Consider the following 61,051-nt stretch of genomic DNA (forward strand, 5'->3'; position numbering starts at 1 on the left):
CCCCAAATCACCCTCTGTGTTTGTATGCTTGGTAGAAATTTAATCTAAATCCCTTAGATTGTATAGTGACACACTAAGGGCATTCTTAGTACCATCAGAATTTCTCATGGTGTGACTATTCTGAGGAGGCTGTAGGTATGCAAAAGTCATGTAAAGAAAGAAATAGGCACACTTAAAATTCCTAATATTTTAGAGAGGGGATGAAATGCTGTTCTCTCTTCCAGAGCTTTCCCAGAGTCCATTTTCAGAGAAGGAATGGTGCCTCAAGAGGATGAGAGTAGAAAGAGTTCAGTCCTTCAGCTTGGGATGGAGCAGATTATCCGGAATGGTATGTTAAACTATGTTTACTCATAAGAGTGAGAACTATAGATCTACAGATATGCAGGAAAAAAGTGAGAAGTGGAAGTGCTCAAAAATGGGAATACGTGTCACTTTGCGGTATAGTTTAGTGGGTTATGGGTTCAAGGGTTGGACTTGGAGGTCTTTTTCAAAACTAATAGTTCTAATTTTCCTCCATTGAAAATCTGTATGGAAAAACCCGCTTGAAAGAAATCAGACTATATTAATTTGCTTAGCTGTGCCTTTGATGCACATAGGTTTGGAGTTTGTTTGTATATACTTAACGGAGATGCAAAATATCTCCTTCACCATATGCCTTCTCAAGAATAAGGTGAAGGGTGTGATGGAGCTGAGGATACTGAGAACCCACTGGCACAGGAGCAGTGTGTCCCAGCAATAGGACTCCCATGAAGGCACAGCAGACTTACAGCTGCCCACAAAGAAAAAGTGCAGGCCTGCTTCCCTGACAGGGATTAGAGAAATCTTCCCTAATTTTCTAGCCCACACAGAGGTTTTCAGCCCACAAGTGTTCCCACCGACAGCCCTAAAGGCACCACAGACTGACAGAGAGAAATTACAATTCTGTAGTCTTTTGCCTTGTGATTTCTCTTTCCTTTTTCTTGCTGACTTGTTCTGACTGGGAAGATTTTTTCCCCATAGTTTTGAAAGGTGATATTTCTTCTTAAAGGATCATGAGAGCAAAGGGTCAAATCCTTGCCTTGTTTTTGTTTTCTCCTTTGCATGTTGGATACATTCACTGGCTCATGTTCCAGAGTTGTGATTGGCATCAAATCTGGCAGTGACAATTGTCTCTACTGATCTCTAGACTTCATTAAATTAGATAGTTAACATTCAGAAAAAGGCTTTGCTAGTTTCTGCCAAAGTGAATTTCCTTGATTTCCTCCTTAGGCTTTTTCCTCCCCTGCCTGGCCCTGTTGTGGTTTTCTGAGCTGACACAACACAGTAATGGCTTTTTGTGAGTTTCTTGCAGGTCACCTTCCAGCTCGGGGCTGGGGCAGAAGATTGAGGTAGGCAGGACTCAGGAGCATGCCCCAGCCCTGAGGGGCTGCACAGCCAGCTGAAGTAGCCCCTTGTCTTGCAAAGGGGTCAGGATGTACTACTAGCCTTTATTTTCAGTTTGACTCCTGCACCTGAAGTAAGAGAGGTTGTTTGCATCCTGCACTCCCTGGAAACCCTGCAGGTAACCACAGAGCATGCGTGGTTACTAATGCCTACCGTTAGTAGGGAGTGAGAGGCAAGGCTCATTTGCTCTGTGCAGACAGAAATTTACTGCTTTTGTGATAAAACGACTTTGTAAGAACCCATGATGGTAATTTTTCTTTAGCATTCCATTAAGTTTTCACTGATTTTAAGACTATCGTAATGCAACACTGAGGTCCTGGTAGGCAGTGGGTTTCCTTTGATGCAGACATGTGCTCTATTCATTCTGCTAACTCTCTAGAGCTGGTGATGATGTGGAGGCTTTCACTCTTGTCACCTCAAAGCAAGTTCATGCAGCTGACCCTCAGAAAAATAGTTTTAACCCTTTATAATTGTGTATGTCTCAGAAATCATGGAGAAGTAAGCACACAACTTCATTAAGAACCCAAGGTGTTATGCTACTCCTACTGAAGCATGTGGAAAGCCCATCAAAAGAAAACCACTCCTGACCTGGCATTCAAAACTCCTCCAGCAGAAAGGTTGCATGCACAGCATAAAGATTAGATATCAGTTCTGGGTCTCAGCCTAGTGTGAAGCAGAATAACAAGTAGTAAAATCACTTTTTGAAATATGTGCAAGGTTCATGGCATGCAATACTCTAACTAAAAAAATTCCGGTTTTGCTGATATGCTTTTTTGGATATTGATAATAAGTGATGAAAGTGCTTGCACACAGGGTAACAGCAGATATGGATCTTCCAGTCAGAAAATCTTCACATCCACCAAGATCTGCATCAATTTTCAAAGCTGTAGTTGTTCATGCTTATAATGGGGAGATTTTAAAGATTATTGATCAGTGTTTGATGCTAATTAGCATTTCTAAAAAGGTGTTTTTTCCTTACTAGCTGTCCTTTCTTGAACAGATCCACATGAAACCTTCCCACTCAGTAAGGTAAGCATCGAGACAGTACTTATCCTTCATCCCCATGGTTCACTGCATGAACTCTGCCATCCTGACCACTGTTTTTTGGCAGGCTTTTGTGGATTGTTTTTACTCCCTCTTTGCTCACAAACTATAAGTGCACAGCAGAGGCATACGCACACATTAACCGGGTAATGTAAGAATGGCCTCCAAATTATAGGTACTCTGTCTGGGTTGCCAAAATGTGGGTTGGTCTTTATATGCAGTTGGGCACCTAGGGTATGGCTGTGGTTTTTACAGAGTTTTGCTAGTAGCCTGTAATATGTTAGACAAAGATTACCTCTAGTGCAGTTGTGCTGGAGGGTCAAAATGTGTGTGAAACAGGAACTGAGAAACTGAATCAAGCTTTGTGATTATTTTAGTCTAATTTCATATGGAAATAAGGTTTCAGGCATCCCACTTATTTGGGTGTATGTGCATGTGTGTCTTCCTGCTCCCTGGGTGCTTCCTGAACCCACTGGCCCGGTCTGATAGTGAAGATGGATTATCTCTTGGTTAATTAATGAATGTAATTAATGGACATGGTGGGAGAGAAAGGAGGAACAGTACTGGTGCCTTCTCTTAGAAGAGAGACTTCAAAGTGAATGCAGTTCTTGCTAGAGGTGGGATAAGCCACCCTGGAGCATGGTGCCTTGGGAAACCACCCATCTGAGCTCCTGCTCATTCCACTGTTCCCATCCTCACATTCAGTGGCTGTGAACACCCGTGGTGGTGGCTGGAGACTGGTTCTCATGCAGATTTGTTGATCTTATTACTATTGCCACAGGTTTCATGGGTGCATCTTCAATACTACTGCACATATACAACAAGGACAGATGTTATTTACTAAGTGTTTTGAGATCTGTATGTTTGATGCTTTTATTCTAGGACAGGGAAAAGGCACACTGAAACCAATTTGATTTCAAAAGAGAATGGTCTGGGTGATGCTGGTATTGAATTTAGTGACAGCAAGGCTGTGGTAAACATCTTCCTTCAAAAATATTGAACTCTGTTCTCAGGCTGGAAAGCAATGATGAGTGATGCTGTAGCAACATAATTCATTATATTCAACATAATTCATATATTCATTATAACTGCTGAATTGTCGGTGCCAATGCAAGGTGAAGTTTCTAATTATAAAGACTTATTCTGGTGACTTTGGACTGTATTTCTTTGAACGTAAAATACGTGTGATATTTTTCTTTCTGTCAAAGAAATTGAAGGTGTCTCTTTACCTAAAAAGAAAAGAAAAAGTCCCCAGGAGAGTATCAGAGGATCAATTTTTCAGCATGGGATTATACAGTTTGGCTGTATAGGCTTAAGGCTTTTAATTTGCTTACACATAGATAGACTTACTTGAGCTCTATACATCACCAGATCAATGCAAATCTATTTAATAGAAACTTGGGTCAATATTAAAAGAATTCCATTAACCAGCAATAAGGACCCTGAAATAATATGATTACTATAGGCTTCCAAGCACACATAAAGAATCAAGGATTTTCTTCATACTAAGCTGAAACAATACTATTGTGGAAATCCCTCCTCTGCTCCCTGCCTCCTGAAAAGTAAGAATGAAAAAGGATAGAAGAGGCTGTACAGATTTTTTAATGTCATTAATATTGTCTCTTTAGGTCAGCACCTCCGAGACATGCTAATAGTGAATGCTTCTGCAGCTTGTGGTAGAGAAAGTGTAGATGGGCAGAAAAGGTTTGGGCAATTACTCCGGGGGAAGAAGAGCGAAATCAATGGATTCTGAAGGACACAAAGCAAATGTGATATTTCCAGAAGATAAAGTTGATTTTTTTTTTTTTTTTTTTTTTTTGAATCTTTATTTTAGCCATGGTAAGTAAGGAAAAGAATAAATGTTCTCTTCCTATTGTTTTGAACAGCAAGTCCCATATTGCGGTCCTACTGAATTAACTTTTGAAGGATAAGTTTCCTATGACTGCAGGCCACAAATATGAAATCTGCAATGCAGAATATAATTCTGAGGCTCATAGTTTGGTAGTAGGAAATCAAGATTGGCCTGGAAAAAGTTACCACTTCGCCTGAATGGAGGCTACTGTCGGAAACCCCCACTGGTTTATTTTGTGTGACAGATTTCTCTTATAAGCAGCAAAGAGACTTAAAGAGGCCAAAAGGACATCTTCTAGTTAGATTAAGCCTGGGGATTTGCAAGCAAATTGCAAGCAGTGTGCATTAGCAGTCTAAACCAGAGACTTGGACGCCTAATTCTCCTTAACCAATCTTGGGCATCCCCTCTGCTGGGAAGAGCAAAATGAGAACTGGCAAAAAACAGATACTGGGAGGAAATGGATACAGTATCCTGGCCATCTGCATTGAACTGGCCACAAAATGGTGGTGTCTGACTGTCCAAGGTTTCTAGTAGAAACTCAAAATTAGAGGCCATGTAGAAAAAAATATAAAGTTTACAAGGTGCAGAATCAGGTAAAGAATTGTGCTTTAGGTCAGCATTCTGCAAGCATTTGTTGTAGCTTCTTTGTAATGAGTTAAAAAAGGATTTTGGGATGGCATTTGGGGAAGTACTGGAGGTAGATGTGCAGGTCTGAAAAGTGTAAAATCATGAGACTGGTTTGCAGAGATAGTCACCTCGTTCCAAAGGTGCTGAGCCAGCTGGGCAAGAGGGATTTGGAAGGTCTGGGATCCATGCTCAAAATTTGTATTTGAGATAGGGCATCCATGAGTTAGGGAAGGATCAGGAGTGGAAACAGGGTAATTTGCACCTGGACCTTCTAGAGAAGGTTTTAAACCCTTCCATGCCAAGGCACAGAAGGCCACAGCCTCCACTTTCCCCTGTTTCCCAGGATCTCTGCCTCCCCCTGAGTATTTTACAGCTAGTAAACTTTCTCCTCAACTTCAAGTGCAAAGAGTTTTTCTCTCCCTCTTTTTTTTTTTTTTTAAGGAGAGTGTATAGAAGTTAGATGCTGCCACCCAGGACACTATTGTTTTAAAATGCAGTCTATGAAACACAGTGCTGCCTCCCCAGGCTGTGCAAGAATGCCAAGGATAGTTCTAAATACCAAGATATTAACCGTTTCCAGCAAAGTCAACACCATTCTCCATCAGGTTGCAGGTGTAGGCAAATGGTTCAGCAGAAGCTGAATCCTTCCTCCTGCTTGGCTTACTTGCTTGAAGGAACTTTATAGGGCAATAGCAGCCAAAAATCTCCTTTTTCCTAATATAAGGTTCTGCTTCCAGTAGGGCAACTTACTGGTAATTTTGTAGTTTTCCCTTTTCCAGCAAGCCCTGTCTAATATAGGCAAGACTTAGATAGATAGACTTCCCCAGGCTAATTTAGGCATTTTGTCTTCTTGCACTTTAATTTTCAGTCTATATTTTGCTACTTGGTCTGCATTTCTTTAAAGAGAAACCTACTACTTTAGCTTTGTCCCCAACCACTGCTTGCTCAGAGCATCTTGGACTTGACATTTAGAGATAAAATAACCTCCTTCATGTTAACCCTTTCATTTTTTAAAAAGTATTTGTGTTTTAAAGCATTTTCATCTGCTTTCTTCTCCTTACCTGCTATTTTGCAAAGTAAACTCCATAGAATGAAAATATTTAGTAAGTAGGTATTTTTCTTTTCTGTTTTTCAAACTAGCTGAACTTTGCTGTTCCAGAGAGACTTGGATGAGCCATATTTTATGTGGATTTAGGGAATAGGCTGTGTGAGGAGCAAAGTTGTGTTCCTAAGTAAAAATACTTTTCAATAGAAGTTTTAAGGATTGTGTATGTAACCTGTGAACAGCAGCTCATTCTTTTGAATTATAATATGGGATATTATGTCCTGAATGACATGACAGTCTTTGGGTTTCATGGCAAGTTATCGTCAGGCTGTGAGAAAGCATATTCTGGAGGTTTTTCACACTCCCCTAGCCCCACTGGTGCTGGGACTCAGGGTCTCCTCATGAGAAGTGCTAATGCAAAATGCATTGGCACTTGCTGGCGAGAGAGTTGGGCCTCTTGGTACGTGGGTCACTTGTCCCTTTTCAGCCCATGGGATACAGGTCAAACCTCTCATTACAGGAGGAGAGAAGGGCAATAATCTTGTGATTTAATGCTGCACAGCAATAGTATTGTTTTAAGCTATTTCTCTGTTGATTCCCCCATTTTCCACTTGTCAGAGTAGATACCTCTGTGGTCTCAAGATGGAAATTGCTGAATAAAGAAAAGCTGGAAAGCTGGTCTCTGTGCAGCAGTAAAATCTTAGTATTGGAAATTGATGTCTATCAATAAGGTTAATTATTAAAATTTGAAAAGCATTTGGGCAGCAAGGACTGTCTAATATATTCAGGTCCTGGTGTTAGCTCACACTGAGAATGAAGGCTTTTCTCTTTCCCTTTAACATGTTACAAACAGTTAATTTAGCTGATTTAGCTATTCCTTTCATCCACAACTCCTAAGCTGTGCACCTTCAGCAGTCTTTTCACTGTGAGGGTCTGATATTTGTGTGCTTGTTTTTATAAATAAGGCTGCTTGCATTCAGATTCCTCAACATGGATCTAGAAAGCTCAGTGCATATCTTCATGTACCTGTCCTTATTCTCCCCAACCTGTGTTCTCCTACTAAGCCATAGCCTCCCAAACTCTGCTCTTGATGGCCTGTACTGCAGTAGTATCCTCAAACACCTTCCAAGACAGGGCAGATGTAAATAATTAATTATAATTTAGAGCCTAAGCTCTAAATGCAAGAGGGTAACATTTTTCCAAAGTGTGTAAGATAACACCTGCTGAATAATGCTTCTTTCACACAGTCTAATTCTTTACTGCTGTTCTCCAAGCATTAGCCTAAACAAGCCGGAGACATAAAGGCATTTTTGAAACTTTGCTGCCCAGCAAAGTCTCTGTCATTTTTCTCTGTTGCAGAAATCAGAGCATTTGGAAACTTTTGCCTTCCAAATCGTAGCACTGCCTGTTTTATCTGAAGTAACCTTTAATGGAGCGCCCATTGATTCCTTAAGGACACTTCCTTATGTCAGCTATGTCTCATTGTTTGGGAATTTGTTCTGATAAACACTGCAAATGTTACTGTGTTAAATTTTATTCCTTTACTTGTAATTGTGTCCCTTTGGACCACCTACACCCTTTCCATGGAGCTCTGGAGGGCTGTGGAAGATGAACACCATTTTGTGAACACATTATTCCAGATGTACTCTGTACCCTCACAGGGTGAGAGCAGTGCAATACAGTTCTTTGGACATTTTCCTCCGGCTTTAAGTTTTCAGGCAGCTCTGGAAAGATAATTACCATTTTGACATCACCTATCTGGGAATGTTGATTACTTAAACACTGTTCTTGTTGACTTTACTCCCTTTAGCTGTTTTTGATCTAGACATGCTTTGCTTTTTGTTTGTGTGCTTGTCTCAGAGACAGGGTGTGTTTCTTTAGAATATGTATTTTCTCATTTATTAAAACCTCATATTGTGGCAAGAGACATATCTGGTAAAAAATCCAAAATATTTAAGAAAACAGGGTTGATAATGCATGGAAGTGATTCTTTATGGTATTAGGTATTCTGGGTTAATGGTTCTGGATTCTTCTTACCTGAGAAAATCAGAATTATCACCCTAAAATAGAATTTATAACCATGCATGAGATTATTTTGTAAAAGGAAATATTGTTTGGATTTCAAAGAAATGTCATGCAAGAATAGCAGAGTGAGAAAAGTAGCACAGCAAGTTGAAAGCCATGGTTTAAGATGCAGCTAGAGGGGTACAACTGCCTGCATGAGGCTTGTGTGGGGACACCTCTGCAGTGGGTTGAGAGGTAAAAGATTCTCTTGTTGCTATTGGAGCTGGCAATTTTTGCCATACTTGGTTGGGTTTTTCCCCCCACTGAAAATAGATTACTGTTTCCCTCAAGTACTTTGTTAACACTGGAATAATAAACAGTATGTCTTTTATGTGACAGAGTACCTGTCTTAGCCATACAGACAATAAAGGGGCTAAGATGTGCTTGAGCTGAACATAAACACTGGAAAGGATAATGTTTTTCGCTAAGTGCTTAGTGCTTCTGGCTGAGCAGAGTGGATACCATGAGCCACTTGCAGAGATGTTCAGGGCCAACGCGTCTTTCATAAGCAGCTAAATTAAGCCTATAAATCTTGCATGAATGAAAGATATGCTCATGTTCACAGATGCAACAGGTGAAAGTCTATTAAAAAATAACAATGCATGTTTTAAATAGCCTGAGAAATTCAGTCTCCTCTATTCATTTTTCACTGCATTTATAATTGTTCTCTTCGGCTTATCTGATGGGGAAGATCTGCTTGATTGCTGATGTCCCAATGCAGCTTCATCCTTACAGTCATTTGTCCACTATTATCAGCAGATGTAGCAGAGCTCTTGGTCCTCTGTGGGGCTGGTGTCTCCCAGGAACCTCAGGCAGCCCTCTGATACTCTTTTTCGTTTACAAACTGGCTTCGATAATGAGTTACCTGCTTGTGGAAAGCAGTGATTCTCTAGTAGGAAGATACCTCTACCTCTAACAATATCTTTGCATCAATTTAATCACAATGTTCAGTTCTCCCCCACCCATAATATTCTGCTAGATTTTCTGCATAAATTTTGGAATGAACTGAAGAGACGCCATAAGGGCAAAGCCTGCTCATGAGCATACTGATTTAAATCTAGGTCAATTTAATTGAAGCTAATCTTGTTCCAGACATGTCAAGAGCAGAACTGTGTTTTACTGATTTTTGGAGTCTGGAGTAAAAGAGCAATAGACTGCCTTTCTGTGGGCAAACTAATATGTACTGATAAAGTCTGCTAAAAAAAGGTAAACATTTATGGGGGTGGTTGATTTCTTATCACAATACGGATACTGTAAGTTTATACTGGAAGGGTAAACCATTATGAGAATGGTTGAGAGCAGTAGTTGTTGGCTAATAAAGGGAGTCAAGTGAAAACTTCTGTAGGAAAACAAGAGCACTGACAGCATATAAGAAAGTGGCTGCATTTTTTGGCCACAGACAAAGCAGGGTCCAATGGATACACAGCCAGAATGAGCTGGTAGATCCCCATTTTCTTGAGAGGAACCATGACCACTGCATTTGAGCCAAATGTTCAGTGTTAGATCCTGTTGGAACAGAGCAAATGGGTAGATGTGTTTACCCAGCTGTGCCAGCATCCCCGCATTCTTCTCCTGGGGAATCGTTGTGTGAGGGCAGGTGCTTGGAACTGTTTCTTCAGCTCTGACCCAGAACAGGTGCAACCTCTGTCATGACTCTCCTGCTCTAGGGAGGCTGGTGATGATGTATTTCATGTGAGTCCAAACCTCAGTGCTGAGGTGGACTGGGAAAGAAAAACAAAACTCTTCCACTAAAAAATTCTTTTTCAGTGATAATCAGAGCAAGTTTTTTTCTTCTACCTTTCCCCAGTGCCAGCAATCTCTGTGCATAATCTCAGGTCTTCCTTTCTTAAATTTTTGTTACCCAGCCAATTTTTCACTCTAACTTTTTTCACCTTTTGTAAAATTTCTCCCTTTTTGATTGCTGTCTCTTCTGCCTGGCAAGGCCTCCTCATCGTGCCTCTGCAGACGGACACAGACGTCACTGCACCACATACAGGTTGATGTGTCAGCTGGTCCTCTCCAAGGCATGTGTGGTGAGTGCAGTGGGTTCAACACTCTAAATAACTTTGTAGGTAAGAAGTTCAGGCTCCCAAGTTAAAAACTCCTTGAAGGGAGACTTCGGCATTTGCAAAGTGCTCCTGTTCTCTCACTGCACAGGCCAGCAACATCTCCTGCCCTTTTGCTGTTTCCATCAAAGCCATCACATTGTGAGCCTGTGTGCTGGTTGGTGGGTTGTGATTCCCTTGCAGTACCCACAGTTCTGTGCACACTTGGGCTCCTCCTGTGGCCATGATTTCTTCTCTGTTTGATGACACTTACCTGCCTTCACAGAGTTGCTGGATTTCTGTGTGGCTTATACTCACTCAGCTCCTCAAACCAGGTCCTGGGATATCTCACCAGCCCCGTATCAGCAAGATAATATAGTGGGAAAATGGTTTCCTACCTCACTGCTAATTCCATCACCCTTCTAATTCCCTGTGGAGACAGTTAATATTAAATACTTGCCAGATTTTAAAGTGAGCTATTTTAGGGGGAAGGACCTCAACAGGTTGGAGAGATCGGCAGAGAAGAATAGTCCGAAATTCAACAAAGGCAAATGCATGGTCCTGCACCCGGGGAAAAGTAACCCCATGTACCAGCACAGGCTGGGGCTTAATCTTCTGGAAAGCAGCTCTGTGGAGAAGGGCTTGGTGGTCCCAGTTGACAACAAGATGTCCCTGAGCCAGCAGAGCCCTTGTGGCCAAGAAGAACAGTGGTATCCTAGCGTGCATGAGGAAGAGCATTGCCAGCAGGTCGAGGGAGGTGATCCTGCCCCTCACCCTCCTGGTGAAGCCACATCTGGAGTGCTGTGTCCAGTTCTGGGCTCCTGGGTACAACAGAGATGTGGGGCTCCTGGAGCAGGTCCAAGGGAGGGCAACAAGGATCACTGGGGGACTGGAGCATCTCTCTTATGACGAAAAGCTGAGCAAGTTTGGCTCGTTCAGCCTCGAGAAAAGATGACTGAGAGGTGCTCTCATAAATATCTATCAATATCTGAAGGAAGGGTGTCAAGAGGATGTTTCCAGGCTTTTCTCAGTGGTGTCAAACACTAGGACAAGAGGCAATGGACAGAAACAGATGCACAGGAAGTTCCACCTGATGAGGAAGAACTTCTTTACTGTGCAGTGACCATGCACTGTCACAGGTTGCCCAGAGAGGCTGTGGAGTCTCCTTCGCTGGAGATATTCAACAACCACCTAGACACAATCCTGTGCTATGTGCTCTAGGATGGCCCTGCTTGAGCAGGGAGGTTGGACCACATGACCCACTGTGGTCCCTTCCAACCTTATCTATTTTGTGATTGTGTGAGCCTTCATTTTCATTTTTATTTTTATTTTTTGCCACCTACTTTTCCAACATTAAGGTTTTCTAAGAAAAGCTCATGACTGTAAGATTAAGTAGCAGATATGCCCTTGTGTCTCCTTTCCACCACAGAAGGAGGCAAGGAGCCACAGGCCAGGCACAAAAAAAGTCTTTCTCCTCCTCTCCACCCTCCCTCCCTCCCTCCCCACACTTCTCTTGATCTGCTGGTGGCTCCTAAAAGGATTAATTAGAAAGATGTGAGCAGGGGTTGGAACGTCAAAAAACAATCGTCACTTTCATATCTGACCCCTATCACCAGCTGCAGAATTAACAAATTGAATGTCGTCAGCAAACAGGAGTTGCAGATGATATGAAGTTCATTACTAGCAGCACAGGGCTTGTTTTCAAAGCCCAGTTTAAACAACTCTTGCTGATTAAATTCCTTGCTGGGGCTCCTGCCAGACACATTTAGAAAATACGGATGTCTAACAACTCTGTCTTTCTCTGCCTGTCTTTTCTTTTTTTTCTGCCTTTTTTTTTCTTTTTTTTCTTTTTTTTTTTTTCTTTTCTTAACATGTGCCAATTATTTGTCTCCTATCTGCAGGTACTGGCAAGTATCAGCGCTCTGGTCCCACTGTCTACAGCCTTATCCATTTGGCGCCTGCTCCAGCCCTCTCACATTACCAGCAGTGGGGTCTGTTTTCAGCTGTGAAAAGCTGTGAGCATGACTCCATTCTTCCCCTCCTCCCACTGCAGACTCTCTCCCCCCTTTCCTTCTTTCCCTCTCATCCTTCTGCTCCTAGGGCTCCCTTCAAGATCTGTGAAGCAAAAAAAATCAAACCTTGGTAACCTGCTAGACAGTGGCACTGGGGATTTATGACCTCCTTTGAATTGTGTGGCTGTGGCTCCCCTGCATGAAGCACCCAGAGCAGCTAAAAGCCCACTGAGGCAGGTCGCATGACGGATCGTCTTCTGGGTGAGCTGGAATGGGATGGGGAGGTACAAGCTGTAAGCAAGCAGATGAGAGAGCCATGCGGATGCAATTCAGAACTACTGTCTAAGCTTGTCTCTAGTTCAGGAGCTTGAACATTCCCCATACTGTTCTTCCCCTTCCTAAAACATCTTTTTGCCCTCTTTTATTTGATCATTTCATGTTTGTCTTGCTCATGTGATCATAATTTTTCTCCACCATTTCTCTAGGAAGTGAGGATGGAGGGATGGAGGAAGGGGGGATGGATGTCTGCTCCTTCTCACAGTAACTCCAGCACTTGGCAGGTTGGGTGGCTACCCATCTAGAAGAAGCTAGATCTCAGAGGTAGGTTGTTCCTGCAAGTTTGTGAAAGCAGGCAATCCCAAAGAGCAGAGACATCATCAGGGGTCTTCTCTGGAGAAGATGGCCAGCCCTCACTATAGAGAGGAAATATGAAGGTCCCAGCCCTGGGAAAACCTTGTCTAGGCACACACAGAATGAGGTACCCAGGAACCTGATTATGAGGCATGCATTTGTAACAAAACAGGCGGTGTTTGCTCTACTGATGCTCTCTTTTAAGCTGAATATCACAGCTAAAAATGTTGAGCCAAATTGGTAGAATTTTCAAAGATGCCCAGGAGATGGCATGGAAAATGACTGTCCTTTGGGGGCCACGTAGAACTAGGACCCTGCTGCTAAAGTATCTTCTTTTTGGCAAACCTGCTCAGAAGAAAAATACCATGGATTAACCAAGAAAAGTACTATTTAGCTATCCTTTTGACAGTGAAATTGTGGTATGAAGGATAAGAATACAACATAAACTTCAAATAATTTTGTAACATAATTAGGTCTTTTCAGTATCATTATTTTTCCCATGTGGGAGGTATTTTCTTTTCCCACCATGGCATTTTGGTCCCTGAAGGGATTGCAGAAGTTTATAAACACAGTCACAGAGATCTGCACATACTGCTAGGTGGCATTTTGGGTTAGGGGGTGCTTCATACAAGAAATAGACAAGTATGAAGTTTTTAAATAATTTTTTTGTTCTTTACCGGCCATCTCCCTCATGGTAGTATTGACAGTTACAGGATATAAAACTACATCTTTATCTACCCATTTTTTCTCATTTCCTCTCTCTGACCACCTTTGAGATAATGTTGCTATAGAAAATGACTGATTCAAAGCGGCATGTCTAATTTGCACATTCCTCATTCCTAGGCCTCTTGCATTTCCTACACTACGTTCTACTGTTTCTGGTTTTGAAAAAGAAAAAGCAGCTTCCAAAATGAATTAATCGGGTTTGGCTTGTCTTTTCCTTTTTGTCTCCCCTTTTTTAATGTAATTGAATGCACTGAATTGTAAGAAAAATTACACTTCACCAATGTTTTTCACTTCCAATGCTCCTGCTGATATTATTTTTTTGCTTCTTCCTGTAAAAACCAGGGCATTTTCTACATAGCTGTCAGTGACCAGGTCTCATTTTGGCCTTGAAAACCATTACATACCTGCAAAGTATTCATCCAAAGTCCACATTTGAAGTTGACTGCTGTACACAGTTTGAATTCCTCAATGTATGCTTGCACTGATTACTACTCAGCAACTGGGCACGCAAGTGCACAAAGCATCTCTAGCAAGCAGGAAGTTATTTTTGGAGGAGTTTGCCAGAGCATGAGTTTGCTGCACTGCTGAGCAACCAGCACGGAATATCTGTCCTACACGAGGAAAAATCCACTACTAATGCCGTGTTCTTGCCAAATAATTGCAGTATGAGCCTATGGAAAGTCTTGTTCTCAAATCCAGCTAAGCCTACAGGACAGTATACATCTGCAATACTGGCTGTCATTCTCGGCTGATTGGTGGACACTGACCCAATATTTTATGCCAGCATTCATTCAATTCCAGCAAAAGGAGAGGGCTAGCTAGGTGCAGGAAGCCCGGGATTAGAGAAGTCCCTGATGAAGTTCAGCTGGTAGAGTAGGGGTTGCAGAAACTTCCAGCAAGGGTTACCCCTATATTGCGCAGATAGTCCCCTCAGCTCAGCCAAGCTGAATCTACAAGATCCAATGTCTTTCTAGTACCAAGTGACTGGTTTTCATTCTTTCATCCATCCCATCATTGTTTGGACGAAGCCTTTTTGTCGTGCCAACTCTAGTCTGTGGTGGTTTCCCTGCACAAATCCTTGTTCTCTTGGGAGACCCCATTTCAGTTGCTTTGAAAAGAGGCTCGGACAGATTTTCAAGCTACCTCACTCATGTTGGGGAGCAGCCCAAGTCTTTGGCTTGCTCTTGCTTTCCTGAAGCAGCTCACACACTCCTCCTGATACCCAGAACCTCCATGGATTAATTGATCTCCAGTCCATCAGAGGCTCTTTCAGCTATTGGTGAGGAAGAGATATTGCAATCACTCAGTGCCAAAGCAAGTTTTGGGCACCTTGAGGTCTCTGTTAAAGCACTTGCTTTGATGTGGCTTTTCTAGCTGCTTCTGGTTTGTTTGCATCTTGCTATTGAACACCTTGCTTGGTATCTCTATCACACCTTTTGCATCAAATACAATAGTGCTTAGGGTGCTTGTAAGCTATTTTCTTTGGAGAGGGGAAAGATGATGCAATTTAATTTGTGTTGGCCAAGCCCTACTGCCCTGAGGGAAAGAGGGATCAGTTGCTGTGAGATTCTTGTTCATGGTGTGAAGCCCCTATGTGATAGTGGCTGGACAATATTCTTTCTTGAGGTATTACCTGAAATCATAGCTAATCATAGCTAATCATATTTTTCTTGCCCTCTTGTCTTCCTTTGCTTTTGTTCCTTTCTGTTTCTCTGACATTTATTGCTTCCAACAAAACCCCAGCAATGTTGCTTCAGCCCTGAACCTCTGCTGTTGTCCGTTGCCACCAGAGCCCATGGAAGACATTTCCAGTCTCCCAGCAATCCAGCACAGTGAAGAACTAACTTCTGTCACTTTTCCGAATGCAGGCTGGGGGTTGCGCCCCACAGCCATGCTCAGATTTGTGCTCCAAGGTGTTATGCTGGAGGATAAGTCAGTACAAGTGATCTGGGTAGTCATGACACCTTGCCCCATTGGTGTTGGCAGTACTTTTCCAGTCCCGCAACAGAGCTCTAGCTGGGACGTCTGGGGCAAGGATTTCACATCTCATTTGGAGCTCATGTTAAAGGACCTCACATTAAAGAATAAGTTAATGAAAATCCTGCTCCTCCCCATTCCTCTAATCTGGTAAAGTCATAAAAAAATCTACTTGCAAGGAAGTGCGTTAAGCAGCCTTTGTGGGCTGTGACACAGAGCACAGTAAACCCCATGGCTGGGGCCCTGCAAGGACAGATCTTTATTGGGAGGGACACCACAGAAGTACCATCTTCTGTGTCCATACACAATACTGTAATAGGGTTAGCTCACAGTAAAAGTGTAATAATGCTATGTAATATAAATATTTGCCATTTTCTCTAAGGACTTCTCCCACAGGCGGTTTTCTTGCATCATTCAGTAATCTAAATTAAAATTACTCTGCCCATTATCCAGTTTTTACCAATTTCTGCCTGTATGCTTGTTCCCAAAGATGTTTGTTGTGGGATGCCACTTCACCAGAGGACAGGTTAGGAATATATTATGTAACAATAGTGGTGATGCCTTTGTCTGTTGGGTGAGAAAGGGAACAATGTGTAACCTGCTTGGAGTTCTTCTTCTTCTCTCTTTAAGTCTTCCACTATGCATTTTCTTACCAGACTACCATGTCTCCCACATTCCTCATCACTTGCTCTTGGAGATTACTGAGGAGACAAATATCCAAGTTTCCTTCATTTATCCCACAAACAGCACTTCTACTTGAAAGAGGAATATCGAGGTGGTTTTATTGACCAGTTTGCGTGTGCACCTTCTAAAGGGTCTGTGCTGGGGCTGTGCCTAATTATTGTAGAAACTTTCATAGCAGGTGGTGTTTATAATTGCAGAAAAACAGAGAGCACCACAGTGCCTAGGTCACCACCTGCCACTTCCATCCCTCCTATCTCTCCTCTCTCACCCTGAGCACACGAGCGTATTGCTGGATTATTTGTGCCCCTTTAATGAGTGCCCCTTTAACTCTCCGCAAAGCTTGCTGCAGTCAGCAAGAGATTTCAACGGTTTTCTTTTGGGACCAGTCCTGCTGTGACCTGAGTTTTGACCTAACTCAGCTAACTTAGCTGTAGAGGGTAAGAGTCTGTTTTTCCGAGAAGGTTACTGGGGCCATCCTTGCTTTATGTCAAAGGTGGAAATGCTCCTTGTGATGTCCATGTGTTGAAATCCCAAACTCCTGTGGATCCCAGGCTGAGCCTTCTCTTTTGAAGGCTTAACCCAGACCAAAGCCATCCACACTACCATGCACAGAAATCAGTACGTGCTTCCTTCCATGCTCAGTACCACTATCCTTGATACTAGGCCTTGCTGTAGGTAGTTCCCCTTTACAGCTGCTTCCCCACATTTTCTCATTTTCTCTGATATTTACCAACCAGAGAAGGTCCTTCTGGACCAAAAATACTCTTCTCCCTTTGGTTACCCATACTGACCAGTGCTACAGAGAACACGCTTTGCTGTAGTGTTAACTGCAGGACAAGGAAAGGCTGGTTTGTGCCATCAGCCTTGTGTAAGGCACTCAAGCTCAAATGTAACTGATTAAAATGTGACAAGGCTTTTTTTTTTTTTTTTAACCTTGTTTTCGCCCATCTGCTGTCTCAGTCCTGGACAGTCTGTGTGCTCACCTCTGTGACTTGCAGGGATTTCAGTTCTGACCCTTCAATTGCAGTCATATGAACACCAGTCATCTGGGTGATTAAATGGAGTGTGTGATCCTCCGTTATCACGTACTATAAAATCCAGAAGTGGCAGATCACCTGGGCCCATGGCAGGGCCCAGAAACATTGCCTGGCAATGCTGTTGCTCTGTTGCAGGCTCTCAATTATTATACGGTTTGATTTCTCCATCTCACAGTCTATTGCCTAACACTGACCTGGTGAGAGGCAGCTGCAAATGGCTATTTGCATCAAAAGCTCCCTGGTCACTCCAGATTAGAGCGACCACATCTTTTCCCAGCTAATGAATTGCTCCCATCTGTGAAATTACAGCTACTCACTTTTGTTTTGTTTAAATCAAAACTGCAGGGCTCATGTGGCAGGCTGTCTGCTGCCTCCAGGTATCCAGCTCTCAAGCCATGATGCCCAGTGAAAGGCGAGAGGGATCACTGCGGCTGTTGTTTTGTCACGGGCTGTTTGTCTGGACTTTGACAAGGAGCATACACAGAGCAGCTCTGGCCTTGCATGAACCATCCGAGCAGAGAGGGGAATGGCTTTAGGAACCTGCTGGAGACCTGGGTCTTGCTGGCCCATGATGAGTCAAGGGAGATGCTTTCTGTGTAATGCTCTCCGTGAGTCTGACCTATTGATTGTCAGGAGTCTCAATAAATTTAGATCACTGGTTTGTGTCTGCACTCCCTAAGCAGGGGTAGGACAATGATTAGCTGCAAAGATCAATAGGGAGGAGTCTTTTAATCGACCATGTAAAATGTATCCTTCATCACTGATGGTGTGTTAATTGGGATTTAATTCTTGAGGGGCATTCTCCTGTCCCTCCCAGTTTTCTCTCTCCTCTTGAAGCCCTTGTTGAGAAATCCAGGGTAGCTTGAAAGTTAGAAAGATGGAGAATCAAGGTTTTATTATTTTTTAATTGTTATTTCCACTGTATTCTGTCCATCTCCATCCTGAAATGTCCATCTGCAACTTTCTGAAAAAGTCCTCTTTCAGTGGCATTCACCAACACGAGTATATTTAGCATTCTGTTGAATGTTGATGTATTTCTCAGCCAAAGACTCGGTGCCTGACTACTTGCTGGCAGCCATCAGAGACACACAGGTCTCTGAGATGCTGCCAGATGCCCAGGGAGACAACAACCCATTGTCCCAGAAGCCTGGGACATGGAGGGCACATGTATCCTGCAAAGAGCCTTCCAGCCATCCCCACAGTTTATCTGCCGACTCTTGAGGATGCATCTCTCCTTCACACTCTTAATTTTCACCTGCGGCTCAGATTTTGGACAAGGAAGGGGCACCAAACTCTTAGCCTGCCCATGTGGCTTGGCCTCAGAGAGGTTTAGGGACAAGGCACCTTGATCAGTATGATAGCCTAAAGGACTAGTGTCTTTCCTTACTTCCTCAAGGAGTGCAGTGCTTTCCTCAAAACACAGAGGTCTGAAAAGAAGAGAGCTAACTTTCTTTTTCATAAGCATGTAAGATGCATGGTTTGCTGGTATTTCTTTTTACATTGATTTTTTTTTTTTGTGAATAGGTTAATTTCTTTTTAGGTAGATTTTTAGAGCAGTGGCTTATCCCAGCAATTAAACATCTAGTCCAGAGTAAATCTTGTTGATTCTGTGCAATAGGAAGAACAAAACCAAATGTGAGAAGAGAAGAATATGGTATGAACTTTACCGTAGGTCCTACTATGCTGTAATAGCTATTTTACTATTTTGACCACTCCAGGAAAGTCTATTGCTGTGTCAGCCTGCTCCTCATGAACAAATTCAGGAGTAGTGCCTGTCCTCACAGGTCTCACGCCCATAGCGAAAAGTCTTTCAATTCTTTAGTTTCCTTTGGTACTTTCCAGTTCAGCCTTGATGAAGCAAATCCTGTCACAGGCTGGAAGATGGAATCAGCAGCATCCCAGCTAAAAGCACTGGCATTTTTTCTTATTATAAATTCTTTAATCTCTTTTAACAGATGACCTCTCTAGGGCTATTGTATTACCTTACTGCTAGACTTCTGACAGGTCTTCTATTTAACTAAACCAATAAATATGTATATTTGCAACATATATTTCAGTTATCCAGAATAACTGTACAGGGTATTTGTTACTCAGTAACTAGCTTACAATTAATATTGAAAATTATTGCAAGCTATGTGATTGTATGGAGATACAAAATTCTTTGATACAACATCCATAAAATTTCTTTTTTTTAGTTAAGTTGAATAATTAGTAAATATTCATACACAGGTCCTGAATTCCTTCATGCTGCAAAATATTTTGGGGAATGGATGAGTAAAGCAAAGCAGCGAAAGGAGTCTGTCACCCCAAACACAGTCATCTTCCATGTCTTCAAGGAGGGCCTGTGGTGGGAACCAAACTCAGCTCTGTGCCCCATCCCCATGGTTAAGCCACCTTTCTTAGCAGCGTGTCCCTCCTTTTTCCTCTCCCCAGGCTTGTGAAACAGTGGGTTGCAGTTTGACAATGCAGGGGACGGTGAGAGGAAAGACTGCACCAGTGGTCCCACTAGCAGTGCCAAATCTGTGTGAGGGACCAGAAGCTTAGGGTGAAACCTAAGTGTCTGCTGATTTCTGTCACAGAGCAGCTCTGTGTGAAGGCTTCTTGTTGTTGTCATTGTGTCCTCTCATTTGAAGGGAGGCCTGGTGGTGAGTTCCTCAGACCTGTCTTTTTGCTGCACAGCTATTGCATGTCAGCCGCCAGAGAGAAGTTTCTCTTCAATACCCTTTTCCTAAGGGAAGGGCTTGGGAGAGAGCAGTTGAGTTTTTTCTAGTGCTTTCTTCTGTGATGGGATTAAGCGGGACCTGCTCCTTTAAAAAGTGTCCCCTTCCCCATCATCCTCCCTCCTTCCAATTACAGCACTAATTTCAGTAATGGAGCATTAATGGAGTAATGGACTGCTGAAGCTGGCCTGAAGGAACTGTAGTGCTCAGCACAAATTGAGTAAATAAACCATATATTAGATTTCTAAACAATACTTTTAGTCTAGTCCCCAGGGAAAGAGAGTTGTCAAGACTTACTTAAGTCAACCCAGCAAACCGTATGCAAAAGATCCACCCATTCATACCCTGGAAAATGGCACCAGTGGCCTGAAGCATCAGCGAATCTCTCACATAAATCTCTCCTATCCTGACAAAGAGCTTTGTGTTGTTTCCTTCTCCCAATTTCTCTTCTTTGATTTATTTACCAATAAGCAGCTTTGTGCCTGTTTTCATTTGTGTCCTGCTAGAGAGCTGTCCATGTATGTTGATAGAGAATGACTTGCAATTTTAAGGAGAGTTATCACAGAGCCGTACAAAGTGATGGATGAGAGTAGTGCCCTAAACCATTTTCAGTCTGGGAAAGTCCTGATCATTTTTTTCTTCCAAAAGCAGCAGCCCTCTGTCAACATTTTTATTACTTTATTTTAAAAATAGGCTTTACACTACCTTAACTAAATAAATAGGAATGAGTAATGAAGTAATGACTATCTGGATTTACCCCACTAGCACAAGGGTGACTAATTGTAATTTAGTTACCCTTGAATGTGTAGGTTGCAGTTGAGGTTTTCCTAGGCAGTGTGCAAGCAAGGTGAGAGCCAAACGCAGAAGGTGGAGACTTTGAAGCAAGACAAAGGCCCAGAGTAGCAAAATGACCTTCCCATGTCACTCCCCAGGTCAGTGGGAGAATCAGGGTTAAATACGGGACTCAGATAAACACCATGTCTTCAGAAAAATTTTTGCATCTTGAAGGAATAATCATGAAAAGCCATAATGCCTACAGGGCAGTATCTTGTGGGTGTTCAACATCCCACAAGATGATTATTTACTTTCTGTGAGCTTCAGTGTGATCTAAGAGCAGTCTTTTGAGCTTTTGTGGCAGAAACGAGGAGGGTTTTTTCTGCTTTTATTTCCTCTCAACCCTCAGGCAGTCAAGAGAGAGTGAAGAGTTTAGCTCTAGTTTATAAGTTTATTCAGCTTTTTCTTTGCTAAGAATAGGATAAACAATGGAAGCTTAAGCTTGAATTTAAAGAGAGAAGACTGGTTTAGTCCTGTAATCAGACTGGAGATGGGGTCCGAACTGCAGCATTTTATCAGGGGCAGTTTTATGCAGACATCATTAATCTGTTTCAGATGTCTGACACTTAGAGCTTGGGTATGTTAAAATCACTCCCTCACTTAAACTCCGGATATAGCACGTGAAAGAATCAAAATCCACTGATGTACACCACACCAAGATGATGTAGTGTCTCTCAGGGTATAACTCGGTGTCACTTGTGTTCTTTATTTTTTTATTGGGGGTAGTTTTGATCTGATAGGTATAAGAAAAAGCATGCACCCTGTGCTGGTAATAATAATCTAGCAAATTTAGGCATAAAATCCTGAATTATGCTTTTACAACTGACCAGGATAGGTAATTTGGGCATGCTCTGAGTATGCAGAGGAGCAGCATTTTTTTTTTTTCTGTGTGGGAGGATTAACATGTTGCTGTATGAGTAATTTGTTAGGCACAAAACCAAGTAGGTCTCCAGGAGTGATGAGTTTATCACTGAATGCTCACACCCAGGAATATGGATTGAAGAGCTTGGAAGTTGTCTGTTCAACATTTGAAATGGTATGCAAGTCTCATGTTTTAAGAAATAAGCTTAATAATGTTTCCATTGAACTCCTGAGCTTACTGTTTTCACAACATTAATGCTCTTGAATCCAATCAGACTGCTGAGCTCCTCCCTCAGTACCATCCTCTTTCAAGAGGAACAGCTCTAGCTTATCTAGCTTGACAAAATACTGAATCTGCAAACTTCAGATCCTTCTTTTACGAAGCCTGCATGTCTCTCCTTCCTCAGCATGAATTCCTGGAGAATGGTGTTAGTGCACAGCCCTTCATCCCTCCTTGATACATTTATTACTCCTCCCCTGAAATTCCTCCTATCTTTTTTCCTTGGCACTCCAAAGTTTGAGAACTCCATTTCCTTCTCCTAACTCTATCACTTCCACAACTGAGTCCAGCTACTTCTCTGCCACTCTTCATCACATCCCACCTCTTTCCACCCTAACCTGCAAGCCTTACTCTTGTGAGTCCCTGCCATGGATGCCACTTGATCCTGCCTTGGTTTTCTTCATTTCAACTCTTACCTCACATAATACACTGTTTGCAAACACTGTTTGAAGTTTTCTTCTACCAAAATTTCAAGCTGCTTCTTGAAAGCTTTCAGGCCTTAAAGCTGCACTGTACATGCAGAAGTACAACTTACACAACATACTTCTTCTCTGTAATGTTCTCAGGAGGAGCAAGGACCACCTTGATGGGAGTTTTCAGCAAACATGTGCTTAGCCTCAGACATCTGTCATGGAAACCTTGTCCTGAAGTTTTGCAAGACAGATGAAAATAAAATTTTGTGATGAAAAAAAGTCAGGGATCTTAAATAGCAGACTGTTACTTGGTGGTTAGTTCTTTGGCAATCGGAATGCACAGGGCTGCCAGCTTTTTGGCCTTGTGCATGGAAATCAGAGTATATGTATAACAGCTTGATTAAATGAATATGAATGAACTTTTTCAATGAAAGGGATTCCAGAAAAACTATCCTACTTACACCTATAAATCCTGAGCTATTAGATTGCTCCTCCATTTTCAAAACCTTTGTGATGTGGCTACACACACTAGTGAGATGACAAAACGATGACTGGAGATCCCAGCTTTTCTAGTCTATTTCCTATGGTCAGGAAGGGAAAGTAGCGGGGTTGTTAAGAAGAAACAGTTGTAGAGGATTTTTTTTTGACATGGCAATTTGTTAGGTGGACCTGATCTAGAGCTGTCTGACATAACTGGGATCTGAGAAAATACAGCCTTGTATTCCTTCCCTGTCAAGCACTGTTTGCCTTCAGATGGTGATTTGGAAGGTGTCTCTGTTATGTTTTCATTTTGCTTTGTGATATGGGACCTTTAGCAATTGCCAGGAAAAATATAGTTGTATCTTAAGGGTGACTGATGGGGTTTTTTGGTGTTTTCCTTGGTTTGTTTTGGTTTTTTCCAGAGAATTCCTAGGTATTTTGTGAAACTCCCTGGGTGCTATGGGACTTTTCCTTTCCACCACTCCATTGCTAAATATTTTTACAGACTTAATTCCTTTTAACTTATCTGAATTCTATTTCATATAATCCTTGTTTTCCTATTCAAAGCTGTGTTGTCATGTCATCTGCACTGAAATACTCCTGTTGTCAAAGACAAAAACAACTGCAATATCAAATAATTTTTTCTTCCTTCTGCTGAGAGTTTCTCTCTAGTGGAAAATGTAGGAAACATCTAAAAAATTTTTATGCAAGGTGAGTGGGGGTTTTTTTTGTGCTCTAGCATGTCTGGAAGAGAAGACCAGGAGTAAGATACTCAATATGCCTGATCTGGTGCAAATGCTGTCTTGCATTAGGGGAATAATCTTTCAGACACCTCTTGGGAGCTGTTCAGCTTGATCTCTTGGGTGGTTTGTATCATTCCTGTGAGGGAAGTTTGGATGGAAAAAAAAGATGTTGCTTATAGATATCTGTGTGTATTCATCTTCACCCTTCTTCTACTCCCAAAACTGAAAATTTGGCTAGAAATAGATATTCCCTTGGAAGAAATCAATTGGAACACAAGAAACCTCCCACAAAAATTTCCAGTGAAACTTGAACAGGTTTGTAGTAAACCTAGCTTTACCACTGTGACTAGAAGAGTGCCTGAAGTTGTCTGCCTCTGAGCCTTACTCTGGCCTTAGATTTCTGTTGGGTTTATTTCACTTGTCCTGGCAGTAATTCAGGGTGCACGGGATATTTGTTTTTCCAAATAACATATCCAACATACCCAAGTAGATGGCCCATGTAAAAGGAGGAGGAAGAAAAGAGAGGGTATGGTTTCTAATCTGGGCCAGTATCTTCTCTGCCACCCTGGCCTGAGTGGTGGGCCCTATCAGGGGAACACCTTCCAAAGAGACACCCTGCATTAGTGCTGGCTGCCAACCTGAGAAAATGGTGCTGGCCAGCTCTGCCTGGTGCTCCCCCTGTTCCTCTGGTCCCTGCCAACAGGGCTGTTAAGACCAGGAAAAGCCATTGGGTGGGTGACAAGTGCCAAAGAATTTGCTGAATGTGTTGGGCTTGATAGCAGCTGCCCCTTGCCAATTGCATTCCTCTGCTGCAGGACGGATGACAGAATACATCCCAGACCTTCCTCCCAGCAGGAGATAAGCTCTGGAGCCCTCCACAGAGTGGAGCTGCGTGTGTCCTTTTCCCCACATGGTGTGAAATTGGTTTTTCTGGCCTAGTGGCTGTAGGCAGCTGGTAGAATTTTTCTTTTTATTTTTCATTATTGAAGAAATTTCGATAAGTTTGCATTTAGGCTTGGTTACCTGGTAGGTAGCAGAGACTTCTGGGGTTTAACTGGGTCTGGCTCCATCACTGAGGTATGGAACAGAAAACTGGGTTGTGGCAAAGGGAAAGGAGGGCATTAAGGCACACAGTTCCACAAAAGGTGCAGTGCAGTTTTCCCCCACCCCAGATGGCTGCGTGGCACTGGGCCATGGTAGGTGCAAGCCCAGGAGGAGAAAGACGATGCTCAAGAATGTGCCGTTACCTATTTCCTCAGGTTTTCCCTCCTTGGCAGAGCTGCATGAGGACCGCAGACTTGGCAGGCGTAATGCAGAGCTGTCTTCCCCTGCAGCTCTCCAGGAACCTTCTCTGGCACTTTGCCCAGCTCTGGGCTCCAGGTGTTGTGGTGGGGGGAAGAGCTCTCCCAAAGAAACTTTGGGTGTATCTGTGCACTCCTGTGGAGTGCAATGCAAAGGTCCCCAAGTGACCCTTTACCACACTGGGAGATGAAAATAATTCATCCTCCTCTTACAAGCCCTGATTAGTCAGGCACGGCATTGCACCTGCAGAAACATCATTGCTTCCAGGACTGGAATGAAAGTCCCTGCACTATGTGGAGCCTCCAAATAGGTGGACACCTCTGCCTTGTGGTGCAGAGACTCTCTGACTATGCACAAATTGGGCAGGCTTGAGACCCAAAGTAAAGGCAGAGCAAGATCCTGCTGTTGTAACAACAGATTCTCGAGTTTCACAGAGATTTTGGGCATTTTGAAATTTTTTTTTGAAAATATCCCTAAACGTCTGCATGGAATAAGTTTCCAAAATAAAACAAGAAGGAACTTGAAAATCTTCCTCAGCTGCTGTTGTGCTTCCTTATGCAAAACCCATTTAAGCCCAAATCCCAAAAGAGAAACGGTACATGGAGTCTCATGGTATAGTCTTTGTGTATGGCTACCTCAGCCCCAAAAATAGTTTTTAAAATCATTGGACATCAGGAAATAAACTGTTCAGAGATGTTTAATTGTCACAGGTTTCATGGCAGTAAATATCTGGTTAGAGGATAGACAACCTATTCATGCCCCAGCTGAGGAAAATGGAGAAGTCAACCCATCATAATAAACACCAGAGTTTTCAAAAGTGCACACATCCCTGGCATTAAGAACCATTTCAGTCAATACTTTCTGTATATTAAACACCAAAAAAATTAACTGCAAGATGCAAACTTTCAAAAGTCAGTTCTCTTTTGTCCTAGTGTTTGCAGGGCTACAATTTCTGAAGGCACTGGCTCCCAGAAAACCCCATGCACTTTGATCCATCAGTAATGTCTATGAATTTCCATCTCCTTTTTGGAATCTGTAATGAATGAGGCTGTGTCTTTGCATTGAAAAAGGACAAGAAGGTCCCTCTTCCATTACGTTGCCTTTTCTTGTCCCTCCTGGGTGAAATGTAAGCCCCTGATTAAGAGCGCTCTTCAGTCACAGTGCATTTGCCTAAAATCCCTTCCGAAAATGACGCCTTTCATTCAGTATTGTTATTGAGTTTCTGCTATGATATATAAAGTATTTTCCATCCTTCTGCTCAGGCAACAGGGAGAAATTAACAGTTGGTGGAAGTTGTTTATTGTCAATGCTGTTTTCTGTGGCTTGGGACAGGGGAAGGAGCCAACAACACCAAAGATCTCAGAGGTAATGCTATGGGAAGACAGTACAAGCTCTCACTTTTCTTGACCTTTCTCACTTTCTTTCCCCATTTCTTCTCCAGCTGCACTATCTAGCACATCTAACCTCTCCCTCTTCCATCAGTATTGCTTCTGGCTCTTGCCTTGCTTTTGAAAGTGCTTTGGGGACCTCTATTTTGCCCTGTGTATCTGTTGTGCTCTAATGTTGAATTGCTAACGCTCCCATGCACTGCCACAGATGCAGGGAGACCTCACATGTTTCAGAACAGGACCGTACTCCCACCACACTTCTAACCAGAAGAGACAGGTGAGTTAGGTACTTTTAAATCTCATTTGCCAAGATTTTTCTTTCCCCATTGAGGATCCAGCCCAGAATTGATCTTTGAAGGAATTACACTGTTTTATGAAGCTGTCTTTTGTGGGTATCTGTGGACCATGATGGTGGACAAAAAGGGTTTTCTTGATTTATCACCCTTCTGCATCACACAGGTAGAAATGTCTGTGATTTTTTTTGTCATATATATCTTTTTATAGAGGTCCATGTGTTGATCACATGTTGAATATAATTTAGACGTTTGGATCTTTGCAGTCTGGAAGAAAAAGGCCAACACTTAGCTGGAAAAGCCAGGCACTTGGGAAGCAGGAATGGAAAGGCTTATAGGGAGGGGAGAGGAGGTAACTGAGGCAAGAGGGAGCCCTTGGAGAGTGGTCCTCAAACCGCGCCGTGTATTTGTCTTTGATGCTGGCAGAGCTGTACAGGCTCTACAGGAAGCTCTGCACTGCTGGAGGACTGCTTTCAGCTGAGACACTGGACCCAGGTCCTATTTTTCCTGGCTCTGGTGACTGTCCAGGAGGAAGTGAGAGATCCTATGACACTTTTTGGAAGAGAAGGACCTGATCCCAGTGCTGTGGATAAAGTTTCCTGTCTGGCAATAAAATACGTTCAGCTCTGCGGATGGTATTAACAGGTGCCAACATCAGGCTCTGCAAGCTGTTTGTTAAAGCTGCAATAGTCCTCAGCTGGTCTAAGTCAGGAGAGCTACTTAGATGGTGTCACTACAGGAATTTTTCCCTCTTCCTTTGCTTGGAAATTATTTCTTTCCTTTTTGGTTCTAAGGTAAATTTGGCAGAATAGAAAAAAATTAATTATATCATTGAAACCTGCTTTTTTACGAGTCATGATATGAATCTAGTTTGGTGCAAAATAAAGGTTATATACAAGCAGTTGAACATAGGCTGTCTAGGGACATACATTTCTAGAAAGGTAACGTAGAACACCTAGAGCTAAGAAAGTTTCTGGTGCACAAAGAAAAAAAGTCTTCCAGACTGACAGAAATAAATACTTTGAGAATCCAGTTACCAATGGCCATCCTTGAAAGAGGTATCGTGATAAAGGGGCGGGAAGGGGGGTCTGTGTCTGGGCAAGTTTATTTGTTGATTAGCATTTAAAGCATTTTGATACCTCAGGTGAAGGTCAGCCCATTGTTGTGTTTTTCCTTTTTGCAATTAGCTATAGGCGTTTTGTATGGAGCACAAAACATGAATAGCATCTCTTGAAATTAATACTGAGGTGGGTGGAAAGGAAGAACAAGAGAAACAAGCAGAAACTTATTTAACAGGCTGGTTGCTGAACGGTAGCAACGTGGCTTGACTCAAAGCATTACTGCTTTTAGCACATGATTTATTGCTAATGCCCCTTCCCATGACTGGCCTTCAGCCTTTGATGTCAGTCAGCTCTGAATTAATTACTTCATAATGCAAAGAGAAAGTGCAGCAGGTTTGGTTTATTCCCAGTTGCTTCCTGAAGTTGTTATGTTAACTTGCCTCGTCAGTGTTTGCTCGCTCTCTTACCCTCCCGCAAAGCACCTTCTCATTTGTAAATCCAAAAAGCTGGCAGGGGTGTGTGCACCCGTTGTGTTGCCTTGTAATAAATGCAGCCTTTTAGCCAGGGCAAGCGAGACTGATGTAGGAATGCAGGAGATCATATCTTGGGGGGAAAATCAATATTAAGATGTACAATTGCTCCCATGGTATTGAAAGAATTAGTTGATCTACATGCCAAATGACAGCCCCCTTGATAACAGGGATTATGTGTCCTGTCTTTCCAGGCTGTGCTCCGTTGGGGCTGCTCTCTGGGTCCCTCAGGCAGACACAATCTAATTAGTACAACAAAGACCAGGTCGATTTAAAAAAAAGAAAGGCAGGGGCGAGGGGGGGGAGATGTCAGCGAGAAGCAGTCTCTGGAAAAAGTTGCAGAGGAGGAGCGGAAAATTGGGAATACAAGTTAACCGTCAGTTTGGCTCCACAGATGCTGGAAATTCAGACCCATCGGAGTATTACCAGACAAACCCCGAATTAGCAAGCGCTTACTGCCTTCAAAAGCACTCATTTAATCATGCCCTCGGAAAGGAGGGAGCTTAGAAAACGAGGCAGTGTTGGGCTGAGCGGAAAGGTGGCGGCTTGGACCCACAGCTGCTTATCCACTGCAGACTCACAGACACCTGCTGCAAAAGCGGCTTGTGAAAAAAATGCTTAATTACAGAAAAACCCAACAACCCAGGAACAAACAAAGAATCTAACACTTTTCCCCTTTACTAAATTATGCTTATGTGTAGACGGTTTTTTGCTTTTTGGCTAAGGCTTGGGCAATTAATCTGTACTGCCCATGCTAAACACGAGGTGAATCATTTTCCAGACGACAAGGTGAGGTTTAAAGTGGCCTCTCTGAGTGGAGAACTGGTCTCCATCTGCCACAGTCACAGCAAGGCAGATGCACCCCACTGCCAACTGTGCACAGGCAAGTGATTCTGAGACTCTGTAAGTTTCAGAGTTGTTTTAAACTTAGTGAGTAAGTGTCAGCAATCCACTCTGAACCCAGTATGCAGCCACCTTAGTTGGAATAAGTGCTGGGTTTTCCCTCCTGGGTGCAACTGTGATATTGGCTTTTTCAGGCGCTGTATCTGTTCTATTAGTGCATCCTATCAGCCCCTCAGCACAAAGATTCCCTGGCAGCTTTTGGTGGGAACCAACTGGATGGATGTGGAGTGAGTATGTCCTCAGTGGGTGTGAATTGACCTGGATTCAGAATAAATCCCCTCCTAAATGGTGATGGCATAGAAGAGAGATACTCATGCCTGACACTGGGCTTGCACATGACATTTTTTTGGTAACTTTTTGACAACAGGTGTTAGTACCTTAATATTTTCAGTCTTGGTTTGCTTTTAGACACACAGAGAGAGTCTTGATCTCTTCATAGAGTTCATGCAAGACAGACACCACAGCCCTGGCCTTTTGCAGTTCATTCCGAATCTTGTCTTACGGGTGGATCCTTGATTTATCCTGTCTTTTATGACCGTGCTCCTGAAGTTTAATTTAATTCATTACCAACACACCTGAAGTGCTTTGGTGGTTTGATCTAGGATTTTGACGCAGTTCTCCCTCCAAGGCAAATATTGCAATTGCTCAGCCATGCAAATGGGTGCAGGCGTCTTCAGGCTGTATAATCTGATATACTTAGGGGACTGGATGGCTGCAGGAAGGCTTGCTCACATCTGGAAGTTGCTTTTTTCCTAAGGATCATGAGCACAAGGAGTTCAGGCATTCTTGCACAGCTCCCCACTGACCCTTGAGTTCATGTCATCAGACCCAATCTTGTTGTCTTGGCAAATACTCACACAAATAAGAGCACTCTAACAATGGGATCTTTCTTTTCTTAGCCTCCTTCTCCCTCTGCTCTTGTCCCTTGCTGCCTCCCTCTCCTGCACTGGAGATAGAAAATTTGGAGGCAGCAAGGATGAGATCATTGCTTTGCAAGGAGTGACAAGAAAACTGGCTGCATGATTTGGGGCTCTGCATAGCCTTTTCCCAGGGAGCAGATCTGATATTATTTCCCTATCCACAACTGCACAGAGACATCAGCACTTTGGAGACGGTGCTTGCCAGCTGCTTGGGGTAAGACTGTAGATAAGGCCCAGAGATGAGGAGCCATCAGAACACGAATGTCTAGCACAGACTTTGCATTCCTGGCTTTGCTGTATTTACTTACTTAAATCACCCAAGCTTATAAACCATAGTTAGCAAGGCATAGAGTCATTACCCATTCCAGGGAAAGGAGCAGCCTGAGTCATGTGGGGGATGCTGTGTGGGTCCACATTGCACTTTGCTTGAGCTAAGAATATATAAGATACATGAATTTATAAACAGCTTTTAGACTTACACTACTCTTTAGTAAAAAGTTATACTGAAGCACTGGAACTGGGGGCTCCAGATTCCTATGGATTCCTGCATCAGTGCTGCTTCAAAGCCTCACTTCAGGCTTTGAAGCCTTGCTCCACACATACATTTGCTAGGATGTTCCCCTTCCAACACAGTACTTTTGTATTCACCTGGACCATCGGATAAAAGCCCACATCACCACACCTGAGCTCTTGCCAGCTGGCAGGCTGACCGGGCTGCATGCTCATGGATGGCAGAGCAGCTCCAAAACAGCCAGGTGTCTCTTGTATTCATGTTATAGCTCATCCTTTAGCAGAGGTGCTGAGTATGTGCCCCCCTTGTTCCTCCAGTCACAGTTCTCACCAGAACTGCAGGAATTTCCTGCACTGACCGTCTGGACTCAGACATGTTTTTGCAAGTGTGTGCTCTTTGTTTTCACAGAAATAGAATAAAAAACAAACGAGAAGAAGGAAATTCAATAAAAATTACATTTGGTAGACCCAGAAAAAAAATCGATTTTTTTAAAGAAAGACTACCATTTAAAAGCCCAGATGCAGACATTCCTTACTATCCCACTCCCACTGAAAGTTAGAATTGAAATCACCTAGGACTCAGTTCCTCATGTGTGTGTAGTTTGTTTTCCTTTATTAAAATCAACAACAAGAAGTCTGTCAGGGATTCTCTCAAACATCTTGTACAATAATCTACACCAACTTTTTCACGATACACTTTCTAGTACTCTGCTAACGTTTTGGTTTCTAAGACATTGGAAGGTCTTGGGACCACTTTTTGTTTGATATTTTGCCTGTCATGGACAACACCTGCTTAGCTGGAAATTCAGTGTACTCTTGCCAAATAACAAGAACTCATGCTTTGTTATGGGGTGCTACGGCATTTATATCTCTTGGAGAGGCACCATCTTTTGCATAATCATCAGAGCAAAATGTGGGCTGCTACACATTCTAGTAAGCGCTTGTATCAGCTGAGGGCAAAACATTTCACTTCACCCATTTCTCTTTCTATAAAATCTTGCACTTTGATGTGTGATGCTTTTTTCTGAAGGATTTTGCATCAATACACTGTAAGCTGCTTCTTTGCATGTTGCAAGTTTAATTCCTTGCTCTGGCAGACTGTAATTGTTGATACAAGCTGTAGTAAATTACCATGTTATTTAACAATTACTTACAATGCATTCCCTGATCATTTGGTGCCTTGGGATATTGTGCCTAATTTCAGGTTTAACAAAAACATATTGTGGTCATTATGTCATTATGCTATGAGAGTATAAAGAGCAAAATAGAGCAAATCAGATAAAGTTGAGTGAGACTTAGCTGTCTGCATGGGAATGTTAGGAACAGTGTCTCTCACCCTTGCAGGCCACAAAGATAATTTCACGACTACTAAGTAGCAGTTGGTTTAAAAAAAATCTATTAGGCAGTGTCTCCACTCTCAGGGGAAATGTCTATCAGCAAAACTGATTAGAGATAAGGGTAAGCAGATGTCAAAACAGAAGACCACCAAAGAACTGAGGTCCTGAAGGGAATGGGGAGAGATCCAGCAAGTATTAAATGTAGGGTGGATTGCTGTGCCATGACTGGGGGGCAATCCTGCCCTCCTTTCACCTCCAGGGAGAGTTTTGCTGGAAAAATATTGCATTCTTTATGTTATATGGGAGAAGTCTGAGTTTCACAATCGTTTTTCTGGGTGAATTTGTATGTGTGCATGTGGTTTGTTGTTTTGGCTTTTTTTCTTCCCGCAAATTGCTTTTTTAACCTTATGAGTGAATGAAAATTAGAAATGTTAGGGAGAACAAAGAACTGTGAGAGGATGTTCTGCAGAATTTCTTGCTTTTTCTGTATCCATGGAGGAGCCAAATTTAAATGATCTCTTTCTGTAGAAAGTACTTCTCCATAATACTTAGTTTTGTCACAGTTTTCACCTGAATTAACTCTCCAGTTATGGGGCTACATAAGGTTTAAAGAAAAGCCAGTAAAAAAGGTCTTATTGAAACTTCCATTGTGGGAGCAGATATGTGAATTTCAGTTGTTACTGAAAAAAAGGTGTAAGAAAATGTAGGCTTTTAGGAAGGAATTAATGAGAACATATCATTTTATAGGTTAAAAATAATTTTATATGTCAAATTATTTTCATGCATTGACATGAAATTTTTGATAGTATTTCACATCCACCCTACTTGTCCTTAACTTCATACACGTAAAATGTCAGGATTTGTGCTGGCCTTGCTTCCCTTGTCCTTCTCTGCCAGCCAGAGAGGACACAAATCACTGCTCTGCACTCTTTTTTCAGAGATATGCCCACATGCATTGAATGGGGCTTCAGGCAACCTTTGCTAGGTAATGGAAAAAACATTTCTACATCACCATGCAAGGCCTGTGGGAGAGTTTTTCATAGAGTCACAGAATGGTTTGGGTTGGAAGGGACCTTGCAGATCACTTAGATCCAACCCCCGCTACCATGGGCAGGGACACCTTCTTCTAGACCAGGTGGCTCAGAGCCCCATCCAACCCGGCCTTTTACCACTCAGCTTTGCTTCTCCATCAAAGAGATGAGACTTTTGTGTCAGCCTTCTCATTTCTAAGGCACTCAGGAATGCTCCTCTCAGTGAAGCTCTCAGCAAGACAGGCCCCCAGCCAAAAGCTGTCATTGCTTAGGGCTGGGTCCAGTCTTACTTGTATATATTTGAACATACTGAGCTTTTTATTTTCCTGTTATTAGAGCAGCTCATTTTCTGCTTGGGTCTCCCAGCTACCTGTGGGGTATTGTACTTGACACCTCCAAGGCCTCCAGCATGGGCGAGGCAGGCAGTGTCAGGGCTGGAGGAGAGCCTGTCAGATGCCAGGCTGCCCTTGATGCAGACACTGAACTGACTGCATGCTCTTGCTGAGATGGGACAAACTCTGTGCGTGCACAGGATCTGCTGGGATGCAAGCAGGGAGAAGGATGCATGTGGGGAAAAATGGAAGCAGGGGAGCCCTAGATTAAGAAGATGCTACATGATAAGCTAGTTGTGGGACTGATACTTCAGGGAGATTTGTCCCTGTACCATTTGTAAATGACTTGTAGCTGCATCATTGTCCCCAGGCAGGAGGGGTTTTGCAGACTTGGCCTCCGTGCCTGGTTCCCTCCACTCCTCTTTGTGCCCAGCACTGAAGCACGACTTTGTTATCTGATATGTGGGATGTTGGAGGAACTGGGACTTGTCTGGCAGTCCTGCTCCCCTCCCATGTGAACCTCTGCCTGCTTCCCATTAGCCGCTGCCTGCAGTGGGTGTGTTATCCTTACCCACCTGGCCTGGCACATGTCTGCCATCCTGTTCCTTCTGAAGAACACCAGGAAGATGAGCAACAGGCTGGGTAAGTCCCCACCAGCAGAGGTAACCATATATATGCAGCCTTTTCCCTTTAGCCTTATCATGAAAGGAGCTGGGAAAAGTTAGGCAAATCCCAGGTAGATGATCTGTGCACTTTGACAGCAGCTTCAAACCTTCCACAGGACTATCTGCCTTCTTTTGCTGAAAGAAAGGCTAAATATTATTTATCCTGAAGCACATTTTTTCTCCTCTGCCAGTGCTTGCAACAAGTCAGGGCGAATTACAGAGGCTGCCCTTCCCAGGTCATTCTGTACCTCACTTCTGCAGTAGCCATGCCTGCATGGCACTTGTTTGATGTCTCAGGTATTTTTTGAACTGCTAACTTGGGTTTGTTCGACTTCTTGTTGTCTAAGATCTGGACCTGGGTTTCAGCATGCCTCTACCAGCCAGACTCCTCCTACCTTCCCATCTCCATGCTTCCAGAGCCATGCTGCCACAAGGGGAGATGTAACCTGTCTCCACAACCACTAGTAAGAAACTGGTTTTCAGAACACAAGTTATCCCTATCCCTCTGTGTCTGATACATAGGTGGGGAGAAGCTGTCCCATCCCCAAGTTGGTTCTTGGGTATTTCTGGCCTTTTGGAGGAAGGTTCTTGGGTATTTCTGGCCCTTTGGAGGAAAAATGCCAACAAAAATAGTAGGGAAAAAATGTGCAAGCTAGAATTGGTTTTTTTCATTTGTTGATATTTTTCTACACAAAAATTCAGAGTTTCATCCCTGCTGCTGTTAGTACTAAAAGAGAAACTGATGAAAACCAAAGTAGATTTGCTTCATCGGATACCATAATACATCATTCAAAAGGTGAGTTGCAAACAGTGGTTCTAATCTTATAACATTAACCTCTGCCACTCCTCCCCCCAAAATCCCAGCCACCTGGAAAAAAAATCTGTCTTCTTGTCAAATAAGTGATTTTTTAATTCATTGATATATCCGGCAGTGAAATGGATTTCCTTTTTTACAAGGTATGACAATTTTTGCTATGAAATATTTCCATTACAGGAGAGTTTGATTGATTTGAGAAGGGTCCTAGGTAGCAACAGGCTGGTCAAGAATAAAGTTGCCTGAACATTTATGTAGAATGCTGTTTCTAAGTGGGCTAATGCTGTTCCTAATAAGATTGTGTAATGTTTGTAAAACAAGTGCAATATTATATCACTTTTATATCCCTCAATTTGGCAAATACTCATGTTTTCCACTCTTCCTTCTGGGAGGAGTCGTCTATATGACCTGAAAAACTTTTGTCTTTCTTAATGACTCAAGTTGAAAGCAAACAGTACTGGCGTGTGCCAAATATTGATCTGATCCTGGAAGAGGCCGGCCAGCTGTGGGCTGCTCTCAGTGGAAGCTGTACATGGTTCAAACTGCCCTTTGATCAGGCATCATCGCTTCCTGTCTTATTTGTGAGCCAAAAATCAGAGATCTGCCCTCTGTGGGGAAAGTTGAACTGTGCCACTCTGCTCCTCTTTCCTGTGCTTTGTCCTGAACTCTTCCCTATGTACCTGGTCCTTCAGCAATTGCTGGATAACAAATGGGTTGCTTATTCTGACTTTTTTGTACAAGTGGAGAAAAATGCATTACTGAAGTGAGTGTCTCTGACAGATGCTGTACAGGATGCTTCACCCAGAGATATGACCTCTGTGCTGAGTTGTGAGGTATCCTTTCTTTTGAGCAATGCCCACTCTGGTGGAGCGCAGGCTCGGTGCAGCAGGATTGCTGGACAAGTCACCACAAAGACATGGCCTCAAAGACTCTCGGTGGAGAGTGCTGCTCACTTAGAAACATGAGAGGGTTTTCTTCTGTCTAGTGCTAGCACTAGGGAGCCAGGCATTCTCTCTCTGGTTTTGTCTAGAATGAATTGCTATGGCTTCTCCATCACCTGCACAGTTGCCATAGTATTTTCAACTTGTCTCTAGAGGCAAGTCCCATGCAGAGCTGTTGCAGATCTTCAAGTCCAGTCCAAAATGTGGAATGGCAGTGGCATTTCTTGAGACACCCCATCATGTGTCCATGACACCCACATCAGTTTCCCCATTTTGCCAAGGGAGACAGACCCACTCTGAGCAGGATTGATGCCTGGTCCCCAAACCAAACTCCCCTTCCCTGCCTGCTTGGCCTGGCTCAACAGGGCCTGGGAGACCCCAAACCAACCACCTCGTGGTGCCAGTGGGACTCATCACCTCTGTGTTTTGGATGAACAGCCCTGTGTGCATGTAGCTCATGAGCAATGGGTGTGGTCATGTGGGCACAGCTGCGATGGCTCTGCCTCAGGCTCCTTGCTGCCATGACCACAGGCTGGGACCAGCACCAGTATGGAATCACTGTTCTTAATTAGAGCTATTTTAGTGGAGACTGCATCTTCCATGGGAGAAATTATCAGGATTTGGGAAATGCCAGACAGAATCAACTGGAAAAACATGAATCTTTTTGTTGGCATTCCCACACCACGATTTTAATGTTTAAGTTTTTTCCCCTCACTCACAAAAAAAGACAGTTGATGCAAAAAAAGCACAGCTTTAGCCCAAAATGGTCTGTTCTCTGTTGCAGTGGCTAAGTCCACTTCACACCTCCCAAGCTGCCCTAAAAGTGGTCTCTCTCTACAACACTGTGCTAAAAAGTTCTCCCTTTGTCTAGATTCTGCTGGTCACTGGCTCTCTCCCCCTCCCATCCCTTTTCCCATTGGCCCCTGTTACGTCACTCAGCCTTGCCTCTGCCCCCTAGCCCTCAGACTATTGCTTTTGGATGCTCTGCCCGCCTTTGGGAGCTCTCGGGACAAAACCGGCGCAGGCGTTCGATTTTGGGTTCTTCATGCCTCTGTTCCCTTCGGGCTGTTGCCATTAAACGCCTCGGAATTGCAGGCAGAGAGCCCCTCTCGCCTCTCTGTCTCCGGTTCGTGCACAGCCTGTGGGTGTGAGCGGCTGCTCGCCACCACCTGCGAAGCTGAGATCGTGAGCACGCGTGGGTGCTACGAGAGCGCTGCCTGAGCGTGTCCACGAGGGACCTGTGGGATAAACGTGGCATCGATCCGCCGAAGCCCTCTTTCCATAGTTCGGGATTCGCTGTTATTTTTAAGAGAAACTGGCTTTCCTCCAAGCTCATACGCCAGAGGCTGAATGAGCTAAATTTAAATACCAAAGCATTTCAAATGGGTATTTTACATTAACAGCAATCTCATTTATTTTAGTCTAGTGTTTTCACATAGTTTTTCAAAGTTAAGCTAAAGCCACTGTATAAGAATGAGTGTTTCATTAATTTTTATAAGAGTTATAAGAAGCATATGTTTTAAAGCTTCCTTTTGTAACACAGCGAAGTATACTGTAGACATATTTATTTACATAATGGCTGCATTAGAAGAAATTTTCATATGGAAAAATGCAGCCAGACCAAGTAATGGTTACCACAAAGTTAAAAAAAAAAAAATGATATGGGGTGGCAAGAAGCAGAAATAATTAAAAAGTGAAAGGAGTGGATGTGATGTTTTTTTTTTTGAGTACTCAAAGTGAGCACATTTCCACCCCTATCACAAAGCCAATGGAAGCACAGCATTCTACAGGAAACTTTCATGAGAAATCACAAAAAAATGTTCTGTGAAAGAATTGAAATATTTCACCTAGAAAACCAGGTCTTCATCTTAAAAAGGTGAGAAATGTTGGTTTTAACTTTATTATTCTGGTCTATTTGCTGTTCTTTTGTGTTCAGTTTTGGTTCAGGTTTCATTTTGTTACATGTAGCATGCACTGTGTATATAACATATGTAAATCAAGTGCTTTACTATGATATAGCAATAAATGAAAAGCACACAAATGTAAATGTTTTTACAATAGCAAAACAAGAATTGACACAAAATAATCAAACCTCTTTTGATGAGAAAATTTGTGATATATCTTGGGTGGTGGCAAAAAAATGATTTTCCTGTAAGGAAAAAAACCCCGCCAGCATCTTATCAGCTCAAAGTTACCACAAAAATTATTGAAAAGGGTTACAGCCAATAAACTACATCAGCACATCATCTTACTAGAATCAAGTCAGCAGCTACTGTAACCTCCTTTTGTTTAAGGAAAAGTTTGAAAGGAGCCTCAAAATGTAATTTGTTTTTATAGGCTTTCAGAGCTTAGTAACTGTAAGCCTGACCTTAACAGGAATTTGAATTACCAGTTAAAATAATTTATAGAAGATGCACTAAAGAGGTTTTATATATATAAAAGACATATGTTTTCTTCTCTGCCTTGACTGAAGAGCTGTTGTTTTTGTAGGCATGTGTACTTACCTTTTGTGGGTAGTTTCATAATCTAAGCTTTTCAGCAAGAGGGTAGGTTTTTACATCAGGTAGATATTTTGAGGAAAGCAGAAGTGTTTCACTTTATCTGAATACTAGAAGAATATCACCAAGATTTTGCTTTCAAAAAGCCTCTAGGATTGGAACTATTGTGTCCAAGACCAATTGGTCCTAATGTAGAACTGGAACCTGTTGTAAGCCATTAAACTGGAGCTAAACCCCAAATAATCTGGTGAGTATATCAGGAAAGCAGCAAAATTGACATTGCCCCACTGTTCCAGGGATTTGTTTCGACGTTGGGTAACAACTCTCTTGACTTCTCCCTGCAGAAAGTTGTGTAATGTCCTGCTCAGTGAAGGCATGCATTCCTGGAAGAGCGGAGGTCCTGAGAATGTCAAAAGCTCTTGAAAACAGGTCCAGTTTCCACTTTGCCAGACGCTATGCCAAAGACTGCTCTGAGAGCTAATTTTGGATAATGAGCAATCAGCAAGGGCAGAACATCCTGTAAGTATCTACAGCTGAACACTCTTAAACAAGATTGGGATCACCCAGAGCTTTTCTCCTGGGTGTTAATATGATGATTAAAGTTTACAAGAGGCCCATGGTTTTATTTTTGTCTTGTCCCATCCAATGGCAGCTAGGCAGGAAATCTGCTTTAATGCATCGATGTTTTTGGTCACCTATGTGCAGAATGCCTGACATGCTTGTGTAGAATAACTGCTATATAAATTTAGTCATGGTTGCTGTATAAATGGTGTTAGGCAAAAGTGTAGCAGGATACTCGAAAATGTAATTTGGATAAATATCCTTTTACTGGAACATCTGCTTTAGTCTGCCAGAGTGTCTTGAAGTACAAATCTTGTGTTGTATGTAAAATAGATACACTTACAGATGTTTGAAACATGCAAATGTGTGCTCTGTCACGGTAAGAAATACCTCCTCTGAGCTGGCAATGTCTGCTGACAGCACTGTATACTAGCAGATCCTGTTGTCTATTGTTATGCACGCTTTTCCCCACAAAAGTCAACATGAGACCTCCTACTTGCATGTTTTTGTGTAAATTTCTTTGTGAGCGTACAGAGAACTGCCAACATTTGGAGGGCGGCCTACTCAATCAAATATGTAGGGTTGTTTCTTCCGCTTTCTGCTTCTGTTCTTTCTCACCTTTGTATTTAAAAGACTGTCTTGAACAGATAGGATCTTAAGTGAGTCTTATCAAGGTCAGAGCTTGTTGCTCTGGCATAGATTTGAATACGAAACTTTGTAGATATCTGATTCCCAAACATCTTTGGAAGCCATGTTTACCACCAATAGCTTTCCTGTAATTGTGGTCAAATTTCTGCTTTCTTTGTTTCATTTCCATTTTTAGAAAATTCATCCAATTTAGTTAAATCAGAAGCTGATTTAATTTAATTTAATCTACATTTAATAGGGTTCTGCGAACAATTTTCTTTGTTTTTTGGATTATGGTTTTTGACTATTGAGTACAAAGCTGAGAACAACTTAAGTTTCATGAGGATGAATTTATATATTTCCATTTTTCTCTCTTAAAAATGCTTCAGACTTATGTTTTAAGAAATTAGTCACTTTTTTTCCTTTTTTCTTTTCTTTTTCAGCCAGAAGAAAATGAAATCTCATGCCAATGGTAGTTTTTATCTCAGAGTAGTTAGAATGGTCACTGTCACCAAAAGAAATGCAGGCATGCAGAGCAGTTGCCCCAGCTGCAGGGCTAGGACATGCTTAGGGAAAGTTTTCTCTAGTTGGGTCCCTTGACCATGTTCCATGGTGTACAAAGCACCTGAATTTTTTTGGAACTGGCATTCGCCTACATGTGGAATAGTTTGCCAGAGGTGTTTTTTGGTACCTCTCTCATTCACACTGTAACTCTTTCATACAGAGTGGAAAGCAACTTTAGAAACTACTGAAACATGATCTCCTACGTTGACCTATAATTTGGCAGTTTGAATTTAAACCTGTTAAATGTGCTCAAGTAACTTGATAGGTACCAACGGGCACTTTCTTTAAGACCCCTCTGGGACCTGAGGGGATAAATTCTTTGCCCACATTGCCTGGTTATAGGCAGGTGGGGGATGGCCAGCTCTGACTCATTTGTTCACCTGTAGGTGTGTATGTGCTGTTTGATATGTTCCCAGGGCACCACATCTGGGTTTCATTTGCTGGTCATTTGGCCTGGGTGTCCCATACCTTTATATAATATCTGCCAGCCTTGTGCCAATGTCCCAGTGATCATGGGACATGTCTGTTGGTTGCCTATACAGGGGCAATTGAGTTGAGCTACATCTGTCTCCTGAGTCTTGAAGAAAACTATCTTTAATGTTGACAATTAGGGCTCGATTAGCTCTTTTTCTTTCTCACCCTACTTAATCTTGAGCAATGCAACTAAAAAATAGTTGTCTAAATTATTTTTACTAGTATGTATGCATGCATAATATAAGCAAAGGGATGACACTACATCTTTGTGGGAAGGTTTCTGTGGGCAGAATTGCAAATAAGTAAGAAAACAGCATATTGGAAAGTATTTGTTATGCCATTTTCCCAATTAGGTTTAGAGTTGTAAATATGGAGGTCTTCTGTATTAACTGCTGAAATTCTTTGTGTAAACATAGATGGGTGTGGGGAAGAAAAAAACACAATCAAGAGACTTATATTGGTAAACAGTTTCAATAGGTGTTCTAGAAGAACTGCTGAGACAGGCTTCATGCTCAGATCTGGGTTGAATCACCAGGATGTGAATATATTCACTTGGGTGGGTGATACACTTGGGCCTGCCGTTAAGCTCAGAGAGAACAGAAACAAAAGGAGAAGAAAGTTATTTGTTTATCACAGAAAAAGAAGCAAACATTTATGGGATGTCAGCTCAAATGCTGAACTTGCTTGATGATTGGATAGTAAGACTTCAGGGCAGGGACTGAGTTCCTCCAATTTTGTGCCTGCAGTGCCACTTGGTTCTCAAGTGATCTTAGTTTTATAGGCTATGTCCACTTCAAGAATATTGCAGAGTGAGATTTTTATTTGAGTTTTTTCTTTTGCTGCTCACACTGAAGATGAAACTATGATGAGAGTCTGGTTTCCAGAATGGATTTACTTTTGATAAACTTCTGGTATCCATAAGCAGGATCTTCTCCACTGTGTTCAGTGTGGAGAAGGTCAACTCTCCATGTGGTACCCCTCTCTACATTTTCCTCAGTGGTGAGTCAGCTTAAGGGTTGACTCATAAATACATGGCAGGAAAGAATGAAAAAGACAGAGACAGGCTCTTTCCAGTGGTACCCAGTGACAGGACCAGAGGTGATGGGCATCCATTGAAACACAGGAGGCTCTGTCTGAACATCAGGAAACATTTTTTCACAGTGAAGGTGACCAAGGACTGGCATGAATTGACCAGGGAGGTGGTAGAGTCTCCATCCTTGAAGATAGTCAAATTACAGCTGGATACAATCCTGGACAACTTGCTCTAGGTGACCCTGCTTCAGCTGCAGGGGCAGACCTGAGTGGTTCTGATTTTGAAATAGCTCAATTATCACAGATTCTGGATATATTAATCTCAAAAGTTCAGAAACATGCAGAAATCTCCTGCAATTCTTGAAGGTTCATTGCACCTTCTAAACCTGAGAGTGTGTTTGCTTTGCTGTGAAACACTTATTTAGCCCTTTTCTATGAACACACTTGTGGTTTGCAACTCTGAATCATGAAGAATGTTCATATGTTTTTGGGTCCTTGTACAATAGCCACAAACACCGATAGTTATTAATGGTCTAGAATGGCATATAGTAAAAACATGAAAAGTGAACCCAGAGGGAAATCAACCATTAACTTCAGAAGCAGAAAAGCTTTTGAAGTTGGAAATTTGCTAGCTGTGGAAGCTTCATCAGCTCCTTTTTATTTACAGTTTGGTCTCCAAATGTGATGCTGGTAAAAGGACAGAACAGCTGGAAGAGAGTGATTTTCTTGCCAGGTCCATGGACCTCTGATTACAAACACATGACTGCATGACATACAAAAGTGACAGGGTTAGCAAGCATGTTATGCTGAAGGTATATCACCATTTGTAGAGTTCTGAGAGATGAAAACACAAATAATGAGCACTACAGCAAAATTTAAAAAGCCAGTCTTTGTAGCTTTTATTTGCACAGAAGAAAATAGCACATCACATTCTTCCTTGGTTTCCTAAATTTTTCTAATAGTGCAGATTAAAATAGATGGTGCATGGGAGTCTGTGTGTATATGCACACAGTGGGTGTGTAGACAAATATAGATACATGTGCATATGATATAGATGTATGTGCATATGAACGTTCATATACCTGCACATATTCCTATGTTACCAGTACATGCAGAAGGCTAGTCACACTCTCAAAGCAGTGCACAGGACTTGGCCCAAACTGTCCTGCATGTGTGAAAGAAATACTTTATGATATATCAAAGAAATAAAGAAAAAAAGGCAAGCAGCCCATTAAGTGAAATCCCAGCAACTGTGGCAGGATTCATGCACTTCATTGCTAGGTAACCTGCATTGCTTTTCAGAATGTTCAGAGTTAATATTCATTAGCTAGCCATAATTTTTTAAATATATAAAGTCAAACCCCATACAATTTAGACTACATTATTTTCCTGCATACCTTTCAAAAAGCAAGCAAATAATAACAATAAAATAATAACTTGTTCTGTGACACAGTGAGAAATATCATGTTAGTGGTTTGTGTTGCATCAAGGTGTGCACTGAAGTACACAGTGTCTCCTGTCCAGCTCCCACACTGCCATACCAGCAAAAACCACACAGAAGTGTGTGGTTATAAAGACTGCACTGCAATATTTTTGCAACTGCTCTGCTGGACAGAATGATATGTATTTTTCAGTAATTTTATATGTCTGAAAGAATAACAGCCACTACAAATTTGCACACACTCCATTAATTATACATTTTGGATTTTGAAGGCAGATAAGTTACTGCTTGATTTTCACTCCAAATATTTTGCCATTCAGATACATTTCTCCCAAACATCATTATGACATTTTCACTTTTATGTTACAGATTGATATTTGTAAATTCCACGGTATAGGAGTTAGATTCGGTGTTGAATTAGCCTAAAACTAAATTGGAATCACCTGTGCCCAAAGTTATTTCCAAAAACATAACACAGTTAATAAAGCTATTTTAATGAATTGGTGCTTAATTAAACAGTAATTTTAACAACAGCATGAAGTCCCTTTTTAGATGCTGTTTGGTTGAAGAACAAATGGTATCAGAGAAGTTGCCTCTTCAGAGTATAAATAAATGTAGCAAAAGCAGAGGCCAATGGCAAAGAAAAAGGTCATCAGGAGTCTGTGAAATCAGATGTGGAAAATCCTACTTTTATCTCCCCCTGTTGTTAGTCACTGCTCTCCATCTTTCTACCTTCCCTGCACATTCAGCAAGTGCCAGATCAACATTATCCGAAGGATTTTTCCACTTACATCTATTCTAGCCGACAGGGATGACGACAGCCCGTTATCTGTTGCTGCAGATCCAAGGAGCCTCAGTCAGGGATCCTGCGGCGCTTGGGTTGATACGAAATGTAGAGACAGTCTCTTGGTCTGCCTCAGCGCAGCTGCAGCCTAAATACATGTCACGTATCTCACTCCCCAGGCAGCTGCAGAAAATGGATCATGCCAGTGCTCGCACACCCAGCACCCACCATTGGCACCGATAGCGCCCTCAGCAGTGGGGTGCAATGGAGCACCTGCCCCAACAGACATTGATTTCTCAGTCCTAAATCAGCACTGCTGGTACTCTGCTGCTGGTGTTACCTTTTAGCTAATATTTGAGTTAAACTACCAAATAAGTTTAGGCTGATTTACCAAATCAGTAGGCTGATTTTAGCATCAGTGGTACCTGGGAAGAATCGAGGTAAAATTATCCGTACCATTTGTTACATCTGATCCTAGATGCATGTTGCTAATGGATACATGTATTTCCTTACTGGTATCCATACTGGTATTTCAAGGAAAATAACCATAACCACAAGATCTGCTGTTTGCTTGAGGGTTTTTCAGTTCTGGTGGTGCTTTCTGAGTTATTCCCATTTTTGAGTTTGTGGTTTATATTGCCACATCCTCAAAAAATGTATACAATAAGCAAAACACCCTCCCCTTGGAAGCCATTTATTTTCCTTCCATATGCACATCCCCATGCTTACTTATGCTTATATTTAACATAGATAGAGTAGGTCGGGAGATAGACGTGAGGAAGAATGTTGTGTTTTAAAGTCATTGGAGACAGCAAAGTTATGCTGCCTCTCTTTAGTAATAACAAAACAGTGCTTATAACTCTTATTGAGCAGTCTGCGCAACGTCTACATCCTTTCACTAATTTCAACAAACCGTCCCAAGGAGTGGGAAGATTAGCTGTGGGGTTGTTTATTCTTGGTGGAGTTATGGACATGTTCTCCATGAGTGAGAGAGAGAAGGAAAATAAGATCTTGTTTGTATCTATCTGATCTGTTCTGAGTTCTTGCAGTGGGAGAGAACAATGCCAAGAGATTTAGGATGCAAGCAGATGTGGTGCTCTTCCTGATGGTGTTTTCATATTAGGGGACTTCACAGCCCTTTGTTCCCTGCAGCCAGAGAAATGGTGGGATGAGGAATGTTATGGCAACTGAACAACCACTTCTTTAAACATCCCACAAAACCCCACAGTGTCCTGTATTACGTGTGTGACAGTTAGTGCCTGTAGTAAATGCATGGACATTAATTGCATGATAGGCATTAATAGAAGAAAACCTGTTAGGATTCTTTTTTTTTTTTTTTTGCTTTTAGGCTCAAAAATTTACAATTTCCTGTCTTTCAGAAATACTGATTTAGTCTTCAGAGCCTGAATGCTCATTGTGGAGTTTTCATCATGGCAGGAATAAAGGATATTGTACACAAGCATCAGGATAGTAGTTGATCTCTGTATCTTTTGTTTGATATGTGAACTGAGAAAACAGAATGAAAAAATTTTCAGGATTAGCTTTAACTTAAATTAAATGGAGATAATGTTCTTTGTGGGTTCTAATTTTCTCTCTCTCTGCTTTTATGTGTGTGTGGGTATGTGCACACATGCACAAACACAGGTTCTTTAGGTGATCTTTGCATGATTTTGGGGGGCATTATTTTATAATTGAAAGAGTGACTTGGAAACAAAATTTTGTTTTAAATTGAAACAATTTTTTTAAAAAAACCCTTAAAATTATTTTTGTAAAATATGTAATTCAGAAAATTTTTCAGCTATTTGGATCCATTTTTTTCTGATCTTATTAGCTAAATTCCACAGGGTTTTATGGATAATTTTGGTTAATGTATGATTGCAAGTTTCAGTAACTCCATTTGTGTGAAAACTTTACTAAGACCCACCATGGGTAAGGATGATAAGGATGATAGGGAATTAACATCTGTCTTTTCCATGACAGATCTATAGACTAGTCAGTGAAGGATAACTGAATTCAGCTTTCAGGTCACAGGGGAGATGACACTACAAAAAGATATTGTAGACTATATATTGAGGGGACGCTGTTGGGAAGCAATCTCAAATTAGAAGTTAATAACAAAAAAATTAAAGAAAATGGCTTTTTTGCTGCTAAACCTGCTTGCATAGATTTTCCCCTATGCACAACTTGGTTTTCCAGTTCTGCTTTAGGTGCACTACCCAGTAAATAAAACTCAGTGCAAACTTAGCCACAGCCCCATCAACCAAGTTATGCCAGATTTTTGCCAGTGAGCCTGACCCCATGGAAACTCCACCTATACATGCACACTTGTATAAGTATTTGGTATTCGTGTCTGGAAGTTATAACAGAAACCTTTGCATTTCTTAGTCTTTTCCCTCTCTGGATTTTGCCAGCAAACAGCAGTAGGCTAGCCGCTCTACATGGAATCTCCTGGCCAGCAGCTCTCACCAGGAACAAGAGTCCAGGGCAGGAGCTTCAGAAAGGTTAGGAGTTATTTTAATTTTTTTTTTTCTTGTATTGCTGAGGGAGTTTGTCTCAGTCGTGTTTATCTGGTGTGGAAGAGGAAGCTTGCCGGCAGCATGATGCATGGGCGGCGAGTGCCGGCATGAGGTCATGGCGAAAGGGAACAGAGCCCGGCTGTGTCGCACGAGCTGGGGAGGGAGCTGATGTGGCGCAGGGCGGCCACTTTATCAATTAGGTAATGTCTGGGGGAGATTGGGGGGAATTTCATTACATTGTGTTGGGCCATGCTGCTGATGTGTTACCAAACATCTGCGAGGGACCCTGCAGTTTCTTGGGCAGTGTGGGCTCAAGTGGAATCTTTCTGCCATGACTGAGCAGAGGGAAGGGGAGGGAAAGGGGAAAAGTGATAACTTACCTCCAAAACAAACTCCAAGAGAGATTTGTCTTTGATGGACTTCCCATTGAGGTTTGGGGGAGATCCTGATCTGTGCATTGTGTGATGGAGATGGTGGGATGAAATGTTCATATGTGCTCAGCTATCCCAGCCTGTTGCACATAGCCTTGCTGAGCAGCTATCTTTGGAAAGCCCACTAAGACCCTTTGTAAAGCCTTGAGGATTTTTTTCCCCCACTTTTACCTTTTGAGAAAGACCAAAAAGCCAAGAGATGTGTGAGAAACAACATGGAAACAGTGGTGCCAGCCTTCCCTTTTAAAATGGAAAACTAGTGATTTGAAAAAAAACTTACCGCTAAGGGCCAGCTCGACATTCTGATATCTCAGAGCCACCATAAATAAATGACCTACTTCTCCCAGTACTCCCATCAGGAAGGCCTGTAAGCAGTCCTCCACTCACTCACAAGACGACGTGTATCTCTCAGGGATGGTGCAGTCGCCATGAGCCGCCCCACTGACAGAAAGTGTCAGGTGTCCGCTCACTGAAGAGTGTGCCCTGTAGATATTTCTAACTTTGAAATCACAGCTGATTTTTCTAACCTAACCTCAGGGGAAGCAGCAGAGGTGTAGAGTTTACCCCCTGGTTCCCCATCCCAGTGAGCACTGAGATCGCCAGGCTCCCTGCCATATGTGTTGAGTCCCAGCAGTGTTAAACAGTGCTTCCCCAACATGTGCAAAGCAATGTGCCCCCACCCGAGAGGGTAGAAAATTGCTTAAGTTACACATTTTGTTTCTGCCAGCACAAGGACGACACGTTTTCCCTCCCCCAGAGTGCCAGTGAGCACCCAGACAAGGGGGAGCAGTGTGCCTGGGGGCTACACAGGGGCTGGTCCTGCGCCTGCCGAAATTCACCATAAATCAGGATTAGTGCTGTAGCATCTGGGGAGCTGCGCCAGCAGGGAGCTGACGCGAGAGGGAAATCAGGCCCCGTGGAGCAGGCTTCCCGAGTGACATGTTTATTCCTGCCAAGCTCCCATCTTTTATCCCCTAAACAGAGCAGCCTGGTAAGCCCCTCTAAGTCTCTGGTATGCTATACTGATATGGGAGCCCTGCTCTCACTCTGCTGGAAAGCAATGTGGTGGAAAGGGACCAGGACTACATTTTGGCATCATCAGCCAAGGCCTTCACTGCCCATTCAAGCACCTGGAGGTGTCCTGCCGTGGGGTCAGCTTTTTTTCAGACTCCAGATGCTGTCTGCAACCTGCTGATGGAGAGGGAAGGAAGCAGGGGAGGGCAATGGAAAACTGCTGATCGGGGGAAATGCAGCCCTCTTCGTCCTCCCTCCTCCCCTTCTCGCCTGGGAGCAATTGATTTAGGAGCTTTTCTTAAGTAAAATTTTCATCACGAGAGAGCTTTCTTCTGAGAGTAGCTGAGAAATTGTCTCGCCCCCTCTCTCTTATTTATGTACATATATGTGTACGTTTCTGTTTAGGAGGAAGTGCATTCCCTGACCCAGGTGGCAGGTACTCAGACTAAGGGGTTTATTCATTATCCTTGCCTGGAAAACAACACACAGTTGTTGGGCTTAAGGTGTCACAAAAAATGATCAAAGCATCATTGCCAATATCTGAAAATTTCTCATTATGGATTATAAGAAATAATAACCTTGACCTTTCCTTTGAGTCTGGAAGGAGTGCTTAGGAGACAACAAATAGGATTCCTAATGTTTTCAGCATTAGAATTTCAATAAAAATCAAGTAAATCCACAGGGTAACAGCTACCCTTAAAATCCATGGTATTACTGAGATAAGTTTTGGGTTTCTTCTGAATCCATGCTCATCTTTCTAGACTTTAAACACAGGATATAAGAGCTGTGTCCTGCTTCTTGCTCTTGTGCATGGACACCTGGGCAGGGCTATTCCGAAGGGCAAAGATGTTCCACCAAGATACTGAGGGACTCTACATCCTCTCCCATGGAGTGTTTTGTACGATCCAGGCCTCAGTGCTCTGTGTTGCACCACGATAATTAAAATATATTTCTAAAAATTCCTTAGGAAAAAAGTGTCTCCTGTTTGAAAAAGAAACAGGTCAAACTTATAAGTGAGTCCAATTCTACAGAATGTAAAAACAATCGTATTTTCTTCAGTAATTGGGGAGGTCTTGCCACACCTAGAAAATTACCCTTGATCACTTCTGGAGACTTTCAATATTCAAAATGGTAATAATGAGATACAGAGACCCTACCCTGAACTAGACATAGTAGAGCTTACAGGAGTTTTCATTAGAAAAATCCCCATATAGAACATTTGGTTGTTTTCTCTTTGGTCCCACAGGAAAATGAAGATAATTTAGACTGTGGTAAGTTCTTCTTTCCCTTACCTTCTTGTGGTTTTCCAGCATTAGTCTTGGAGACAAGAGTAAAAACATATGAAAACAATTTTTTCCCTATTTCATTTTATTTGTTAATTTTTTTTTCCTTGAAAGAAGTCTCAGGGTATTAATTCTGATTCCCTGAAGAGAAAACATTTTAACTGTTCAAAGAAGACATTAAAACTGGAAATGTTAGTTTCTTTGTTGAAACGTTATGTGAAAATTTTATGTAATTATCTGCTTTTCTAGATTTACAAAAAAAATCAAAGCAAAGACCTGCAGAAAGGCAAGAGTATCTTTAATTAATACCATGGAATGAACACCTTTCAAAATACCAAGTAATTTCAGAGCTTTTGGAAGATGACTTGTTTAACTGAACAAAGAGTATTTCCTGAAAGAATTCATTGTTGCTTAATGCCTGATTTGTAAGGAAAGCATGCTATTGAAAATGGCTTAACTCCAAGATTTATGTACAAAACATAGACAAAAAAAGTGCCACTTTGTCAGTAACTACTATTTTAAGAAAAAGCAGTAGTACCTAGTTTATACAAATCATTCTGCCTTTGTAGATGATCATGTAAATGTATTCTACTTTTCGTCAGAGTTTAAAGGAAGATGAGATTTAGATATCTAACCTATAGCTTTCCTAGAAATGAACTATTTAACAGCTCTTTACTAATGCCTGGATATTAATATCAGGAGATATATGGAACTATTGCCCCAAATAACAGTCAGGGATTTCCCAAAGCTTGGAGCCCTCCTTTCCCTTGTGTAGGACAGAATTAGTGGCAGTGGTGTTGTGACATCCCTGTATAGCCCTTTGACTGTAGCCTGTTGGGGTGAGCAAATGCAGGTTTGAAGTGCACTTAGTCACTACTTTGTGTGTATTTATTTAAAATGATACTCTTTTGTAAACTTTCTTGGCAGTAGAGTCATTATTTGAACTAATTTAGGAGATTAAACATAAAAGGACTGTGATACAGCAGTTCACTAATGAGAATCACTTTAGGGGAAGAGTCTGATCTTCTTTCATGATGAAGTATTAACTCCTTGGGATATCAGCTGCCAGAAAACAAACCAGAAGGGACTGCTGGGCTTCTCACCCAGCCAGATGTTGACTGAGACCCCAGGGACCAAGTGGACCGAAAAGAGACTTGTTAGAGGGAAGTAATAGCATTTGGGAATGGCAGTTCAGGAGATGGATGATGGTCTAAAAGGCTGCCTAAAAAACATCCAGGAGTAGATACATATACCTTTGGCATGGCTGCACAGGCAGGGAAATGATTTTTTTCCCAAAAAATTGTCCTCTTTCATATCAAATTAAAAATCAATATTAATGCCTGGATTCAAATACTACATTCAAAGTTTGGAATTAATGGAGGTTTCTAAAGTTGTACAGAGAAAAGAAATCATAAAGTAGAGAAATTTGGGGATTTGTACATTTTTTCGAGAGATCGGCCAAGAGTTCCTGTGTTTCACAATAAATTTGGTTCTATTTGAAATTTTCTTCTCTAAAAACTCTGTCAGTAGACCAGAATCAGTGATATTTTCCCTATCTCTTCCCTCCTGGAACCTAGGTTTCCTGAAGAACGTCTTCCACTTGCAGTACTCCCATGTTCCACTGCAAACTCTTATATTTGATCTTTCCTTGCAGACTACAGGAGCCATGTGGACTTGAGAAACACTGCTCACAATGATGAAGCTGAGTCACAGAAAGGTTTCCAGAATCTGGATCACAACTGGCTGTGCTCTGGGCGTAAGAACAACTTATACAGACATCTCAGAATAAATGTTTCTTCATCTTATTGCACAACATTCAATATGCATTTTGCATACACGGAAAGAAAGAAAGTGATACAGAAGCAGCTGTAACAATAAAAAATTTCTTGTTATCTGCTGCAAGAGAAGAGCTTGCGCAAGCCCAAAAACGTTCCCATCACTGCTTTCTTGACATGATTGCTTCTGCTCCCAACCTGGTGCTGCTTTATTAGGAAGTAAATAGAGATTCCTCTGTGTCTGAGGACAGCTGTGAGCTAGAATTTACCAAAATGCCCTGCCAAACCCGTGTCCCACCTGACCCAGGAGAAGGAGTTTCTGCTCCACATGTCTGCATCAATACCCATCACCTGTAGGAAATCTCCCATCCAAAGAGATGGGGAAGGCCCTCCCTGCACAAGTGCTGGCCTGGAAGAAAACAAGGCTATAAGAAGCTTGTGGTGAGCAGCCTTTGTCTTAGCCTTTGCTGAGAACAGCTTTTGGTACTCTGTAGAGCTGGATAGCGAGGTATCTGGCACTTGCTATGCACAGGAAGTTGGTGTGGTGGGTCCATTTGACCCTTTTGGATAGGAGCAGCATGAGTGACAGCAGTAGGTTTGCTGGGCTCCTGCTTGCATGGGACACTGTGGTTTATTGTGTACACACCTGGTGTATGTTGTCCTTCTGTGCTGTTATCACAGCTGAACAGAAATTGTAACACCACTGTGTTACTATTCTTGGTGCAAATGCTAATGGCCACCTAAGTCCAGAAAAGTAAATAAGTTGTCCATGAAATGCTACATTCCGGCTGCACTCAGCAATGGGAAGCTGTCTTGCCTACAGCCCTCTAATTAGTGTGCTTATGAATACTCAGTTTAAGTTGGGCCTTTTTCAACCTTACTTCAGTCAAATTAAGTCTTCTTAAGTTATATTTTGTACAATGGAGGCCTGAAACTTCTGCTGATCCCTTGCAATCTGTGTGAAGCTTGCTGGTGGTAGGTAGGACAAGTGTGAAGTTATTTATTTTCTGAGGTGGGGTTGTTTTTTTTTTACCCTAAAAAAAAGCTAAATTTCAAGAAGAGGATAATATATTCCCTTCTTTCCAGAAATTCATGAAGTCTTTTGCCTTCCTGGCCATATCAGCCCCATGCCTTGAAATGCTTTTGCCTATTGGCTTGTGTGTGCGCACATACTCCTGCTGCAAATTTTTGTGTGTGCATATTTATATCTTGGTGGCTGTGTTGCCAAGGAGCTCTGAGAGAAAGCAGAGCTGAGATAACTTCTAATCCACCTTTCTGTGATAATGTGGCGCAAAGTGAAAAAAGCCAGGGGTCTTTCTCTGCTCTAGGTTTGGTAGACTGGGGCCTTTAACATGCACTTGGGACTTTGCTCTTTCTGTCTCAGGGTTAGTGCTTGGCAGGGGAGAAAGCAAGTATCTGGGTAAATGGAAACTGTAGGCCTTTGCTTGAGGGAGACTTAGAAACGGAATGAATGTTTCTGATTGGGTCTGGGCAGATGGCCACTGTCCTGTTATCTGTGCCTTCTATCAAAGTGCTCTGTTTAGTTTTCCTTGTCCATCCTTTTGGAAAAGGAGTCACAGAGTTGGAGGTGTGTGAGTCCTGCCTGGGCTGCTGTTGCTTTCCTGGTTAAGAAGAGGGATGGACATAAAATGATTACCATTCCTCAGTAGTTTTTCAAATGTGGAAGTCCCTGTCCTTAGTTTCTGTTCCCCTGGAGGATCTCTGGACTGTTTGCAGAGGCAGCAGGAATCCAAAACAGGCAATGACCTCCTGGTCCTTTCTTTCATCACAGAATTTTGTTGCTTTTACTCAAAGCAGAGCCCCAGTTTTCCTTATCTGGTAGAGTGTCCAGACTGTTGGACCATTCTGTAGTTGGGTGATGATCCTTTCTTCTTCTCAGAAACTCTTCTCTGGAGCTGAGACAGCCATGCTTGAGCTGCAATGCCTGATGTTTATCCAAAACCCTGCTAAAAGCAGGTTTGTTTTTGGAGTAGGCATTGTCTGAGGAAAGTGTTCTTCATAGCAGAATTCTTGACTTGGCTCCTGCCTTCATTACTTGTACATAATATAATGCGTGCTTCTTGGTAGCATGGACTTGCAGAGCTGATTTTGCTGATATTACCCTTGCGCAGCAAATAGAAAGAGACAGTTTGACAGAGAATCTTTGAGGGATAATTAATTTTTCATTTTGACAAGGGTTTCAATTAAGTGTGTTACTCTTCTTCATCTTCTGGATATCATGAATAATGGGCCAAATGTTCCCATGGTGTAACTGCATTAATGACCACAAATAAGATGTAAACACATGCGCCATCATTTGAAGTTTTGTCATCCATAGGCTTTTTAGGATGTTCAGTGCTTTTGCCTTTTCCATCTCCATTTGTTGTCTGGCTTGGCTTTTCGGAGTCTTATTAGACTATAAAGAGAGATCTAGAATATGGAATGCACACTTGGCTTCTCGCTTGTAGTGTTACTGATAGGATGATATATTCTATAATTTAATGCTTTTGAATGGATGCATGCCAATGAAAAGGCAAGGCATCCATACTGGTCCGTTTATTCTCAATAAAAATAAAAAGCAAATAATAAACACAGGTGACAGTTTTGTTGTACAAGCTTAGGTTAAAAGACATCAGTGACTAATTCTGCCACTTTCTGACACTGGGGTGTTTGGTTTTACAGCCTTTCCTTTCCACTACCGTGATATTTGGGTTGTAATTTCTTACCCATGTAACATTTGCAACATATCAAAAATAGTAAAATAGGATCGTGGTTCTTGCACTAGCTAAGCTCAAGATGTAACTTATAAGAGGTCAGAGCTCTGTTATTGCTATTAGACTGCAAAGGGCATCCTCTGTGCTGACTCCAGGCTCCAGAAGGCCAGTGTGTCTTCTCTTTTTGCCTCCTGTTCCAAAATTGCTCTTCCCAGCTGCCACTCTTCCTGCCTGTGTGTCCATATCTACTTCTGTATCTCCTTTCCTACTTGCTTTCCTCATTCATCTGAGCTTCATTTTCATGTCTCCTTCCTCTTCTCTGCTTATTCACCCCTTTGCAGCTTTGTCAGGCTGCTCTCATTCTTCTCTGCCAGAGCATTATCAAGGAAAGCAGAGGGCACAACACAGGCAGCTGCTGTCAGCTCTCCTGTCTGGCTCCACGGAGACCTCAGATAGACAAGAGAAAAGAATAATTGCAACAAGCATTTCACTTGGCCCTTTAGCCCTGGGATGCTCTGTGGAGACAGCCTAATCCAGTTGAACACAAGAACTGAGGGAGGTTGGAGCAAGGGACCATCAAGGATCTTTGCAGACAAGCTAATATGTTCCAGCTGAACATTTGTGAGCATTAATTTATTTTTGCAGAGGCTTTGAATATGGGCACAGGCAGAAAGCACATTCTTGATGAGATGACAAGCTACTTCCCAAATGCTAGGTCTCCACTCTCGAGCACAGGAGATTGCAGAGCTCTGCACATGGCTGAAAGACACCCCTTCATCAGCTCTCCATCACCAAATTATGAAGTTAAGGGAGGTCTTACCTGAGGTGAGTGCACTGAAATATTTCAGCATGGCAAGTGAGTCAAGATTGCTAACAAAGAGAGATTCCTGCTAGAAGGGCAGTCTGTGCACAACTCCTGATATAGCTTGTGGGAGAATAGGAGGAGAATTACTACCATTTTTGTTTTAATCCTCTCTGCTTCTTTGTGGTTTCAACAACAGCCCCTTCTCTATCATATTCACTCCTTGGTTCTTCTGCTTGTTTCTCTTTTTGAAGCACCTTTAAAACGTCTCAAAACCAATCCCTGTTTCAGACCTTCAGACACTAAGGCAAATGATGCAACAGCTTTGTGCCCCTTCACAAGACTATAGTGCTGCTTGCCTGAGCAATGTTGGGTTCCCTTCCTCCTGTGACTGGTGCACAGCTCTTGGGACATGACCATCTCCTGCCTGGTCATCTCTGAGACCATGCCTGTCTTCCTAATCTCAGGTGAAGCTGTGGTGGTGGTGACTTGATTCCTACCTTGCTGGTACTTCAGATTCTCTTCTCAAGTCTGATACTCAAAATTGCCACTTCATGCTGCTCTGCCAGTTGATGTGCTCATAGGATGAGAGTGAATTTTTGTGGTGGATATTACAGAGTGATGAGAAAACGTGGTGTTATGGGTCACTTGAGCCAGGTTTTTTGCTAACCATTATGTTGCCTTGGGGGTGCTATGAGGGGCTGGCAGAATCTTATCTTTCCACTTGGAAGTCTCACAAGCCCTCTCTCTGAAAAATGTATCCTTCTCAGGGGTTCCCATGGATAGCTAAAGTCATCATGACCTTTGTAGGGCTGTGAAACCTATTGGTGTCACTCCACTATCCAAGTCAAGGTTACTGTGATACTTCAGGGTCAGATCTGGAATCAGGGTTCTCCCTTAGCATCTCTTTCTCCAAATGTGTTTGCTTTGGTCATGGTTTATGAGATGGATTCTAGACCACAAAAACTGTCTAAATGGAAATCTCTTGTGTTTTGTTATGGGCCTTTTTTACTGGATTGGTGTCTAAGCCTGCTCTGTACCTGTTCATCAGAGAATGCTTTTTCTTTAAATAATTATCCTCAGGATCCGACTTAAATGAGTAGAAATAAATGTGTGCAGAGTCAGTAGGTGTTGTGAGAAGAGGAGCAGAGCCTGCAGAATTGCCGTTGCTCCACTGTCTTCCTCCAGGCTCATGTTCTGGTGATACAAAAAATAGAGATTAACTGAGTGTGCAAGGTGTTCAAACATTAGGAAAATCATAGTGAGAAAGCAGTTTTGGACTGTCATAATTGTATTATGAAGTGAATAAAATAAAACCTGCATGCTTGAGGAAAGTGCTTTAATGTGAAGTGATACGTGCCTTTAGCAGAGTGATTCTCAAGTCTGTTCAAGAAGACAAAATGCTCGTATGTGGAAGAATAAAAATGTAGCATGTGTGCCTATAGAACAAGTTTTTGTTGCAGCTGAATAGTTGTAATAGAGTATCATAAAGTAGAAAACAGAGAAAGTATTACATATTTCAGACCCAAATGGAAGAACAGTGCAATATTTATTAGAGGCTGGACACTGGATCTATTTAGAAAAAAAAAGAAAAGCTCTACTTGGAATTTGACATCTGCCTGGTAGCTGGATCCATTCCTGCTTTAACAGCCCACACAGAGTGACACTCTGCAAACACAGCATTGTCACCTGAACAATTCACTCAACAGCTCGCTCTGCTGTCAATCACAGCAGACGTGTTTCTCTTCTTAAAAAAATTTTTTATACCCCCTCATTTTTTTTCTTTTGTCTCCAAGTCTTTGTTGATGTTGACAGCTCATCCTTTGGCCATCATTCATCCTGGCTACTGCAAACTTTGGAGAAAATAAAAACCCTGCTCCCCTAATCAGATTAGAGGGCTTGCAAATTGAATTCAGCCCCTCTCAGTGTCCCCTCAGCTGGCTGTCATTAGGAGCAAAGGCTGGCCCTTGGCAGAGGTCCAAACACCAGCTAACTGAATTTGAGATGCTGGAGTCTTGACAGGCCAATGAAGGTAATTGAAGAGCTGTGGGGATCTTGTAAAATTTCAGGCAGTAGGGATTACACTGGGGGGATCTTCAGGACCCATCAGTAAAAAGGGACAGACCACCGAAAAGCAGCTCTCCTCATTGTTAAGACTGACACAGATGAATAGAGGAAAAATACTGAAATGCAAAAATTAGGTTTTTGACTTACTGACTTCTTTGCCCCCTTCTCTGCCTCTGTCTTGACTGAATGCCCAAATCCAAACATCATTGACTGGTCATAGTTCAGAAATGTCTGGAGGCCTCAGCTATTCTGTAAACATGAGGAAATAGTAAATGCTGTGTTTGAATAACTTTAGTTCTTAAAATATTAAGAACAGAAAAGCAAGCATACAAACTCATGCTTAGATTTATTTTCTGAAGTATCTTATCCTGGAGGCCTGATAAGTCTTCACTCCATATAACTTTGCCTTTCAGTTCAAGTTGTCTTGCTTCAGCTGAGACCAGCTATTTCACAGCAGAACTCCACGTTGTCTCAGTCACTGATGTCTCTTCTACCATTAGAATTTGTTAAATATACCAAGGCAGAGGGGAAACTCTTTTTAGCCAGTGTTCCAGCACTTGTAAGTACTTGTCTCGGCAAAAATGTTTTGGATTTTATCCACATGTAGAAAGGTTCTGATGGGGAAAACATTAATGTTATGGTCTGTCAATACTTGTGGATTTGGGATTACTTTAGCAAATTGTTACACCAGAGGACAGGCACCACAGATCCCATAGATTTACCAGAGCAAGACTAACTTCAAAAGAGAATAACTGGACCTAACTGTGCTCCTTGAGGTGCAGTGTGCAGACCATGGAAGAGAAGAATCCCACTGTAAAAATGTTAAGTCGTTTAAGAAGATCTAAACTAATGATGAGGCATATAGGTGGACCTGTCCTGGGCACAAGAAAGTAGCACAAAAAGTGCAGATGCCCTCCCTATCTGTGCACCTTCCCCTTTCAGAAGGAGCAAGCTGATCCCAGCAGCCTGTATCCTTGATCTCTTTAATATCGCAGTTACTGTATTGACTGTATCCTTGATTAGAAATCTTCACGTTCGTGGTTTTTAAAAGTCACACTCTTCCCTCTGCACCATCCCCCAAGAGAAAGATGTTTTGCCGAAGAAAACCACATTTCAAGGACTCCAGGCCTGACACACTCTCAGGACACTTCATCTGTTTCTCAACCCAAGCCCAGCTCTATGCCAGCTACATAATTTTAGCTGAGCTACTGGTGCATATTTGGTCTCTCACCATTTAACATTGTTATCAGCTGCCTCAGCCTCCCATCCATCATTCGAAGTACAGTTTAGGAAACCAGAATAACACAACATACATTACAGGCAGTCTTCAACTTCTGTAGACTTGCACAGCCCTAGGGATGGCAAAGGAGCTACGCTCATTTAAAAGCAAAAAATAAAATAAATTTCTAAGGTCTTGTTCTGTTCATGCAGTGTTATAAGTAGGACCAGAAGTGTAACCTGCTGCTGAAATTGTTGATCAAAGTCCAACTGCCCATAACTTCACCAGGTTATATCCCCTTTCAGTACTAAATGTTTGCTTTGGACTGGTTTAATATGATAATGGGGGATTTAAGACTTTAGCTCTTCTGATCATTTATGTGGAAGACCACATGATGCCATATGATATTCCCAGTGTGTGCTTCCTTGGGTCTTCCTGTGATTTATAAGAATTTGCCATTGTTCTTCTACTGATGGCTGCTGCATAGCTGGGCATAGTCTTTGTGCACTGAATGGGATCTGTGCAAGGTAACAGAACTAAACACACGGTATGTTCACCACCCATGGGCTGATTTAAGGGTCGCAGGGTAGCCATGGTTTTGGCACTTCCCAACTTGTGAGTGCTTAACTCCATGACCTGCCTTTTATGTCTGTTCCTTTCTACTTTTCACTTTAGGATGTGGGGTAATCTTCTGTAGAGAGGGGATGAAAGGAGGAAAGAAACATGCAGGCTTATCAGTTGGAGAAGGTAACTCTAAAAACAACTGGAAGTGTGACATGTACTCTCTTTCAATAGGGAAAATGACTGGAATGTCTCCATCTATTGTAGAACATCTGAATTTTCTAGGGAAAAGTTATTACATTTTTATTATATTTTAAAATTTGAATTAATTATCTTTCTGAGTAATTAAAAACAAGTCCAGCTTGCCTTTTTTTTAGGGGGGGAGGTGGGGAAGGACAGGAATGGTGTGTATAACCGACTCTTTGCCATGAGTTTTGGGAGGAACATATTTAACGTGGTACATGCAGAAGCTGTACAACCTCCTTAGTTACTAGAAACCAACAAGGTACATTTTGGGGAACTTTTAATGACCTGAAGGGGCAGAGAAGTCAAGTCTTCATAGCTTAATCATCTGCCACCTAGAATTGCTGGGTTACATGAAAGCTGAATTCTGCTAAAAATTTGCAACACAGATGCAGAGGCCTCTACATAGTCCCAGGAACTCATTAATTCCTCTTCATTCTGATAGATCTGAAACCACTTCAGGATGATCACAAAGGCCTCAAATTAAGTTCAGGTGATCTCTTCTGTTGAATGACAGCCATGCCCTTAAATTTACCAAGTTTGAAAGCCTGACATAAAACATTACACTGAATGTTTTTCAGTACTCAAATATGAGTATTTACTCCCAAATAGCAACATGAAATAACATCCCAGAGCTTATCCCTGTACTTGAATGCATTGAATTTTAAAAACCCAAAACACAGTTTTTAAATCCTCTCAGACTCCAATGAGAGACTCCTGGTAAACTAAATATGGGTAGAGGACCCTTTTGTCTTGTCCAGGCCAGAGTGTGTGACTTCAAACTATCAAATTGATGACCTCCGCACTCCTGATAACACTGCCTTCTGTACGTTATACTTTCCATCTAGATGGACATATGTAATTCATACTTCCTTAGAACAAGATATTTCAGTGACTACTAGGCTTTATGTAATAGGTTTCTATATAACTGTAAAGTATTACTTGGGAAGATCAGTACTCACAGAATAGGGCAAAAGAGCATTTTTTCTTTTCCTAAACAGCAATATTTTTCTCTTCAAGCCTTCTCCTTCTACCTACATTTTGGTCTGCAAAGAGCCCTTTGCATGATAGGAAAATCTATCCACCCAATCCATTACTACAGAAAAACCTTTGGAAACTGTTGGTCAGCAGTGGCCAAAGTTGAAAAGGGTGCACCTTATGTAAAGAAACTCCAAGATGATTATGACTTGACTACGTTTGCAGTGCCCCTATGGAGCAGGGCCTCAGTTAAGCAGAATGGGTATGTGGCACCTAGCAGCTGCCTCTTCCTCTACATATGACAATTGTCATATGTATACATCAACTGGTGTATATTCAGCTTGCTTTTTATCCTTGGTCTGGTTGTGATGTGTGAGGTCTCTAGCTCAGGTGAGGTGAGTGAAGAGAGTGTGGGGATCTTTGTGCTTCTGACTCTGCTTGTGAAGTTTGTTATTGTCCTAGAGTGCTTCTTTTTCTATAAGATGTACTCCAAAAGGAGACTTGTCAGGAATTTGCCATGAAACCACTTTAGCAAAAGCCTCCCTAAAGAAGAAAACAAAAGTCCCTTCAAGAGCTGTCCTTGTTTTCTAACCTCTCTAAGTTTGCATCTTCTGCCTGCATTTTTCATCTTCTAAAACTTGACAGATACCTCCTCTTGCTATACTACTTTTCTAATAGGCAGCCTCTCCAAAGTGGCCTTGTGTGTGTTGGCTGTACAGCTGAGAGTGAGGCCTCACTTTGTGTAATGGTTTAATTATAATGTCAATGTGGATTCATTAGCATGACAGCTGTCACTGTAAATGGGTGAGCAGGGAGGCTTTTGGACCTCCTGGGGTCAGGGTAATTGATGTAGTGAACAGAATACTGTATTCACTGAACAATGGGATGGGTTTCCATTCTGACCCTGGAAGGGCAATCAGTGTAAGCGGGGAATCGATAGCAGCTGAATTTTCATCCATGATCAGATTGATTCAACCATGTTAACCTTCATGTGCAGATTATATTCTGCTGGAGCCCGGGTGACTCTAGCACACCCTGAAGAAGGACAGGCAAATGCTGATGCTTTCATTTTTAATATAAATCTTGAACAGACACAAGAGCAGCTGCAGTTTTGCTCCACCACTCTGATCAGAGGAAAAGGGGATCTGCTTGAACATCTGGAGGCAGTTTTTTATGTTTGTTTTGCCATCGCTTCCCCAGTTCTTACTCTTCTTGACATTTATTCCACAGTTTGTCTTCCTTTGCCAACTATGCCTTTGGAAAATGAGCGGTACTATGCTATTAGCTAACAGCACAGTATTGCTCATTTTCCTTAAAGGAACTTGCCCCATGGAGTAGCACCATATTTGTGCTGCCTTTATGGGAGTCCTGGTAAAGGTTTGTGATATTTGATATCTACTGCAGGTTTGTTTCTTGGCAGGTCCATCACAGATCTTCTGTTGCTATTTCTCCAAATGGAGTTTATCTCATGCTGACGACTGATTTCTGAAATATTTTCTCATCTAATTTTTTGGTTCTTTTCAGTGTTACTTGTGCAGTTGACCAAACATATAAACAAAAGAAATATTGCTGGGGAGTGCAAGAGTTAAGAAAAATAAGGTGTTAGTGTACAATTTGTAGGTGTCTTCTGTAATCTTTGTAAGGTAACCTGCATACTAAATTCATTCCTCTAAACATTGAGCTAGGTAAAAATAAGTTGAAGCAAAGAAATTGAGTAAATTATACTTAAAGGTGGCATTGACATCACTGTTTTGAGGTATCTTTTATTTCTTCCTTGACAGGGTAAAAAGTGCTCACTAATTCTTTTGCTGATGACAGAGAGAGGTGTGTAGAGACTTTCTTCTGTTTGTCTTACAAAATTAAAAAACATCCAGTTTCCCATGAAAATAGAATATTCTTGTTTGAATTCATACTGAATAATAAAAGTTAGAAGATGCATGGCAA

General features: G+C 42.1%; 1 long non-coding RNA gene across 1 annotated transcript; it reads left to right on the forward strand.

Annotated features, from left to right (window-relative positions):
• Positions 1-229: 229 nt before the first annotated feature.
• Positions 230-50,563, forward strand: LOC125323816. Its single transcript, XR_007202661.1, has 5 exons — positions 230-328; positions 2,405-2,451; positions 38,366-38,540; positions 45,890-46,005; positions 50,403-50,563. It is a non-coding gene; the product is annotated as an uncharacterized LOC125323816 (long non-coding RNA).
• The last annotated feature ends 10,488 nt before the right edge of the window (positions 50,564-61,051 follow it).

Source organism: Corvus hawaiiensis, chromosome 1 (genome assembly GCF_020740725.1).
Source record: "Corvus hawaiiensis isolate bCorHaw1 chromosome 1, bCorHaw1.pri.cur, whole genome shotgun sequence".
Taxonomy (NCBI): Eukaryota; Metazoa; Chordata; class Aves; order Passeriformes; family Corvidae; genus Corvus; species Corvus hawaiiensis.